General features: G+C 38.7%; 1 pseudogene across 1 annotated transcript; it reads right to left on the reverse strand.

Moving 5' to 3' along the window:
• Window positions 1-16,863: 16,863 nt before the first annotated feature.
• On the reverse strand, window positions 16,864-28,772 carry LOC149163929 (uncharacterized; annotated as a pseudogene). Its single transcript, XR_016260652.1, has 6 exons — window positions 28,635-28,772; window positions 28,196-28,276; window positions 26,815-28,054; window positions 17,958-18,194; window positions 17,721-17,872; window positions 16,864-17,627 (listed from the first exon to the last, which is right to left on the reverse strand). The product of XR_016260652.1 is annotated as an uncharacterized LOC149163929 (transcript).
• Between the last annotated feature and the right edge of the window lie 43,317 nt (window positions 28,773-72,089).

Raw genomic sequence — 72,089 nt, forward strand, 5'->3', positions numbered from 1 at the left:
TGGCTTCCTCCTTGCTCGCTTGAGCTTCAGCTTCCTCGACGCTCGCTCGACCTTCAACTTCCTCAACGCTCGCTCGACCTTTTGGCTTCCCTCCTTCGATCACTTTAGCTTCCTCTGCACTCATTCATCCATCTACGCTCGCTTGATTCTTTGGCTTCTTGGTCCATGGCTTCCTCTGTCAATTCGAGTATTCCAATACTCACACGACAGTTAAATTCAAAAGAGAGGCTGAATTACAAAGAAATGTTGCATAACAAAAAATATCAGAGAGGCCCTTTTTTCTTTAATATTTATACAATAGACTCAATCATTATTTACGGAGGATTTCATTGGAGAGGTTGTACCAACAGAGGGGTCCCACATGCCACGTCACTATCCAATCGGAAGCTTGTTGCGCCATAGATCTCCTCTCTAGATCTAATGATCCTGACTTAACCCGATCAACCCAAAACCGTCCGTTGATCCTTCGCCGTCGATCAACTCGCGCTAGATCCAACGGCCTACATGCATTTCGAGTGAGTCACTTGCACGAGGATTACCCGCCCAATAAAGCAGTTTCCTCTCTCCTCCGACGTGTGACGTATCAATTGTTTAATGGAATCGGGTGACTCCCTCCTATTACCACTTACCGCTTATTCTCAACCCGATAAACCATTTCTGCTTATAAACCCGCCTTTCTCTTTGACTAACGCCCAAGCTATTTAGCGCCCGATGACCGTAGATCTTTTACCATTGACGGTTGTGACAGCTCTTGCGATTTCCTCATCCGCTAATACTTAAGTTAATCTTTGTCGTTCATTTCTGACTTTACGTTGCGTGACTTAATCATGGCCGCTCATTACAAGAAATCTCGTCTGTTGATCTCCAATATCCAATGGTTCCTGTGCGTTCAATCTTCATTTGTCTCCTCACTTTGAATTTGATTCATTTCTTTAGTGTTTTTCATGTGGTTTCGGGTTTTCTTCAGGGTTTCGACCTTTCACTTTTCCACTACTCAACTCTCTCTAAGCCTACCTTCTGCGAATTCATACATCGTTGATTCTCTCTAAGCTTCACTCTGATTCTTCAACACGATTCAAAGACCCGTTATGATTCCTCTGTCTCTTCTTCTCCTCTCTGTGTTTCGTCGAATTCTGCCTGCACACAATAGCTAATTACCTCTTTGCTTGCAATGACCTCTTCTGATGGCGTTTCTCCTTGGCTTCTTGCTCTTGTTTCTTTATGGATCTGCTCTGCTTGGCTTCACATCATTGTTTACTCATCCAGAATATTGTCATATTGACATCAATGACAATCTAGGTCAACAATGTATTCTAAAGGGGTTATTCATGTGGTTAAGAATTAAATAATATCAACGAAGTGATCATCTACTATCCTAATTGCAAACGGTTGTGTATTAGGAAAATTATCCTCTATATTCATTGGTTCTTCTCCTATTTCTAACCTTGATAAATGATTGAGTTTAGCGTTTAGTATTCTTTGCTTAACAACAACTTCAAAGTCGTACTCATGAAACAATAATAGCCATCTGCAAATATTTCCTCCTAAAACAGGTTTATTGACCAAATATTTTAGTGGAGAGTGATTTGTGAACATCTTGAAATGTGATCCCAACAAATAATGTCTAAATTTATGTAAAGCATACACCATATCCAGTCCTTCACTTTATGTAGTTGTATAATTCTTCTCTGCTTTAGATAGTTTCCAGCGTGCAAACGCTATAAGGTAATCGATTTCTCCTGCACGAGGTTGTGTCAATACCACTCTTAAATCTATGCATGAAGCATCCACATGAACATGAAATTCCTTATTCCAATTTTCAAATACTAGTATAGGAGAAGTTGCCATATTTAATTTTAGTGTGTCAAAGCTCTTTTGACATTCTTCATTCCATAGTGATGTTGCATTTTTGTTCAGCAAATTTTCCATAAGTGTAGTGATTTTTGCATATCCCTCGATAAAATTTTTGTAATATCATGTACATCCTAATGTGGTGCGAAGTATTATTGTGTTTCGTGGAGGTAAATTCACAATAATAGCAATCATCACAGGATCCGCCATCAATCCTTTATTGCAAACAATATGTCCTAGTAATATACCAAAAGGTACACAAAATATGCACTTTTTGATATTGAGAGAAATCTAATATTGTTTGCATGTGTTGAGCATCAGTGTTAAACTCGCAACATGTTTCTTCAATAACCCAAATATTGTCCAATCATCGAAGTATACTTCTAAAAACTTGTGAATATATTCTTTGAAAATTGAAACCGCCACTCTTGAAAATATGATAGGGGAATTCTTCAGTGCAAAAGGCATCATTGTACACTGATATGAACACCATTCTGTAGCAAAGGTGGTCTTATGTTGATCTTCTGGTGCAATTCTAATCTGATGGTATCCTGAAAATCCATTTGTAAATAAATAGGCTTCTTGACCTCCTACACTGTCCAATACTTCATCAGTGAAGGGAGTAGGGAATGGGTCATGTAGACATGCATCATTTAACTTCCTTAAATCAACACAAATCATGATTTCTCCTTGTGTTTTATTTTCTCGTACTACCATAAGACTTACCCACTCTGATTCTTCCACAGTTTCAAGGATTTCAACTGTTATCATTTTGTCAAGTTCTTTCTTCATTTTTTCTTTATACTTTGAATTCAGTCTATAAGGCCTTTGCTTAACTGGCTCCACATCAGGGTTTAGAGGAATATTCATAACTCTTAAATCTCCTACTATGCACTTCATATCTAAGAACTTAGTGGGAAATAACTCTTGGTATTCATGCAGAAGATCTGTCACTTTGCTTACTATTTCTTCAACCCAATAATCTATTATCGTTGCAAACTTTGATTTCTCTTATGATCCTATATTCACCTTCTTTATCTTCAACGGCTTTGTTATATCAGGCATTTCTAACTCATGTCCATTCACTTCGCAGTAACCTTCAGATTCTGCTATGTCAAGATTGTGAACATCTTCATCTTCTTCTGCAGCGATGTTGTAGCATTCTAGTACAGTTTGTCGCTGCGCAGCCCAATCAAGTTGCCAAGTGAGTGGAATTTTATTCTCAAAAATCTTCTTTTTAACTGTGTGAATGGTTGAATCTATACATGGACAGTGATCTTCAAAGATAAATGTCAATATAAACCCATCAACCATCTTTACCCACTTCGCATTACCATGTCGAAGTTCTATTTCCAAGTACCACTTTTGAGAAATTGTCTCTAATGTATGGATGAACCCATGCACCCATTCTTCTCGTGGAATCTCCCTCCATGCTATCATGCAGAGCTGGATGTGCTCTCTAGGATCAATTTCACCATCATACTTATCTGTCAACTCTGTTTCTACCTAACCAAACCTTATCCATATCAACCTTCGACATTCTTGCCAAGTTCCTATATTCTTCTTATGTATACCCCACCATCTAGCAAGAGTAGCTCTTAAGGCTATATCCAGGGCTAACAATCATTGACACTTCGGTACATGTTTTTCATATTCTTCAAAAAAAGTATTTATATCACCCAAACCATCATAAAAAGGTAAGTCACATACCTCAGTTGTCATACAGCGAACTACTTTAGTAACTCTTGCACATCGCCTCATAGATACTTCATGTAACCTGTTTTGCCAATTTTCCAATTCTTCTTTTGAATCTGAAGCACATGAACTGTCATGATCCCAACTCAACTTGCCTTCAGTAGGGTTAACACAGTCTTGTTCTTTTGTTGTCATCTGATAGATGTTATCTATATCAGTTGTGTTGTACTCCTCTTTAACTGGTGCAGTATACCTTGCTCCTTCTGATGGATCCAATGGAACGATCACTCTCATATCGTTGCTTTCAAATATCATGTCTCTTCTTTAAGTTGATTATTGCCATATTGGAAAATGCCCAATCTAGTCCAAGTAATGTAGGGCAGTGGTTATTGTCATTCACAATTTTTATCACTTCAAAATTAGTAATAGTGTGCACCCCTTCATTGTCCATTGTAATGCTTGATAGTCTTCCTAGAGGAGCAATATTTTGTTGATTTGTCATTCTTAGCTCAATCAGGTGACCATTGCAACTTTGGTTTACGCATTAACTCTCATGTTTGCTTTGTCATGGCATTAACTTCATATCCCAAATCTAAAATAACTTGGTCCATGTCATAGTCTCATATTTGTTCATTAAGCCTCATTTGCTTTCCAGTTCTCTTCTGTCTATGTAAATTGTTAACTTTGTACATCTCACTCTGCAATACTTTTTTAGATGCACAGTTATTTCTCCATTCCTGAAGTCCTATAGCTCTTTAATCTTGCAACAATTTCATACAAGTTTGAAGAAAATATTTTGAAGTATCTAATTTGTGTCGAAGATGATACACCGCAGTGATTCTTCTGATTTTGTTGCACGCTGGATGTCGAAGCTTCCATAAAGACTTTTTTTTCCTTTTGAATATCATCCACAAGGGCATTTTCAGTAGTGTTTCTAACCCATGTAACTTCATTTTCCTCCTTTCCATCTGTTTTATCATTTCCAGTTGCAGCTCCACTCCTTGTTATAATATTAATGTGAGATTCATCAGTCATTGGTTCCGCAGTCATCATCTGAATGTTCTATGTCGGTTGTTGATTTTTCTTTTCTTGCATTTTTTCCGTAAGTACCAAACACTCTTCAATTACATGATCAAATGATTTGCAATACTTAAATTTCGTAGTAGGATTCTGACAATCTCTTGCAAAGTGACTTGTTTGGCCGTAGTTGTAACAAATAATTTGTCCACGACCTCGACCATCTCCACCACCTCGACCAGTACCTCAACCTTGATAACCAACTCGACCACTATGTTGTCCATGTTCTTCAGCTTGCATTCTATAGGCATCAATACTTCGCTCCATCATTAATTCATAAGCTCGACAATTGTTCTCATCACGCCCTAATGATTTGCAGAATTTTCAATATAAGTTTCGTGGAGTCTAGACATACTTTTGCAATAGGTAGCAATCTTATGCACGATGTTCAACTCTAGTTTTACATATCTTGCACCATAAGATGGATCCGGGATTCAAGGGATTCAGTGCTCCACTAACCATGTAGTTCCTGAAGAGAGGGCATTGTTCTTTAGAGTGACCTTCTGATTTACACTTTGTATAGCACACTTCTTCACAAACTTCCTTACTTTTGTTCATATCTTCTATCTACAGAGTCAAATTTCCCAATTGACTTTGGATCTGTTGCATACCTGCATTAGTATCCCCTATAGGCAAAGCTTCTAATTTCATTGCAAGTTCTAAAGCTTAAGCTAAAGTTTCTATCTTCTGTTGTGACGAAGGCAATATTATATGTGGGAGTAGCGTAGCTATAAATTATTCTTTATGTTGCTACAAAGCTATTTCGAAGCTCACCTAAACCAACAATATCTTGAATCTTAGGTCAAATTCCCACACATACTCAGTAGGTTTTTGTTTGATTTCTTTTAGCCATGTGATGCACTGCGACTCATGCTTCGGCTTCTTAAATTCTTTTACCAATGATGTTCTGATGTTTGCAAAGGATCTGAGTTGATTGCTCGAATACTTCATGTACCATGTCAGCGCTCTATCTTGGAATGTTGTGACAAGCTGTGCTTTCTTTATAGTTTCTTCATGGACCTACTTCCTTGTCCATACTGCTTCACATAAAAACCAAAACTGCTTTGAATCCTCTAATCTAGTCCCTTTAAAGATAGGTTGCTTAATATCATCGACCATAGTTCTTCTTGGAGAACGGGGGGGTAGGGGGAAGAGGAAAACCAAAAGCACCATGATTACTACTTGATTCTCGCTTTGGCGAACTTTCAAACTGGGAGGGAGAATATTGCAGAGTTCCTTTGGAGTTCTCAGGGCGGTTTTTTTTCGCTTTCAAACTCACTTAACAAAGGGTTATAGTCAGTTTTTATAAAGGTCTTCGGATCTTGGCCACGAGATATCTTCTTAGCGTCTATTCTATATCTTTTTCCGCTTTGCGTTGTTCCAGTCTCTTCTTCGAATCTTCTCCCAAACATAAGTAAATAATAATCTCACTGCATTCGTAAAATTCTCTTTTCGCACAAAAGTATCTTAATCCAAAGTTTTTAAAGATTTCAAGAACTTACCTCGCGGCCCTTTGAAAAAATTTTGTTCTGCTTCGCTATAGGACACAATCAAGTCTATCGCGAACTTAGTAATGAATCCTCCCAAAGTGTTGTCAATCCAGAAGTCAACAACTCTTGAGATCCTGTTGTTAGTGTTCTTGAGTCATTGTATTAGTTCAGGAGTCCACTCCTTAGGTTCGTCTCCTTTAAAACAGTGTTTTCTCTCGATCAACTTTGATATCCACTCATATAGTGCCACATGGAACGAAGAAGATTTCGTATTGATCTTCGAAAATATACTTCTCCAACCACCTCCTAGTTGATAGACGAGGATTTCTATTTTCTTTTCAACAAATTACCATTCCTTTTGTTCTATCTAATCTTGATTTTCTTTCTTCGACAGATGCCACATAAACATCTCTCAAACAGAGATCATTCCCGGCAATGGAACCATTTGTTGGCGTAGTTTGGGTTGACCCAAGTTTGGACTTTAGTGCGCACCAACAAAACCCTCAATCACTAGCCCTTTCGGCAACAACGACCTACAAGCAAATCACAGTCTCAGCCGAAGTGACTATGAAAAGTTGCAGAACCAGGTTTATGTAACCTGAGGGATGTTGCGATGTGACACTCTTGTATTTTTTTATGCTTTAATAACTTGTAAACTACTTTGCACTTATATATTATTTTGTAGAATTACATTCATCACTTAAACATAACATAACACCCATAAACTTCATAGTACTTAAATAAAGTGCAGGTAATAAGCAAATCAACACATAAAGACACAGATTTTATCGTGGTTCATCCCAATGTGGATCTACATCCACAAGAACTATTGCTTATAATATAGAATTTGTACAACAAACAATTTTTGACCTGCACACTCAGTTGTAGGCCGTCTGCGCACTCAGCTGCAGACTTAGGCCTCTGTGCACTCAGTGACAGAGTCTTTCCTTCGCCACAAAACTTAGTCACAAAGATTCAACCATTCAATACACGATATTGAGCTTAAGATGATCATCTTCTTTATTATTAATCCCTATATATACTATTACATTGAGTGATTATATTGCTACATTACCATGGACTCGGTACTATGGTTTCCAAAACACTAAGACTATGGTACAAAAAATGAAAGGCTTCGTCGCAAATCCCCTATCTTGCGCAGTGACTTTGTTGCGCAGTCTTTGTTGTGCTCTGATGCTCTGCTGCGCAGTGCACTTCGTACACTACAACATCTTTTCTATTGCGCACCCCACAAAACTCGAATTTCTTGCCCAAAATTTGGCCAAGTTGGGATATGCTCAACACTGCGCAGAGACTGACACGGAGGGTCCAAGAAGACGAATTTTCTGAAGGGAAGTTGTGTCAAGGTTGCTTCTAAAACACTGGAAATTCTCTTAAATAACTTTGGCCAGATTTTCTTGTTGTTTGGATTGCTAGATGGGTATCCATAGATTGTATTTAAAATTTTACTGTTGCATAATAATAATAATAATAAAACCTCAACTGCTGCATCGGTTTTCTCAAATTGGATTTTTCATGGGACTTCTATCCAAAAATAACAGTGTCATTTTTATTGTGTGCCACAGTGTTTTCTCAGATCCAAAGCTATTTATTTTCCGCGGAATATTATTTGTAAAGGCTGCAGTGTGTTTAATTCGATGTTGTCGTACTAATAAACTAAATAATTAATTTATCAGTTAGAAGAATTAATATCAGTTGTTGCAATAAGATTTCAGTTTTGAAATTTTCAGTATCAAAGCGTGAGTGACCAACCAGAAAGCTCATAAGCAAAGGAAAAAATATCGTTGCTCAAAGACAGCATCAAATTGTAATTCTTAGAGGCAATGCAATGCTCAAACAGGCAGGTCGAACTGTTGGGGCAAAATTTTGATTTTCAGTTGCACGTGAGCAGAAAAGTCAAGTTGCTCAGGATAGTGATTCTAACAATCAAAGGAAGCGATAGCAGCTCAGATTTTTGCTAAGGAGATTCCTTCGTTGGACGTAGAAGAATTTGCAGCAACAAAACCAACGTTGGGTGGAAGAGAAAAGCGCACACAGAGGGAAATTTTCTCCCGTGGAACTTAGAGTCTCAGAGATTTGATTTTTCTAGGCAAATTGGCAGTAGCAACTAGCAAATTTGTGCATTCCAGAAGGGAGTGCAAGTAGCAGAGCAATCGTCAAGTAGAGGGAAAGTGGAAATTTTTAACTTTATCAGAGCTCTTGAACCCTAGTGAGAAAACGATCTATGTCTTCCCCCTTCTGCAGCCTGATGCATCTCAACTTTTCTTCCAAGAGCATCTTCCTCTACTCGGAAGAACTTTGATATAGCGTGGAGAGAGCTACCCACATTTCTCTAATTGTACCTTTGTCTGCCAAATGTGAGACTATATGATCTCAGACTCCATCCAAGATCAAACGCTTCGCTCTCGTCATCTCCTTCCTATATTCTTTGAGCTGATCCGCATACTAGGGAACTACCACTACATTATCTATATGGCTTTCAAACCATATTCATTTAAAAGAAAGGACGTCTGAGCCTTCCAGATGACATAGTTGGAAGCTCCATCCAACCTATCATGATAATGTGTTGGCAGTTCCCTAAGATGTGGATCAGCTCAGAGAATATAGGAAAAATATGATGAGGGCAAAGCGATTGATCTTGGATGGAGTCTAAGATCATATAGTCTCACATTTGGCCAACAAAGGTATAGCCAGAGAAATGTGGGTAGCTCTCTCCACACTATATCAAAGTTCTTCTAAGTAGAGGAAGATGCTCCTGGAACAAAAGTTGAAATGCATCGAGATGTAGAAGGGGGAAGGCATAGATCGTTTCCTCACTAGGGTTCAAGAGGTCTGAGATCCGCTAGTAGTTGTTGGGGAAGTGCCTCAACCATCAGAGCTAGTACAATTGGCACTAAACAATGTCTCAGAGAATTGGCAAGTGTTCTTCCAAAGTATATTGGGCAAAGACACGCAACCTAGATGGGACATGACGTGCGCTAATTTGAAGCAGGAGGAAACGAGGCAAGTTTTACTTAAGAGATCCATCAATTGTAGCAATGGCAGTGGATCGAACGGTGTGAAGGAAGAGGAAAATGTGGCCCTAGCATCAAACAGTCTTAGTCAAGGGTAGGAGGAGCAAAAGGAGGACCTATTTAAGGTCAAGTGCTTCAGGGGTGGCGAGCTTAACCACTAGTGTCCTCTAAGGAAGAAAGACAAAAGAGAAGTAAAATTCGACAACATCACATGCTAAGATAGATATGTTGTCCTCCAAGTTAGAGGAAAATTTTGTGATGTTCACAGAGATACTTTCAGGAGTGAAGTGGAGTGATTTGGAGTAGTAGCGATAGAGAGTCCTTGAGGAATACACTTCATGGATCATTTACCTGGCTAAGTCTTCATCCAAAGTATATTGGGCAAATACACGCTACCTAGATGAGACGGATGTGGGCCGATTTGCAACAGGAAGAAATGAGGCGAGCTTTGCTTAAAAGCTCCATTAGTGGCAACAGTAACAGCGAATCAAAAGGTGTGAAGGAGAAGGAGAATGTAGCCCTAGCATCGGAAGGTCCCGATCAGGGGTAGGGGAGCAAAAGAAAAATGACCTATATAAGATCAATTTCTTCAAGTGTGGTGAGTTTGGCCACTACAGTGCCCAGTGTCCTCTCAAGAAGAAGGAGAAGCAGGAACAGGGGGCAACACATGCTAAAATAGATAGGTTGCCCTCCAAGTTGGAAGAATGTTTTGCAATGTTCACAGATATACCTTAAGGAGTGAGGTAAGGTAATTTCGTGTTGTAGCCCCAGAGAGCTACAGAGATGCACAGGGCCCTTGTGGAGTGCACCACATGGATCACTACCTGGCTACAGAGGCCCACAATGTTTAGTAACAAGATGAATCAATGTTAGAAATGCAGTGAGTACCAAAGTGACAGTTGCAAACTAGTAACAATCAGATGTTGAAGAGTGCAGTGCAGTGTTAATAGCAGAGCAGGTGGCATAGTATAGGGTTGGTAGCAAGAATTTTACAAAGAAAACCCTTCAAAAAATAGGTAGGGACATTTTTTTAATGATTCTCCTCTTTTTGCTTTGCTTGGATGGAAGAACATGGAATCCACAAGATCTCAAGTATTTGGAGATTTTCTACCTATTTTTAAGTGGCTTAGAATAAAATAGACTTCAAAAATCAATACATTCATATTTCATCATATAATTTAAAAAACAAAAACAAAAACAAAAACAAAACAATCAAAGAGGGGACAAACTGTCAAACGAGAGCTTACAGACGGCCAGCAATTGAGGTGTCATATCTCAAAACATACAGACAGCCAGCAATTGAGGTGTCATATCTCAAAACATATGCATCAACCTTTCCTATGAATCCAGACTTCGATGTCTGTCATTCTTCGAATGAAGCTTTTTGTTTCGCGGAATCAATTTACGTTATACATTATAGACATAATCCTTGTTTATTATCAGGTTAGTCAGGTGCTTTTTAAGACAATCTTTGTTTATTATCAGATTAGTCAGGTGTTTTTTATGAGTGATGGCAAATATGAAAAATGGCCTTTAATTATGGACTTTGTAGCACCTGCATTTATTTCCTCTGGTCATGTAATATATTATTTTAGAGCATTTTCCAATAAGTTCATAAAAAACATATACCCAAAGATTTTTTATAATATAATTGCTTAATCTCCTTGTAAGATTTCTTTACAATATAATTGCTTAGGATTTCCTTATAAGATTTCTTTATAACTTGCACAACTTACAAGGTAGAATAACACATCATACAGGGTAAAATAGATGAGAGGGTGATGGGTGTGCTATTAAAGCAGTAGAATAGATGGTGATGAGTGTGCTATTAACGCAGTAGAATAGACGGTGAATAGAATAGGCACTTTGTGATGTGAAGATCACCGATTCAAAACTTCATGTGCAAAAATCCAGCTATTGCAAGGAGAATGTTATTATTATTTAAAATATATTTCACGATTATAAGGGTTGCAGGAGCAGGAGGGAGGGGTGATCTATTGCCCCAAAGAATAATCAGACATCAGGGATGCTTGGGGTCTAGGTACATCAACAAATAATCAGGCTGAATTTTTGGCATTATGGAAGAGTCTGGATATCGCCATAAGCAAAGATATAAAAAGATTAACGTCTAGGAATTCAATGATCAGGCTAAGGGTCTAGGTACATCAACAAATAATCCGGCTGAATTTTTGGCATTATGGATAAGTCTGGATATCGCCATAAGCAAAGATTAAAGAGATTAACGTCCATGGGAATTCAATGATTGTCACAAGGCTGATCTCCAAATCGAAATTTGAAATAAGTCCCCCAATCCCGTAACTGTGAATATTCCCAATGATTGTCACAAGGCTGATCTCCAAATCGAAATTTGAAATAAGTCCCCCAATCCCGTAACTGTGAATAAAATAACCTTGCAAATAGAGAATTATCCTTAGACACTTAAATGAAGTGGACAAACTTGTCAATCGTAAGGCAAAGTTTGGGCAAGGGATACTAGAATTAAACCATGGCCATGGGGTGTTTTCCCCGATCCCATGATTCAAATCCATATGTTTTGTAACAAATGGGCAGATTATCCTGGGCCTCGACTTCCTTCGCAGATTGCTTTCCAGATGAAAGTATCTTCCAGAGGGCCAGGCCATTTCCTACTCAGGTGACGGTTGGAGATAGTGAATTAACCAAATCGTTAAGTGCTCCTCCTTGCGGATTCCTTCCTGAAATGCCAATCTTTGCTAATAACAAATGTACTTTTAGTGCCCAAATGAGAAAAGACTATGCCTCGAGCCAGGAGTTTTTAATGATCAAAATTTGCGTTTCCGGGGAGCGAAATAGATTTGGAGGATTTGGGGTGTGGTCCGCTAGGTAAGGAGAAATTCGATCTAACCCACGGTCTTGCTCCTCGACCCACAGGAGAAGCATGGATTGCAAAGGTATGGTTTTAAGTGATATTTGGACTACGGTGTTCCTTACACCCGGCATAGGCAGCAAGCAGCCTTTCCCGTGTGGAGGCAAAAGAATACTCCACGTTTCTTTGTCCGGTCCTTGGTAAATGTAGTCCGAACAAATGGATAGGCTCAACGAGTTGTTTTAAATGGGATATGATGTGCAGCTTAATGTCATTGATCCAACCAAAACTCGCCATGGTGTCAGGTTTTAATGTTCTGCATTATTCTCCTGGTCTAATTTGTATGGCAAAGCTCATTTCTGTTGCAGACTCCCGGATCTGAATAGACCCAGAATTAATCTTTCTCCTCGGGTTTTCATCTTGACAGAAGCGATGAAGAAACATTAAACACACGGGCTCCTTCGTAAATCCTCGTCTCTTGCTTTCTGGTTTGTTCAATATTTCGTAGATTGAGTCTGGCAAGAGTGAAAATGGCCACCTTTGATGGTCAAGTCCTTGAGAACGAGTTGGATCGTTGGAAGCAATCTGTCAAAAAATTATTCAAAATCTTAATGGTCAAGGTCATGGTTGAAATCTCAACCACGTGGTTGCAGCAATGAATGGACAGAGAGTTTGCAAGCCTAGAGTCTGAATTGCTTATATGTTTAAATTGGGGAAGAAATGCAAGTGGTTGCAGCAATGAATGGACAGAGAGTTTGCAAGCCTAGAGTCTGAATTGCTTATGTTTAAATTGCACGCCAGTGTAGACGCGTTATATGCATGTGAACCTAATCCCAAGCGAGGCAATTCGAAACTCGGCATTGAACTCCGGGCTGCGGAAGCGTGTGCCACTGCATCTGAAAAAGGTTTGTCCCACAGCAAAAATAGGAATCTGAAACTCGCAACAAACGCTGGGCCCTCCGAGATTTTCTAAATAATGTGTTTTTATGTATTGCAAATATGAATAAGGTTTGTCCCACAGCAAAAATAGGAATCTGAAACTCGCAACAAACGCTGGGCCCTCCGAGATTTTCTAAATAATGTGTTTTTATGTATTGCAAATATGAATATTTTTTCTGGGCAATTTTGCAGAATATATGGGAGATTTCAATGTAAAACTGTAGTTCAGAAAGGCCCCTAGACGCGGAAATAAATATTTTAAAAAATGTGTGGATATCTCGAAACATCAAAGCAACCCATGTAAATGGTTCTGGCCATGCAACCAGATATTGTAATATAAATGCAAACAGTTCTGTTAAAAAAATAATAATAATTGTTTATTTACAAAAGTGTGGCGGGGAGACAAGAGCATAGGGTGTTTTCTTTTAAGGAAAACAGGGGGGGTATTAAAGCTCTCACACTCACAGGAAGATTTAGCTTTATTAAAACGATCAATGTTAGCAGAAGCTTTGGCTCTAGTATAGGGATCGATGCTTATAAAGGAAAAGGATATAAGCCAACAGTAATGGAGAATTCAGTGACAATAAACCTTCATATATTAAGAAAATCATGGCTCTATTGCCCCAAAAGCCAAGCTGTACAATGGTAGCATTCTTTCACGTCATGCCAATGCATATCTACTCGACGGGCATATACCACGAACCACGAATCAAACCATCGGCAACATGTGATGTTCTTCCATGCAACGGACAAACGGCAGCTCCTCGACAAGCGTACACCCTGCAACCTCAAGTATTAATAATAAAATGTGGTAGTGTTAAATATCTCTCGCGAACCACAAAATCGAACCGTCGGCAACATGCGACGTTCTTCCATGCAATGGAAGAAAGACGGTCAGCATTAGAGGACAAATGACATAACACTTGAAACACTGAGAGGATGGGATAGGCTGGATCATGTAGGTAGTAACTCCAAAAAAAAGGCAGAGCCCATTTCATTTGTAACCCTTGCCGCCTTATTCATTAGACTAGACGCTGCATCTAATCGAAAGTGTAGTTTTTTGCTAGACTGTAAGCGGGCTAATATATATCTCTCTTTGCCGAGGACTGGAATTTTGTTGGAGTGCGGGCCTGAAAGGATGGACAGTTATCATCAGGCGTATAAGATACTGGGGGCAAAATAAATCTAGAGACATACAGCGTCGAAAACGACAATCAAAAGCTAGAGGAAGCTCGGGAAAAAAATCAGAATTTGCAAGACAAATTCTTAAATTGGACAGCGATATCAAGATTTACGTTAAGAGATTCCCCTGAACAAAAATTCCAAAATTGGACCGCACTACCAGGAATTATGGAAGGAGATTTTCCATGGGCTCTCTGTTGGTACGCTAGGAAATGCACTCATAGCTATGGAAGAAGGCACTGTTTTGCAAAACAGTTTATGACAATATATAAATCCTATATACAAGCAAGGTAGTCAGTGATAGTGCTAGGATCCGTCAAGACATTGCTACTTTTTCAAATTTGGACGGTTTTAGTTCTGAGAGGTGCGAAGCAACAAGAATTCCCCAAACAGACATGGCCCAAAAAAGTTCAAATCCTATAGACTTAGGTAGTCAGTGATAACGCTGAAATTGGAAAATTTTCAGACACTGCTACTTTTCAAATTTGGTACTAATCAACTGGACGGTGCAAGCATGAAGAATAACCCAACCGCAACCCCCTTTTCATACAAAAGTCGCAAGCTCTATCAACAAAAAGTAAATGTTGACCTACACATTCAGATATTCAACTCGATCATGTTATAGGGCTTCTATAATCACTGATTTAAGAATTATAGACATCACCAAATAGAAAATTATAGACATCCATGGTAAATGGTAATGATACAAAGTATTATGAATTAATGACATCTTGCACAATATTCATTGTGTGCAATATATCAAGGGAAACAATACTAACCTTTACATAACATGTTTCTCATATCAAAAATACGAGAAACAAAAATGGCTTCTCGTCTGTTATCCACTTACAGCCACTTCTAGTTATTTGTTACTCTTACATTTTATTATAATGTCTTCAATGGAAAACTAAATCAATCATAATTGGTTGCAAAATAGTAATCAACAAACAATTTCTTCACTTTCCTTTCTAAATACAGCTTCGGGGGTATGAAGAAAAAACAGATAATATCAGACTACATCAAAAGCTGGTCAAATGCATATGTAGACATGAAGAATTATGGAATAATAAAGCTCCACCATCCCAGACACTCCTAAGGAAAAACGCCTGGATTATTCAGTACATCAATGTCATAGAGCTTATATAATCACTGATTTAAGAATTATAGACAGAACCGAATATAATCACCGAATAGAAAATTATAGACATCCATGGTAAATGGTAATGATAAAAAAGTATGCGTGACATCTTGCACAATATTCATGGTGTGCAATGAGGAACACGTAATACATCCAGTCACATAAAATCCAAACCAGCTTTATATATCCTAAAATTGGGCAAAAGAATGTAATGGAAGAGCATAAGAAATGCTAAGTAATTCTTCCTTAATCCTTACACAAGGATTGTACATATAATGTTGTTCAAGATTTGTATGCGAATAAATACTCTCAAACAAAAGCACAGGGAAATCCAACATATCCAGTATCAAGAATGGATAGTATACACAATATGGCATGCACCAGAAACAACAATGAATAATGATTCGAGAATAGGCATCGAAGGGTCCAGATCAAGAATTTAAACGAGTATCCTACGGAGTAAACATCAGAGACAAAATCGTTTTTATAATGAACATATCCACCCCCATAGAATCCATATCCTGAAATCAGTGACCACACTTCATTCGGTGCACCAACGCAACTATGGCAAATGTAATCCGACCAATTGCACCATGTAAACAATTATTCAGTAAACCTGAGCTAGATAAAGCCAACTTCAGTTTAAATAACAAAACATCCTTTAGCGCTGGTTTTGCTAACACATTCTCTAACATCTCAGGACCTTAAAAGAGATTCACACAGTAGTGGCTCATCAATGATCTCAAAAACTCATGACATATTGAACAGCTTCGACCGGGAAAGAAGAAGTTAATTAACATAGCCAAATATAACTACGATCAGGTCAATAATTTGATAATTAACATAACCAAATGCAAGTATAGCAAATGTAATCCGACCAATTGCACTAGGTAATCCACATCTTAATTCAGTACACCTGAGCTAGCAAAAGCCAACTTCAATTAAAATATCAAAACACCCATTAGTAATGGTTATGTAATACATTCTCTAACATATCAGATCATTGAAAAATCTACAGAAAGTGGCCCAGTACCAACCATAAATTCATGCACGTTGAACAGCTTCATGAGGGAACAATAACCTATAATTAACATAGCCAATTGCAATTACTGCAAAAGTTATCCAACCATATGCACTGAGTGATGCAGGCCCAGAAGTGATAATTGATGATATGTTGTTCATTTCGTTAGTTACAAACCCACTTCTTTCATTTGTGAACATCACCTTTTACATCCCACTTCTTCACTTGTTAGCATCACTGAATGCAATGAGTGCTAGGTGGTCTAATTCAATATCATGAAACATTTGGTCATTCTAGTTAATATTCATGGTTCCTGGGACATGCATTGATGAGCATTAATGAGTTACTCTACCAGCTAAAATCCCAAAATGATATCTCGCAATGTCCATATTGCCACAAATTCAGTTCAACAAAAGAGATTGTATAATAAACTACATGTGCAAACATAGCAACATTGCCTGGAGGTTTCACGAGAAAAGCAAGTCAAAAAACTGCACCCACAAGAAAGAAAAGGATATGGGATCATGCAATAACCAAAATGTAATATGCACTTGTATTCCTAACCACAGTAAAGAACCCACATAAAAAGCTATCAAAAAACATGAATTTAGACTCCAGTTCATCATATAATAACAACAGATGAAAAACTCAGCGTCAATAGTTACAAAAATACAAGGCCCAGATCCGTACTACTAATAATCAAAATTTTGATCGCGAGAACTACAAACTTCAAGTGATATATATCGGTTGAAAAAAAATTACAACCATTCCTGGGAAACACTAACAGCACAATTCCATGGTGCTAATTCATTCTGAACAGCATATTCTTAAACTGCATTACAAAAGATGGTCAACTACCCTTGTTCCTAGCTTTTGCAGCAAGTTTGGCAGCAACTTGTTCTTCAGACAAGGGCAGGTAATAGATGCGAGGGCTTGTTCTGGTCTTCTTAAACAAGTCATCAAGGGTAACAACAGGCTGTTCCACTTTCTTAAGTGATTGTGGTTGGGGTTGCGGCTGTGTCTGTGGCTGTGGCTGCCTTTCCCTCACTGCAGGGGGCATTGGTGGAGGGGGTGGCAGTGGCAGAGGTGGTGGGGGAGGCAATGAATGCTGTGATGGTCCTGCTGGACCTTGTGGAGGAATCTTAAAAGGCATCTGATTCTGCATTACATTGGTAGAATGTGATGGACCACTAACTGGCCCTGGTGCAGGAGCTGCCTGTGGAGGCCCTTCGATTTTGTGTTTCACCTCCTCCGGATCAACATACTCAGCAATCAACTGGCGCCCCCCATTCGAAGGCCACTGCAAATTGTATAATGTGTTGCGAGTGGCAACGGCCTCCTCTGTAGAAGAGTACTAAAAATTCAAGAAATTTACAATTCATGAGACCCTCAACATTTATAAAAAGTTTGAAAAACTTGCAAAAGGCACAAAACCAAACTAACATACCGTAACATAGCAGTGTGTTTTGATGTGATCCATCCAAAAATTAGTAACAACACCAGTCTTGGCTAGAAGCTCTTGCACAGCCTTTAATGTAAATGGACGTAAAAACCTATCTATTCTCAAAGAAGTGGTTGGAGGCCTTGGTGAAGGCGGCACTGACAAAACCAAAAACAAAGGCAGTTATTACTATGCATATTATTTGATTCAATATTATATTCAATTTATTAAAATGAAACTTACCAACACGCTCTTTCTGACCATCAGCAGTGTTTGTTGAATCTGATCTGGACATCACAGGCTTCAAGGGTGCTGGCCTATTTGCAACAGTTGGACCTGAAGTTGCAGCAGAAGCGGCTGAGGAATATCCCAGCAACTCTCCATCTTTTGTTGAAACCTTTGCTACATCTCCGGTGAGATTATTCCCAGAGTTCCACCGCCTCTGTCGCTTCACAGGCTCATGCAGTCCAGCTTCCTGGCCTGATATGCATTAATTACAACAACAAAAAAGTCAATAAAACAATACCAAGACATGGCATGTCAATAGAGAAATCAATTTAATATCAGCATTACCGAAGAACTTTAATACAATCTAACCTTTCCAGCACAATACAAATCAAAAATTAAAATACAGTCAGACAGAAACAAAAATCTAATTTATTCCATTCGAGATCAAGCCTAGAATTGGGAGCCACATCAAACAGTGAATGCAACACAATTATCCAGTGTATCACAGGAGAAAAGAAAAATTTCTGCCTCAGTAGCAATGCAAAAAAACAAATGTCCCATGAGTGCAATGAAAGCCCAATGGCACCACAAACTAGACTTTTCTCTTGACATACACAATAAATCTAACATTAGTTAACTCTCTCTAGAATCACGAAAGTAGCCACAAGACTAGGTAGCAAGAAAATACCTAGAACAGCAAAGTATGTTATAAGTGCCAAATACCACGAATCAACAAAAAACATAATTGCAAGATGCAAACCAAGGCTTTGTAAGTTGACCAATAATAAAATTAGTATTTTCTATTTAGGGGTGCAAAACTAGGCATCAACAAAATATGAGAGAACTGGTAAAACTCCATAGGCATACACTCAAACCTCAAAAACTCTAAAAATTGAGTTTAGGCTTCTGTGATCCATATTAGGTTAGATAAAGATTTCGGCGTAAATCACATGAAAAGTCATTTGTCGACGCGTTTCGAACCAACCAGTGTGGTTCATCGTCAACCACGATGAACCACACTGGTTGGTTCGAAACGCGTCGACAAATGACTTTTCATGTGATTTACGCCGAAATCTTTATCTAACTCTAAAAATTATTAAAAAAACGGAAAACGTGATTGATCTTTGCAACACTGGATACGGCTATTCAATCAGCTCAAAGTTCAAACCAAAATCCCTCATAACACCCTTGACAAGTAAGTCCATAGTTCATAAAAATGAAACATAACTTTTAGGTCTCCTAGAACATTGCTAAGCACATAAACATCATGAAGCTGAGAAACAGCTATCCAACTACAATAAAATGTATATAGAGAACACAAATGATACATTTTCCACCCACTATATGATTTTTGCAGAGCTTTCTTTTATGCGCAAGTCAGAAGCAGAGGTTAGATCTACAATTAAACATGAAAAATGCCAACTCAAAGCTCACAGAATTTGTCCAATGTAAATCTAAGATGAAATCAGCAATAAAATCAAACTCTAAACTTTTAATATCAAGGAATGTAAATTGTGACAGTTTAATATTCAGACCAAAGTCAGAATCCCTTGCAACACAACATGCCAAATGAATATTAGAAAACACCTAAAAAATAAGCAAATATATGGCATTCAGTACAAATATAAAATAAATTCATTATTAATGTATCAAACAAGCATTAAATAAGCATTATGCATGTTAATAATATTCAATCTGAATGTCAACAATTAGGTCAAGAACTTCCAAATCTTTCAAATCATTGTCTTTGTTCCATTGACCAGATTTTCCAATTTAGTAAGACACATTCAAAATATTTAACAGACGAGCTCTACAAACATGAACGGTGATCTTTTAAACTAGCATGACACTTGAAAGGTGCCATCAATCAATTGAGGGGGTTTCAGATAAATAGGACTGCTGCACAGCCAACTATCTGTTCATCTCCTCTAAGTCAACTCCCCTTAAGAGAGACGTTGTTTTTATCAAATTACATCAACAATTAATAATATATATTTCCATACCCCCGTAAAACTATCTAGATTCTTATAAATTATTAGTCACTCATAACAAGAGAACTCTCAGCACCCTATACTTGGATGATAACATGTTACATCCTACCATCATCCATTTTTCAACACATTTACTTGTATCTTTTACCTGGACAATCGCATCAATAAGCCCCATGTGCCAGTTTCTTACTCACAGGGTGTACTCCGTCCAATAAGTACTTACCAACTACTTTTTACAGTGCATCAACTTATGAATCTAAAAACTAAATTATCTTTGTAAATTTATAGCCAAAACAGAAAAAAATTGACAATTTGCTCTTGTTGCCAAACAACATTCACTGCCAGTGAGTACCCACACGCAATACACCAAGTACTTAGTAGTTTTTTCACAGATCAGTGTGTCAATTTGCAACCCAAAAATTCAAAGGGTCACTTTATTGGTTTATAGCACAGAGGGAAAGAAATTGCAATTTACTCAATAAAATTAGCAGACCTTTTGCTAAGTATGAGTCAAAATCCTATACTATGGGCCTTGCCAAGCTTTTTGCTGATCGGAGTTTTGTATCAATGCCTTAGCCAAATATGTTGTCTATGTTTACATAGATAAGATCTGCCCGCACGTGTTACAAATAATGGTACAGCCCAACTGTCTGTGCAATCTGGATACCCATATTCCATACAAGTGTAAAGTAAGGGTATGCCAGTGCATCAAAAAAAACAAAAACAAAAAAAACCAATGCCACATTCTCAAATATTACTTGTGGAAGGACAAGTTCTCTTCAACTTTCTATAAATTCAGTTAATGAGTTGCATTTTATATATTTGTACACTTTTTACAGATTCATGAGGCAAACTTCAAAGCACAAGGCTATTTTGCTTCCTGACACCAAACAAGGTTCTCATACAATAAAAGTTATTAAATCTCCAAATACAAAAAAATATAGGGATTCAAACAAACTCCAAAAAATAAAGGACATAGTTAATAATAAGCCAGACACATTAAGTCTCAACAAAATTGGAGGCACTACCAATGACACATTTTCCACTCAGGCTTAAAAAAATTAAATCTTCAATGAACTTAAAAGACACATCTACTTTCTTCGTCAATAGTTTCATTCCCTTCACTGAACATGCCAAGATGGTGAATACCTTGAGTATCTATTCGTTGAACCACTGATAAACTGGAATTTCAATTTCCACTTTCATTTAATGTGAGCTGTATATTTCATTTTCATGGTTTCAGCATCCTTTTTTAGCAGTTAAAATATGCAATCATTCATACAAGTAAAAATGTGTCTTGCCTATCTTATTGAATCTATCATAACCTTGGTCGATGATGAACACATTGCATTACATTAGGCCACTTACACAACGCAATGCATGAATCTAGATCCATATTCTGTCGATGCTTAAATGGAAAATAAGCTTGCAGACAAAGATTAAGGGATCAAATAAAGATCTACTTCTGACTCGGTTCTTGTACACTTCTCACCATTTCCTTCACATATTTAAGAAGTCCCTCATCATTTCTATCCCCCAATACAAGGGTTACCATAACAACCAATAAATCGTAAAATGCTATTAACTCTCTCGTCAGAATACCTCAAAACTGGTGATCGCAGAATTTGCAGCCTTTGAAGTTTGGTCATTGCAGGAACTAAAGGAAAACGAAAGCCGCACATTTGTCCACTTTGTCATCTTCTGAAAAGAAAGTAGTACCACTCAATTGGAGATGGGAACTTACATGGTTGAACCTCTGTAAGTGAAAAATGACTCCTCCGAATTGCACTCTTTATTGGGCTGTATATTTCATTTTCATAATTCCATCTTTTAGATCTTAAATCATGCAATCGTTCATACAAGTAAAAACTTGTCCTGCCTATCTGATTGTGTCTATCATAAGTTGGTCAATGATAAACACATTGCATTACATTAGAGTCCAGACCATTTACACAACGCGATGCATGAATCTAGGCCCGTTCTCTGTTGACGCTACATGGATTAAATGGCAAAACGATTGAGAACAAAAATTTAAAATGGAAGAATAGCTATCAGCTATCTACTACTTCTGACTTGGTTCTTGTTGTGCACTTCTCACCATTTTCTTGTCACATATTTAAAAGGTCCCTCATCTTTTCAATCCACCAATACAAGGGTTGCCATAACAGAACAAATCCTGAACTCTCCTGTCAGGACACCTCAAAACTGGTGATCATAGAATTTGCAGTCTTTGAAGTTTGATCATGGTTGGAACAAAAGAGTAATGAAAGACACACATCTGTCCATTTTGTCACCTTCTAAAAAGAAAGAAGTAACAGCCATTTGGATAAGAAGCTTAAGTCATTAAAACCTCTGTAGGTGAAAATGCCTCATCGATCTGATTTGCACAGACAAAGTCTAATCAATACTCAGACATTCTGGCAAGATATACCCCCATTGCATATCTCCAGTGCTTAATGTCAGTACCTTCTTTAATCTTACTTCCAAAGTAAGCCATACCCAAGCAATCCTTCCCATTTCTCTGAAGCAAACAATGCGCTGAGTAAACCTTTCCTGTTTCTCCATCCCTTAAGGCTTAAACCCTTTCTTTATCCAACAGTTTCCTAGCGAAGAGCTACCAAGTTTTGCCTAACCGGCAACCTCCAGCATGACACAAAATCCCCAAATCAAACTGCACAGAACATGGTTCCACCACAACATATGAAAGGGAAGTACAAGTCATTTAAAGCAACCATTGCATATTAAAACTTTTCCAGCTCTCTTACTACATAAGTCAGGACTGAATCCCATGTGTGTAAATACTTTATCTAAAAATGTACAATTAGCAAGCAGAGAGGAACCCACAGTAAAGGTGGGAAGGTTGCAATTCTACATTTGGAAAGCATTTCTTTAAAAAAATGTCTGGAAATGTAAGGAAAAATTTCTTTTCTTTTGCATTATTCTGATACTATGCCTTCAGACTTCAACAAAGGAAGGGGGTTTATTTCATTATTACACATCCTAAAACCAGATAGATCCAATTCTAACCTGGGGTGCTAAAGTAACACCATTACAGCATACAATAACAAAGGAGAAGACTTAGTCTATTTATGCTTTATATTGTTAAAAAATCATTCCAAAATGATGTTCAAGTCCTGAGAATGTTGTAAATAAATTGAGGTTTGTTAAAATGCAATTCAAATTTGGTTTCCATTTCCACACAAAAGCTGACAGACCTTGAGTTTTACCCAAGCCTTCAATCAACCAAAAATACATGACAACAATTATTGAGAAAATAGTATATAAAAAAAATCTAACAAGTACAAAACACTTTCCAAGAACAACTAGAGTGCCTCAGTGGCAAAGGAAACTTACGAGAGACTTTAACACCTAAGAAATGTAAAAACAATTTCAAGGCACCAGTAGAGCACCATAATTCTACTACATGATGCAGCATCCTAAAGTCAGCTGTATAACAAACTTTTTGAGAAAACTTTCAAACAAACATCCCGTTGTAAAGAAAGAACAAAAGCAACTTTACATGAGAAATTTGTACAAAGCTCATCGGATTGAAGCCACATACATTTCTGTAAAAATTATACCTGATACTCTCCACACTCTCCAATATAAATAAGAGAAGCAACAAGATATGATTCATGTGTAGCACTCCTAAGTCCTGAATACAAGCACAATAACCAACTAGAGCCAGTCGAAGAATAGGGTAGAGGGAAAATCCTAAGAATCCATACATATCTTGTGTGTATACCCAGTATAGATCCATCTTATCCACAGATCTAGCAAGCGCTAAGGGGGTCAAACCTTTTGAGGTGAAAACTACATTTAGAGTGCCAACCTTGAAAGAAGGTTTGCAATTTTGGAGATTTGGTCCCCCATACCATCTGATAGATCCACCATTACAATTCATACAAAAGTATGACAGAAAAATATACCTGAAAAGGGACCAAAATGTAGAATAGTGAGACTACTTGAAATTTTGTAGCCATAAGATTTTAGTTTTTTCAATTGCTTTATATAATATATACATTATTAGAGTTGACATTGAAATATATTTATTTAATATGGACATTGAAATATTTTAAATATGCCCTACACTGAATTTTTATCATTACTAATATTTTTTAAACGCCACATATTAATTTTATATTAAAAATTAAATGAATTATACAATTCCCTCTAATGATTGTTATTAGAAATTCTCTCTCTCTCTCTCTACATATATACATATATATATATATATATTAAATTTCTCTCTTTATATAGTACATACATATATATGAAATTGGTCTTGAAATAAATTAGACAGAATAGATATTCAAATAGTTTATTTGTGTTGTATTGAAATATTTTTAAAAAGCACAAGAATTTTGAGCCTTGCTTTATTTCTATGTTACCGGATCCGGCTCAGGCAAGTGGAGTATTGCCGGATCCGGATACGGATACTCCCAAATACGCTTAAAATACGTATATTTTTAAAAACGCGGGTTTTGGAAACGGCAAGCAGATTTTGGATACGGATCCGGACTGTGGCTGCCGGAAGCGGTGATAGGTGGCCGAAAAAGTTAAAACGCAGATATTTTCTAGGTTAAACGGTAAACCCAGATCCGGCTTATATATATATATATATATATATATATCGGTTTAAACCATTTCGTATATGTTATATTATCGGTTTAATAACACTGAACAGTTATAATATATATTATATATTAATATAACAGTTATATATATTATTTAATATTTATATATATATATATATATCGGTTTAAACCATTTCGTATATGTTATATTATGTTTAATAACACTGAACAGTTATAATATATATTATATATTAATAACGCTGAACAGTTATAATATATATTATATATTAATATAACAGTTATATATATTATTTAATATTTATATATGTTATATTATATATAATATAATTATATATGTTATAACTTATAACTTATATAACATAATAAATTATAATAACAGTTAATAGTTATATTAATATTTAATATATGTTATTCAAATTTTTAAAATGTATTTAAAATTTAAATTTACTTTTTTTAATGTATTTAATTTTACAATTTAATTTTTAATTGTTTATGGATAATCATAATATTAATATATTATAACTTGACTTTTGCCATCAGATATTATGAATCAGATGGTAACCATTTCAATGTTTTAATCTTCATATTTATGATTTTATCATTCAATGTTCTAAAAATGTTTGATGGTTTCATGGAGTATTTGATTTTTTAGCTTTAAGGTGTTTTTTAAAAGTTTAAATATAAAAATATATATATATATATATTGTACGTGACGTATCCTTGCCGTATCCGGATCTTAGATTTTCAAAAAACTAGCGGATCCGGATCCGTATCCGAATCCTGGTAACTTAGCTTTATTTTAAAATGGACATCCACTCTAACCTGACTCCTGAGCACACAGATGGAATCACACATCCCCCTCATACTGGGCTGTAGAATGTGCCACTCGAGCAAGTTTATACAACTTTCAGAAAATTTTGGCGATTTTTGAGGTATAATGATCATCTGCCATTATGTTTGTCCTAATCATTTTTGGAATAAATGGAAGCCAGCAAATCATTTTTGAGACAAAAACAAAAAGTTTGTCAAATGATGAAATTTGGCTGCTAAAACTTTTCCTACATTAAGAAACATGTGTACAATATGAATCCATAAAATACAAACATCGAATATAAATATATTTACACACCCCTAGTTTAAATACTGCTGCCCTACAACCGACATGGATTCAATTTCTCTAATAGGGGTCACAAGTGTATGGCTCAGTCCCAAATGAGCGAACCCCATCGAAACCTTATCAGAAAATCCAAATTGAAATCAAACCTAATTATTGCCAAACGTAATCCATGACAATAGTTATAGCTTGATTGGTTGAAATACTTTTGTCCAGAAGTTCACAGGAGTTTTGGAAATAAATCACATTGTCACTTGGGGATGCCAACCAGTACTTCAGCTGGTAGTTGCTACCTTCATCCACACGGAATTACAAACTACAAAGTGTCCACATAGTATGGACAAAGTATCAGCATCGTGACAGGAATGCCTAACATGTGGTGGGGTTATCAGGGTACCAGTAGCCCCACTTAACATGCATAATACACATGCAAGTAAGCAATTAAATTTCTCCAGAAAAGGCACTTCATGTCTGTATTTCATATATATATGGAATGCCTAATATGTGGTGGGGTTATCAGGGTACCAGTAGCCCCACTTAACATGCATAATACACATGCAAGTAAGCAATTAAATTTCTCCAGAAAATGCACTTCAAGTCTGTATTTCATATATATATATAAATATATAGATATACATGAGTTTATATATATGTACGTATGTATAATTCATGTATTTATAAATCTGTATTTTATATATATATATAAAAAACTCATGTCTAAAGTTTATACATACACACATATATAATTCATGTTTGTGGTTTATACAAATCCGTAAAACTGGTAAAGCTTGACATACAGATTCCAGAATGAACAGAAGTTTTGAACTGCCACCTTCAATAAAAAAAACCGCCTATTTAACAGGTCAACAGAAAGTTCACCTTAAGTAACGCTAAACTCAATAGGCATTTCTTTGCAAACAAAACCAAAGAGGGTATACAGAATGGATTACTATAAAAAGATGAAATCCCTAAAGCTGGCTGAACAAAAAATTTTACATACCGCCCTCTATAAAGATAACCGCCTGTTTAACAGGTCAACAGGGAGTTCACATTAAGTAACGCCAAACTCGACAAGCATTGCTTTGCAAACAAAACCAACGAAGACTGACTTAAGAGTAACCAATCAGACAGACTAAATATGTCAAAAATGAATTTAAAAAGCAGTTTACCTTCCTTTTTCCTTTTGTCACGAGGAGTTTCGACGTCATTGACACTGCTTTCCATTTCCTTATCCTTCCTATCCTGGCAAATATCTATGGCCATGGCATCAGAGGTATCATCCTCCCTTAATGACTTCACTACAGGAATTTCATCTTCAATAGTCTTGCTCTCCATTTCAACAACCACAGAAGCACCATTGGGATCTAGTTTTCCTTCAATAATATCGCCACCAACTTTTTGAGTTGCATTTCTAGCAAAATCATCTTCATATGAAGAATTACCATCCTGTTGATCTACCCTGCGATCATCTAAACAAAGGCTGCCATCCATGGCCTGATCAACATCATTTCCACCTGCTTGAACTCGACGTTCCAGATACTCTGAATCACCACTCTGTTGAAGCACATTACCGGAAGACTCTTGCAAGTTCCTATGTTTAACAACCTCTGATTCTAAATTGACATTATAAGCATTCAAAGAATCCTTTAGTTCATTTTCATTCTCTTCAATAATTGACACAGAATCAGTAGAAACAGACTCACACGTTAGTTGAAACCCTACAACAGGGTTGACCTTCTCAGATACCTGGTTTAAAGAATAATCTGACTTCTCCGCCACGCCATCGTCTTTTCTTCGAGAATTCTCCAATGCATCGCTGCTTACGGGATCCTCAGCTTTCAGCTCTTCTCCGGCAACATCAGTACCCGGAGGGGGAGGCTTAGGAGAAGAACCCATTTCCTGTTTATCCGGATTAAGCTCTTGGTCCTCATTGTCATCATTTACTGGTCCTTTTGCATCTCCATCATTGAGGTTTTGACATTTTTCATCGTCATCATCCTTCCTGTTGGGGTTTTGATTTTCCTGAAACATACCAGTCTCCTCATTGCCGTTGGGGTTTTCAGCATTAACAGAACCACCACCATTGTTGTCATTCATACCAGAATCCGTCTGTTGACTGCTACCGGAATTCGCATTTTCACCGTCATTGCGGAAGCTTCTTCGAGCCTTCTAACCAAATCATCCTTCACACCCTTAGTTGTTATGCTTCGCCTCTTGAGTTCGTCTCTCAGCTCTGTAACCTTCCACTGCTCCAGAGGGCGATTCCTCAAATCCGTCAACGGCGTGGTCATTTTCTTAAAACCCCTTCAAGGCAAACAATCCCTGGAAATAACAAACCCCAGGATGGGATAAAATAAGTAAATACCCTACAAACCCTAAACTGCGAATGAAAGAATAATACCCAGAAACCTGAAAAGAAAAAAGAAAGAGGCTTAAAGGCATTTCAAGGAACGTTCAGTCCCCCGACCAAGTTCATTAAAAACCCTATAACAACATTTTTTTTAAATACCATTGGAACCCTAAAATATATATAGGAAAATAAAAGCTTACAGGTAACAATCCGAGTTCGAATCCGAACAAGTGCTCAACAGAATATTCACCTCAGATAAGCAAAGCAATATCGTCCAAACCCTAGTTCGAGAACAGAAACTTAATATTAGCAACAACAATTCATCTACAAAGAACGTTAAGATTATATTTTTTTAACAAAAACCACAATAGAAGTGGCGTTAAGCGGCCGGTTCGATGAGAAATTTAGAACAAATTCACAGCCCCTGAAAATCGAGCGCGGCGTCTTTTTCACAAAACAGAGCTTAAATCCTCGAAGAGCGCCGTCCAAATGAAGGGATAGATAAGGGGATCTACGGGGCTTCTTCTTTGAACTGCCCGTATTCTCAAATTCAAGAGTCCAAATGGACGAAAATGGTATCCATCAATAGAGGATAAAATGGGCTACGCAACCCAGATGAAGGCCTAATAATTTAGGTACTTCGGGCAGGAGATACACAGTGTGTATGTTGCAGATCGCGTGCCCGTTCGACGCTTTCCCTGCAAATGTTTTGCTTCCGCTTCTCTCGATACGTCTCCCCCTCACGCTGCGTATCCCGAGTTACGGATGCTTTTAATTGTGTTGCATAAATGTCCTACGTCCGATTGTTTAAGCTTTTTGGTTAAAAAGTAAATACAAAATAAAAATTGAAAATTAAATACAACATTAAAATTAAAAATAAAATTACGATGATGGGAAGATGTTTGTCCCCAACATATTGAACATGCCAAGGGACGGAGGATCATTGTTACCATGTTTGAACCACTCTAACCATTAATTAAAGGCTCTAAATCGAGATTGTATTCATGAAAGATTGTATTCATGAAAGGCTTTAAATTGGTATTTTAATTTTATGATGGTTATTTTTAAAAGTATAAATTAATAAGTAAATAAATTTATAAAATATATTTTTAAATTTAATATCAATTTTATTAAAAGTTTTAATTATATTTAACTAATGAAAACTTTGGTGGTAACATTATATCTTTAATGTTCTTTCTTTGGGACTAATATCACTAATGATCCATAAGGAGAAGAAGTAGGTTGAATAAAGCCTTTATCAACCAATTCCTGAATTTGTTTCTTAATCTCTTCATTTTCTATGACCAACATACGATACATGCATAAATGAACCCGGAAAAATGCACTCTGCATTTGCCCTACTAGGTCATGCCGCTACTGAGCTCTTTCGGCCTTCGGCCCTTAGCCATGGCCCCTCCGGATGCAACCCCGGAGGCGGCTACCACCCAACAGGCCTTCTCCGCCCTGGTCAAATCCTTGCCCCCACAGCGCCCTCGCCCAACAATCTCTAAGTTTGTAAAGAAGCTAGATGTTTTGCAAGAGGTAATCCTTCCTCCAGCACTTCCTCGCATGGCAGCACTTTCATTAGCAGAACGAGGTCTCATCGGACAATTCACTGGTCTCTGGCCCTCTCCAAAGATAGTGCAAAGATGGGTCGAACAAAACTAGTTTGATAAAATACAAGGCAAAATCGTCATCTGTTTCTGCAAGAAAGGGTATTTCACCTTCCATTTTGAATCAAGAGAAGACAAGGATCTAATCTTTAGAAACGGACCATATTTCATGGATTCCAAAGGCTTATACCTCAACAAATGGACTCCGGATTTTGACCCCGAAATGGATGTCCCTAGCGCAGTCCCAGTCTGGGTTCAGCTCCCTCACCTTCCTCTCCACTGTTGGGGAGACGAATCGGTTCGAGCCATCGGGAATGTTGTTGGAAGATTCATTGACCGTAGTGAGCCAAAAGATAACATGCAAGCCTGCGCCCGCATATGTGTTGAAGTTGATCTCGGCAAAGGCCTTCCTGAGGCCATCAAACTCAAAGTGGACGACTGGACGCACATCCAACAACTGGACTACGAGTAGATCCCGTTTAAATGCAAGGTATGTCACGAATATAGCCACTTTTCCAATCGTTGTTCTAAATTAGTTGATGTTGAAAATGTTTCACAAGATGAGCAATGGGAAATGATTAAGAAAAAGAAGACTGCCCCCAACCCCAAGGCAAACCCTGAAGCTGTCCCTCCCAAAACTAATGCAACCATCCCCTCCACCTCATCTCTCCTTAACTCTTCCACCCCCTCCCTAGCCCATCCTCTCCCTCCCCCTACTTCATCCAATCCTTTTTTCGCCATCTCCCCCCGAAGACAACCCCCCTTCCATGTCCCAAGTTGATGGCTCTGAACCCACCCCCCCTACTTATCTCTTCCTCTTTTTCCCACGATCCTCCCTCTTCTAGATCTACCAGGAGTTCTTCTAAAGAGCATGGTGTAACTATGGACACACAAAAAAAACAAGGGCCAGGAAGGAAGTCTTCAAAGCAACAGAGAGATGAAAATGCTCAAAAGGATATTGCCATGGGTACTCAGAACCCCATAGAAACTTACATTTTGGGGCAAAACAATAAAGAAGCAGTGCACAAGGAGCAAGGAGGGTGAGCAACTCTCCGTACCCCTCACACTCAATGATGAAAGTTCTATCCTAGAATAGCAGGGGACTAGGGCACCCCTCCAAAATAGTTGCCCTAAAAGATCTAATAATACATGAGAAGCCAGAAATCCTATTGCTACAAGAAACAAAACAAGGACACCAAGAAATGAAAGGAATCATTGGTCAGCTAAAGCAGTATAATGGATGCATAAGCGAATCAAGGGGTGCCTCCGGGGGAATTGCAACCCTTTGGAACCACAACATTTGGAATCACATAACAGATACAGTCAGCCAGTACTGGATTAAAATCGCTCTAGAGAATTTAACAGATAACCAAAGGATAGTCATCTATAACATCTATGCACCAATCCACTACAGAGACAAAGAGCAGTGTTGGACTTCCCTCAAAACAAACATGGATGAAGAAGGAAGCAGCAATATTATTCTCGGTGGAGACCTCAACCTCATTCTTCACTCCAGTGAGAAAAGAGAAGGTTGCTTTTCTCATGACCCCTACAGATCACAATTGGAGACCATCATGCAGGATCACGATCTAGTGGATGTTGTTCCAAAAAATTGCAGGTTCACTTGGAATAATCGCAGACTGGGCAAAGGTAATATTATGGAAAGGCTTGACAGGATTTTGGTGAATGTCACGCTCCTCTCATCTTACTCCACTGCTTATGCCATCGTTCTCCCCTACTCAACATCTGACCATTACCCCACAACTCTTGTTCTCGAAGCCCACTGCCCCTTAGGGCCCATACCTTTTAAATACAACCCACTGTGGAGCAGCATTCCTACTGTCCAAGAGATTGTCAAAAGCACATGGTGTCAGCACATAGAAGGATCGTCGGGGTACATATGGGAAAACAAGTTAAAAAGGACCAAATACGCCTTGAAGGAATGGGCAAAAAACTACTACACGGAACCTGAGAAGGACAAAACTGAGATAAAAAGCAAATTGGAAAAAATTCACAGCATAACAGAGGAACGAGGTCTCTCCTAGGAATACAAAGCACTTGAAGGCGATCTCTACTTCCAGCTATATCGTGCCAATAGAGCGGAGGAGCAAAAGTGGAGAATAAAATCAAGGCAGTTATGGCTGCAAGGAGGAGACAAAAATTCTGCTTTTTTTCATAAGTAGGCCATTGTCAAGAAAATTAGGAACAATGTTACCTCCATCATCGATGCTGAAGGCATTCTCCAAACCACTCAAGGTGCTATTAGAAAGGCAGCCTCAGATCATTATAGTGCTCTTTTAACAAAAACAAAAGAGGTGGAAGATTACTCAGATCTGCTACAACACCTCCCCACTAAGATCAGCAAGGAAGTTAATGAAAACTTGATTAAGGAGATTGAAGAAGAAGAAATAAGAAGAACTATTTGGACGCTCCAACGAGACAAAGCCCCTGGCCCAAATGGTTTCCCCATCTGCTTCTTCCGAGCTTATTGGGGAATAATCAAAAAAGATTTGGTCAAAATGATAAAATGGACTCAACGCAAGGGTAAAATTGGAGGTTTCACCAATGCCACCCATCTTGCTCTCATTCTTATAGAGAAACGACCTTCATCCTTTTCCAAATTTCGGCCCATTTCTCTTTGCAATTCTTCTTACAAAATTCTGACCAAAATCCTCGCCTCTCGTCTTAAACCTATCCTCCCCTCACTCATCTCTAAAAATCAAGGAGGTTTCTTGGCCAACAGGCAAATTTCTAACTCAATTCTCCTTGTCCAAGAAGCTATTCATTCCAGCCAATCTAGAAAGGAAAAAGGTTTCATTCTAAAATTGGACCTAGCCAATTCCTTTGACAGAGTTAGACACTCATTCCTCCTTGTTGTTCTAAAGAAAATGGGGTTTGTTGCGCCCTTCCTTGACCTCGTCAAAGCTTGCATATCAGGTCCTTGGATCTCTCCTCTTGTTAATGGCAGACCAGGGCCATCCTTCCAATCCTCTCGAGGGCTAAGACAAGGTTGTCCCCTTTCTTCTTATCTGTTTATCTTGGACTACAATCAGTGTGTCGGTCTTATCACAGGTATTAAATTTGGGAATGGAGTTAAAAACATAAACCACTCTCAATTTGCTTACGATACACTGTTAATGGGAGGAGCCTCCAATATAATAGCCCACTGTTTCAAAACCCTCTTAGACAAATACATGAGTTACTCAGGAGGTATGGTCAATCATCTCAAAAGTTGCATCTATGGTTGAAACACTTCTGCTCAATTCCTTCATAACATTGCTAGCACTTTTAGGGTCCCTTGCAAATTAGACTGGGGCATTTCACTTATCTGGGCATGCCAGTGAGCACTGGTCCTCTGAAAGCTGAAGTGTGGGATACTATCATAGATAAAATGAAAAGGAAAGTGCAACAATGGGGTTCCACTTGGCTCAATCCAGCAGGTCGCCTAGTACTCCTGAAAATAGGTCTTTCTTCTTTGCCCTTATACCAATTCACGCTTCTGCAAGCTCCTGCTAATTTTCATCACAAAATGGAAGTCATCCTCCGTCATTTTCTTTGGCAAGGGGGGAAAAATGAAAAAAAGAAATACAATCTTATAAATTGGAAGCAGGTCATTCAAACCCAGGATCGTGGAGGCTTAGGAATCAGATCTCCCAAACTCCTAAATTTGGCTTTTGGTGGCAAGATTGTTTGGAGATTCATTAGCGGCCAATCTGCTTGGTGGAAAAGTGTGTTGGAAGCCAAATATCTAAACTATCCAAGACAACACCTCTTGGATTACGATATCCCTAACAGAGTTTGCTCCAAAATCTGGAGGTTGTGCAAGAAAGAAATCACCCTTCTTGCCCAAAACATTTCCAAAGTCCCCAAGGGTGGCACCAACACCAAAATCGGAGTAGACAGAATATTGGGACAGCAGCCCATCAACAGCAGACCTGGAACTGATCAAATTCTCACATTCTTTGACAACATAGGGCTTCATTACTTGGACCAAATATCTCAGTGGGATACCCAATCCCAGATTTGGATAGGATGGACCTTTCCAGCCATACCCATAGACCTCGAAGCAAGTTTTGCTAAACTTCAAGCCCACCTTCATAACATAGCTCCAATTAAAAAACGACATCAATGGCTTCCATTGGGATCCTTCAGGTTCCAATTACACAATCAAAGCTGCCCACCAGCATATCTGTAACAATGAATACCCGATGCCCATTTGGCCGCATTGGAAAATTGTCTGGAAATCTGAGACCATTCCAAAAATAAAATTCTTCATTTGGGTCCTCCTAAAGGGGAAAGTACTCACTTCTGACAACTTGAAAAAACGAGGCATAATTGGTCCTTCCCGCTGCCCAAACTATCAAGTAGCTGAAGAAACCATCCAACACCTCTTCATTGCTTGCCCCTTTGCCACTGCCTGTTGGAAAGAAATCTCTTTTAACACCCATCTCCCTTGGAACCCCCAAAACTCCATTATTGAAGTTCTGCATCTTTGGAAGAAGAACTATCCATGGCAACGAAAGAAGAACAATATTGCTAAAAGAGTTTGGGATGCTCTTCCCTATTCTCTTCTTTGGAACATATGGTTGGCAAGAAATCACATGGTATTCAAAGACAAAGAAACCAACACAAGGAAATTATGTAACAAGGCAAGGAGCCTTACTTTGGAAACCATCTCAGTCAAGAGTCAAAAGAAAATTGACATTGCTGACCTCTGTGTTGAAGAAAGGAATTTCATAGGGTATTTGTTGGATAAAAGTAACAACAACCAAAGCGGGAGTAACATCAGCAGCCAGTTCAGCAACTCTAATCACAGTTGGAAAATAAGATTGAAAGATGAGGAGTTCTTCACTTGGCTCAGAAACAGCAACACCCACTATCTCTTCTTCGATGGGGCCTCCAAATCTAATCCAGGAACAGCAGGGGCTGGTGGAATCATTTACAATGCCAATGGAGATATCAAAATGACTTATGAATGGGGGTTAGGCCCCCTCTCCAACAACAGGGTTGAAGCTCTCGCGCTATACCAAGGGCTCATCCAACTTCAAAAACTTGGCATAAACATTGCAATGGTCCTTGGAGACTCGGCCACCATCATAAGTCTAATGGTTCACAACCGAAGTGCCTCTAATGTGCTCCTGCAACAAACTATCAATCGGTGTCAAGCTCTCTCACAGCAAATGATAGATATCTGTTTCTTCCATGTTCTTCGATCCTTCAACAAGGAGGCCGACACTTGTGCCAATAGAGCTTGCACCAGATCCATAGGCAATCTTCTATGCAACTCCATCGAATCCCAACATTATCTGCCATGATCAGAAACAAATCAATTGTCATAACGGCTCGCAGCAAATCAATTTTCACTGACACTCGCAGCATCCTCAAGCAGAATTAGATCCTGGTCGCTGCTAAAATCCACATTGAAATTCACTATCATGATGATTTTACCACCAAATCTCTGGAAACGATCCGCCTATCTCCTTTCTGTCCCATCGCCCATGCTGCTCTGTTCCGCTCATTCCTCTCCCGTGATCCTCCTCGCATTTTTCCCGTGACTTCCACCCCATTCTCCCTTACCCCCTCGTCAGAGCCTACCTACATAACCGCACTCTCCTTCGCTCAGTATCGCATCTCCTCTTCTCCCTGGCTGCATTCGCACCATCTGTCATTTGTTCTCGGTCGTTCTTCTGCTCCGAGCCTTCGTTCCCCTTCCCTCTATACTAGCCTTCCTCCTCTAATTTTCTTCTTCCCAGGCACGTTGGTTCAGCAATCTTGCAGCACTCTGATCTCACAGTGCACGGAGAACTCAGACTGGCCATACGCAATGGCGAGAAATGAAGACTGCCTTCACTGCGTCGATCTGCAAGCAGAATTGGAACAAATCCGTGCTCATCAGAAGATTTTGGACAACAAAATCGACACCCATGCCCAAATCACCAAGGAGAAGCATGAGGTCGACCTCAATCTCTTTCTCCACATAGTTTCTTCCCTTCAGGAGCAGTTCAATGACCTCTCAAACAGATGTAGCCATGCCTAAGAGTCCATCGACATTCTGAAGTTCATCATGGAAAAAAGTAATGCTCCTAGCACCAGCTCTTCAAATCTAAGGAACGTAGAAGCTGAAGGCAATCCTGAAGAATCTACAGCCCACCAAATCAGTCATATAAACATAGACTAAGCATGTCTTGCAAATTTTGTTTCTTACTGTTTCAGTTTATTAGAATCTATACTTGTTCAGGTTTTCCAAAAGTCAAGAATGACAGAAGCAAAGAGGAATTTTGTCTTCCCTGTAATATTTCCTTACTTTGCTTCCTGGGCATAATGCCTTGTAACACAGGAGCTTAGCCTCCTCAATCTTCTTTTTTGGAATACAAACAACAACCGATTATGTAAAAAAAAAAACATTATATCTTTAATGTTGGAATTTTTTAATGATTAAAATTTTAAAATAAATAAATATATATATATATATATATATGAAATTTGCTTTTATTTATCTTTATTACAAAATTGTGAATATCAAAATATAGATTTTATCATTAATTAAATTATGGTTCAATGATAAATCATTATGAATTAATATTTCTTTCAAAATTCAATTCTAGATGCATTCATATATGGATTTTCTTTGTAAATCCATGATATTATACATGTTGGGAATTTACATGTTGCTTTAATAAAGAGTTGATGGTTTTTGTCCATTAATAAGAAAGTAATATTGTTTTTGAATATTGTGTTGATTTTAACTTTGTATAATTATTATTATTATGGATGGCAAATAATTTTTTAATAAAATAAGAAATATGTAATGACAAACACACATTAACATATAGATATGATTTTACTGTATTTGTCTTTATAGTATTGTAATACAATATATGTATGTGTTTGTGTGTTTGTGTGTTTATACATACATATATGCTTGACGATATCCATAAACCACGAATCCATTTACCCTTGATTAGAATATAATTGTAGTTTCTTATTGAAACTACAAAACCATGGGCTAAACCATCATCACCACAAAACCCTTAAAGGTGAATACCATGTGCCAAAAATGGACACAAAAAACGCCCCAAAAAAATTTCCACGGCCATTACGTCTAGTGCAATGTGTAATGCGTGGAAGTATCCATACAAAGAATACACATACCCAACATTCTCCCACTTGTTTTCTTCGCACACAAGGGGTCGCAGGGGTACATGATCAAAAATCCATGGTAATAATGCCCATTGTTTCTCTACACCAAAGGGAACTTCTTGATGCTCAAGAATTTTGTTAATGAATCTACAACATTCTTCCTAGTGTTCAACTTCACCAACAACACCTTCTTTTCTTCAATCATATATCTTTATATGCTCCCAGGTGTAAAGGCATGTGTGGCCAAGGATGCTTCTTGGTTCGTGAGAGCGCTTTGCCTACTCCTGTGTAGACCTTATATGATATTTATTGAAGCACCACTATGTTAGTTACAAATGGGCAGAATGTGGGAAGGTTTAAGGTCTCCAAGGATTTGAGGTAAGTGTTATCATGGTCCACAAATGAGTCACCAACTAAGGGGACTACTTCTCTAGCCCTTTAAAACATATATGAAGTAGCTTCATTGAATAAAGCTTCATACAATGGCACCATGAAATCTTAGAAAAAATGTATATAAACCTAAATGTAGTGATCCTCCAAAAGGATTTGGTAGTAGATATGAAATACCTACTCATGAATTGTACATCTCGAATTCATTGCTAATATATCATTTTAGAACATATTGTGTCGAGGAGATAAGAGGCCATGAAAAATTGAGGTTTTTGGCCTTCCTTGGGATTCTGAGACTATTTGATGATGTCCCTTAGAGAGCTCGACAAGGAGTTTACCTGGTTGAATATCCTTCCCTCGATTGCTACAATATACATGGGTTGAATCCATCCTTCAAGGAAGGTCTCAATGTTGGATCGACCATATAATCATCACATCATGACAATTACTACCTGGAATGGGGTTTTCAGCATATTTATTAGATATTCCTTATTTTCCCATGCTCTAAAATTCCCTCTATTGGTCCACCACATCTTCAACAATTCTCTATGAAAGATCTTGAAATATGTCAGTCAATCTTCATCCAAGCACACTTTCTATTTGGGCACCTTGTAGTACATTTCAATATCGAAGGCACTAAAAGAAGCAATGGGCTTCCTGCCACTTTCCCTAATCATGGCTTCTTCAAGGCCAGCATGTTTCACCAGTCATTTAACAGCTTTAGGTCATGGGAAAACATATGGATGCGCGGCCACTTTATGCCTCCAAAATCTCTAAGAAACCTTGTAGATATCTAACTCCAGGTCATCTACAAGTGGATTAATCTGAATGGAAAGTGGTATCTACCCATGGTATTGAATGATGTAAATCAAGAAGGCACTGAAAATACTATAAATGACAAGCCTCACCTTGCAAAAGGACAAATTCGTCCACGACAATGCAGTTGTACCAATTTCCCTCATTCAATAAAGAGTGTCTTCCTTTCATATGTTGAGATGTATTCAATGTGCTTTTATATCAATGTTTTTTATTTTCTCTCCTCTCCTGTGGCATTCAAGTTTCCTAGATCTTGGCCATTTAGATCCGGATCATGGATTTTATCTATGAAACAACCAATTTATCTATGACCATGTGTATGTGGTGTATTTATTGATGAAGCACAAAGTGTCCTAGAACTCTGGACCAAATGAATTATCAAATTCTTCTTCCTCTAAGTTTTCAGCCACTTGGTTTTACAACCCCGTTTATTGGACATGTACATGGTTCTCCTGCAAATCTGATAAAAATAATTGGCACACACTATGTCAATCGGCTTACAGCAATAGATGGAGAGAACTGAAAGGTTTGGGTTCAAGATTGATTGCGCCTGTGAAAAGGTATTTATGATAGCCCTTTTTGTCAACCCTCTTGTAATTGTTATTATGAATTGTAAAATTGATGTAAATTAATGTGAATAATAAAAAAACAATGATGATTGGTTGAGATGGGACACAGATTCAGAGGTTTGCAAAAGGAGTTGCTTGTAATCCATATCATTCATTTAAATTACCACCTAAATCCTTGTTGGAGGAGATGGCCCTTGCACAGGTAGTTAACTGAAGGAATGGGCTCTTGATCAAAGGATGAGTCTGCAGGCCACCTTGTGCGACATGTTGATAGGGTCAACACACAAGAGGAGTCGAGCGAGCAAAAGAGGAGGTGGGAGAATATAGGGAGCATTATGAACAAGAAGAGGAGAGAGTATGCACTAAGCATCAAGAGAACGAGGGACTAGTTTTTGTCTCTTGTCTACGTATCTCATGTGTTTGTGCAACCTAGTGTGATCACCTATGTGATTCATGTAATAAGGGAGCCCTATAGAGTTGCACGAGTATTCCCTGTGACCAGAAGGGCTAGTAATTATGCCCGTGTATTGCTTGCTGAGGCCTAAGCATCCTTGTGTGTTTAAATTCCATAAGAGAGTTCAATGGAGTAGGGATGCTCCAGTGATAGACAGACTGAGAAACCTATGAGGGCTTGCTGGATGAGAATCACCATGGTTGTGGCAATGTTCTTAGGGATGAGAAAACCACTAGAGACTATGCTAGTTGAGAACCTGTAGAGAGGTTGAGGCACCCCAAAGTTAGTGGTCCAATAACACTTAGTGCGGTATTAGGCGCTGAGAACACAGGTGTGAGCACCACTAAGAAGTTGTTGGCAAGTGCGCTCTCATTCCCACATAAGTAACGCCACTGACAAACCTCCTTTTTATTTATACATATATATCTCCAAGACTAAACTTAGACTCTTTATGCCCTACTTAAACCCCTGTGTTGTTTGGTTGTTGGAATTAAAAAGCCATTGTGGTGTAATAACTGGGAGTTATTGAGAATACCTAAGAAATGGGTTATGTTCATCATACATGAGTGAATGGTTGAGAACTCCTAAGAAAGCTACCTCCTCAGACTCTGAATCCAACTCGGGAGTGGTTGACTGCAAGAAAGGATAGTCGTGCAGTCAACCTATGGTTGGGTGGAGAGTTGTAGTCCCACTCACAATCTCCAACCATCTAATTCATATGATAAGTCATTTGATTGCATCACCGTGCATACTAATGAAATGTAAATGCATATTGCTCTTGTTGGAATTGTATGGCCAATGATGAGGAAAGACTATTATAATGTATTTTGCTAAGGAATACCTATTCTTGTGTATTATGGTAAAGGTGTTGGCATTATGATGTATGTGTTGTACTTGATGGAAACCCACTCGTAGTAGAACAACTCACTTGTATATGGTAACTAGATGAATCTACGTAACTAGATGAATCTATAGGAGAGATAATCTAAGTGACAAAATGCATGGCAGTTGTGTTTACAAATGTGACAAAATGCAAGGCAGTTCAAAGGAATTAGTTTAGAAGTAATGTACAATGGCAAATCTCATTATAACACGTCTATTCAGAAGTAACAAAGTCATGGTACAAAAGAATAGGATGAAGGCACAAAGGACTATGTATCAGAATCAAGAAGTTGAATAAAAAGGACATTTTCAGGTATATTAAGTTGTATACGCGGGTTCACTGTACAAAAAGAGTGTATACATGTAGGTTAACTGAACAAAAGGAGCGTATACGTATACACGCACTTTCACAGGAGGAAAAGTGTGTGCATGTTGGAAAACCAAGGTTTTGGTCCAAGGTATTTTGGTCCAAGGTATTGACCCAAGGTATTTGGTCTGAGGTATTGACCCTAGGTATTTGGTCCAAGGTATTGGTCCTAAGTGGTTTTGGTCCAAGGTATTGAGAAAGGTCTAAAACTATATAAGGAGGAGAAGATCATTAGCCCAAGGTGTGCAAATATTTGAATATCTTATGAGGTGTTAGATCATATATGTAGGTTATGAGCTTCTGATGCTTTGCTTGATCTGAACTAAGGATGCACCTATGTGGTTGATGATGGATGATGGATCGGGATCATAAAGCATGAAATGAATTATCATTATGTGGTTTGATCATGGACAGTATAGATCCAAATAATGACGGGTGTTTTATTTTGTAAATGTTATGATCTGGGTATGACTGAAGTCTGGAATAGCTGTGAAGTTTTAAGTTAGTATGTACGTTGTTTCGCTTTGGTAAAAGTGCGTATACACGTTGGTTCGACACATAGAAGTAGTGTATAGCTTATGAACTATGATGTTTAAAGTTGCTGTTAGTTTTGGTTGTTGATGCTGAGTTATGCTTTGTGTTCTGGTGACTGCATTCTGGTGATAGTGTTCTGAATGTTCAGATTGATTGATTGTGATGAGATCTAATGATGGATCGGGATCATAATGGCTTATCATTATGTGATCTAATAATGGATGGGCTAGATCTGATTGCTAACACATATTTTTTCCTTTATATATGATGATTTGGGTATGTCTGAAGTCGGGAAGTTATAAGTAAGTATTTGCAGATCTATACGCTGGTTTGCTTTAGTGAAGTTGCGTATACATGTTGGTTCGACTCTTCCAAGTAGCGTATGCAAAAGAAAAGTTTAATGTTCAAGGATGATTGATCTATCAGATCAGTACTACGGTTTTACTGTTGTATGTCAATGATGTCTTCTTAGATCTAAAAGTAGAACTGAATATATGAGGAAATTGATTATGATTGATTGATTGATTGAGAAGGAAGGGTGATCCTTGTTGCTATCTATTTATAACTCAGTAATATGACATTAGATCTTCAGAATGTCACTGATTGGTACAATTTATGGTTCAGAAGTTTTATGATTCAGTATCTTTAGAGATATACGCAGGTTGGGCTAAAGGAAGTACCGTATACACACAGTTTGGGTTCAGCTTAGTAGCGTATACACATTGATGCATGGTTTTGAGGTTACAGCTAGTTCTGAATGATGATGTAGAGTTCTGGGTCCAGATCTATGAACTGGTTACAGTGATCTATCTGTTCCAGTTGATTGGTTGAAGTTGATTAAGTATGAATGAATGATTCAGTTGTGCCAGAGGTTTAGAGGTTGTCAGTAATTGATTGAGTTGTGGCTGATTCAGAGAGTGATGATTGAGTTTCAGTGATTGGTTGATGTAGATGTATTTGATGTTGTATTGCAGTTATGATTTTGAGCTTCAATGTTGTTGATGGGTCCAGTATGAAAATTTGATGAAACGTGGCCTTCAGATTGTGGTGTTGTGTTCCAAGAGTATCCAGTCTGAAAATTCATGAAACGTGGTCCCTAGAGGAAGAGAGAAGGTCGTATCCTTCTGTAGGTTGGCACCTGCGTACTAGTAAATAGACCGGCTAGTACAAGAGCCAGGGGGTTGGAGCTCCCTTCCAGTAGTAGCTAGAAAACGAGTGAAGGTTGGAGCCTTCAGTAGGTCAGTGCCTACGTACTAGTAAACATATCGGCTAGTACAAGAGCTAGGGGGTTGTAGCTCCCTTCCAGTAGAAGCTGGAGAATGAGAGAAGGTTGTAACCTTCTGCAGGTAGAAGCCTGCGTACTGGTATGAGTCTGCATTAGTACAAGATTGTAAACAAATTTTCTTATTATTAAAAGAAGACAGAGACGACAGCAGCAAGTGGTTTTCACCCACATTGGGTTTCCACCTTAAATCTTGGTGTTCATGTGTGTTGCTTATGTGTGATGGTTTATTCTATTATTATTGCACATGGTTACTGTTTAATGTTTAATAAAGTACTGATGCACTGATTAAAGATCAACATATGATGAATTAACTGAATCATAAGTTCATTGGATATATGCTGGTTTCCTTAGGAACAGTGGCATACACACGCGAATTCCCTTCACTGAAGTAGCATATATAAATCTGATTATGGAAATGAAAAAGTTATAGATTGTAAATATTGATTCACCCCCCCCCCCAGTATTATTTCCAACAAAAGGATGTGTGTTTCGTGTTTATGGATTATTGTTCATTGTTGTTTTGTGAGAGAGATGTGTAATCTTTGTTCTCACTGGTTAAATCTATAATTAATGGTTTGTGTTCTATGAGTAGCTTGTGTTGTGAATGGCCTTCGCTACTAAGCTAAATACAAAGAAATTGTGCCTTTATATGTTTATTTTCCAAAGGGAAAAAACCCATAAAAAAAATTTCTTCGAAAAATGAAACAAAATTACATTCTGTAGATGCTAATAATATTCAATATGAGTGGCCTTACAACTTAGGGGTGGGGGAAAATTCAAAAAATACAAAGGGGAAGATTAAGTAATATAAACATCACTTATCTTTCCTTTTTTTTCTTGTACCTTTTGTCATCCCCCTGAGTTGGGGTCGATTAGTACCATTGCCAATTGACTCACGGTTATCCCTAGTGGTTGTTCTTTGTTTGAATCTAAGCTTTATGAAAGATGAACTCTCTTTGTGCCCACCATCCCATCCACTTTGTGTGCCACTTATGTCTTTTGTTCTTGTTCATGGATTGATTATGATTATGCACCATTTTGCTTGTGGGTTGCATTGCCATTCTAGACCTGAGTACCCCCCTCTTCTTGGTTTGGAGGGTTATCTGTGATTTCCCCTTCATCCTTCGTGAGGTAGAGATCGAAAGGTTGCAATCCTTTTCTTTTGTGGCTCAACCCCTTTTTTGGTTTTGAAGGTTTTTTTCCTAAGGACATGTGTCTTGCAAGTGTCCCATTTGATAGCAAAGTCAATATCTGAATGTCTTATTTTCATAATCCAGTAGTTGGGTCCACAGGAAGTTTTTATGCTTCGATGGAATGCAATCAGGTAGACCTTTACTTAGATCTATTTCTACACAGATTGTAGTGAAAGTAAAACCCTTTCTCCGTTCTCTCGGTGTCCATGTTTTTGAAAGACCCCAAGGTGTTTCGTATTTCCTCGAGGACCTTCGTTACAGGTCTATTTGGGCACATCACTCTCAACGATCATATCAGTGTAAACAGGGTCTATCAAACCCTAATTCAGTTGCTACATGCCCTAGACATGCCACTTGATTGAGTGATTTCATCCATAAGAGTTTCATGAGTTCAAAGCCTGCTGAAATGCTTCCTCAGGTCACCAGCACACCCCTGGTCAGGGGTAAGTGCTCTGTAGAGCAAGTAGCCCATTCAAGGCTGCGTTGCGGAGCACCTAAGCCCACTTAAGTCTGCGTTGGGCGAGAATCCTTGAAATGTTCATTGGATCTTGAGTATATTCCTCCTTTCTAGAGCCTTCTAGAAGGAACCCAGCTCCTATCCTATCAAGATGAACTTGACTTAGGATAGCCTTGGATCATCTAATCCTCTATCCTCTCATCCCTTTGAACATGGAAACTAATCATCCAATTATGGAAAACCATTCAATGCCATATTTATGACAAAACCACTTCCATTCATCTATAAATTGGCCTCCCATCATAGAGCCAAGGATCTAGGATATTATAGAGAAATGTTGTTGCTTTAGAGACTTGAAATCATTGTCAAGTAATGTTATGTTGCTGGATTGATGTTGTTATTGGTGTGATGACAGTTTGGATTAAGCTGGATGAGTGACAGGAGATCGAACCACATTGGGTGCAGCTTCTCCTTGTATTAATCAATAAAGTTGTTTGTTCCTTTTCCAATACTTTTGTCTATATCTATGATGAATGTATGCTCAAATGTTGTCGATTCCATTTGTTTACAATAAATAGATCATATGCTTTGATTGTTTTCGTCTTCTGTTTATGTTGGCAAGTACCAATTGAGCGAATTCAGTTTGAGCGGGAGCGACGAGAGCAACTCAAAGGAGATCAAAGGAAGTGAAGGATCACAAGTAGGTTCCTTTATCTTATCTGTTTATTGTAGGAAAATGTTAAACATATTTACTTCAGTTGTTCTAAGTGTAACTACCCACATAGGGAAGATATACTTATCTGTAGATATAAATTCTGTATAACAAAATAGCGACTCCATTGGGGAATGACCATCGTTCCTAGTAGTTATCACTTGTCTTAGCAACACCAATAGACTTTGCTTGAGTTCATTTACCCATATTCAGTCATTTTGAAGCTTGTTTGGTCAAAATGTGGCTTATTTGTGTGCTGATAGTGCTCTCTGGCATCAACGCACTGTTGTTCTTGACACAGTGCTCTGCAGAGCAACCTTAGCCTAGAGACAGTGCTCTGCAATGCACTGTCTCCCACTCAGGGCTGCGTTGGTCCCTGTCAAGCCAAAAATCCATCTTCTTGCTTGATTTTTTCCAAACTGTTTCACATCTTGTTTGCTGAATGGTCAATGTTTCTCTGTCTCTGAAGTCCAAATTAGCATCTCTCTTCCATGCCCACTTTGGCTTTGTTTGTTCAATGTTTCTTTATGTTTTCTTTATCATTGTCGAATCAATCCCAAAGTTAGCTTACATTGATTAGTCTTTACTTTTCTGAAAAAGAATTGTCGTAAAGTCTTCATTTCTTTGAAAAAGAAACTGTCGTAAAGTCTTTGTTTCTTGTGAAAAGCATTGATTGATCGTTTGTGCATTTAGTTTCTTTGTGTTCATCTAAACATTAAAGGAATGAAAAGAAAAACATGCATAATGCATTTAGAAGTTTGTGTGTGCTTGTAGGAATGGTATAGGGAAAGTTGCATTAGATGTGCTCTATGCTCTTTGTTTAGAGATTCTGATTGCTCTATCCCTTTTAGTTATGGTTTTCATTGTTTAAATCAAATGAAAAGAATGTTTCTCATCATAGTTGCATTCTAGGAGTTTCAGAAACATCACGCGGTGAACTTGAAAGGCAAACTTTTAAACAAGATCAACTAAAATTTATCTCAATTAACCTAATGGAGCATTGTAATTTAACGCATAACATTTATATGTCTAGGCTAGAGACGTGTCTCGACGTCGTTAAACATAGCAGTTGTCGCTAATGGTCTGCAATACATTCCGAGTGTGATACCTCATTCCATGTACGTAAGTATATCGTAGCTCGTCCACATACTTTTAGGTATATTGGGCGGTGTTATAGTACGAAAAGTATAAGGGAATGCTCTCACTGTGCAGTTTTGCATTAGACGGCGCTAACACGGATTGGGTCTCCACGTACTTTCAGGTATATTTGGGAGGACTACATTAGGTTTCTATCCATCCATAGGTAACTGAGTCGGCCGCCTTGTATACTGTGATACACCAAAAACAACATTCGGGGAGATTACATGCATGTATGTTAAATCCTTGGTTTATTGAGGCAATATATTGCAGTTCATAGTTACTTGGTAATCATTTTGCCTAGATTGTCCCTCTTTTGTTTTGTTATGTTATTTTGATTAAAATAAAATTAACTGATCGCAGATAACATCCTCCACGTCACTCCTTAGTTGATCTTAGGTTGAGACATGTGGCAACAACTCCGGAGTCCACCTATAAAGGAATTCCTTTTGATGGGAATCCTAGTACTTTTCCTCCTTTCGGAAATATTATTACTCCTTATATGGGTACATTATCCCTTCCGGGACTTACCATCGGCTTGCCAGTATGGTTGTTCTCAACCTCCTTGGCCCCGCAACTGAATATTCCTACAACTGGACAAAATCAACCTCCAGTTGATCCTAAAGTTGACCCTTTACCTTCTTTGTCGGTTGTTTCTTCCTCCCCTTCTTCCTCTTCGCTTGGTGAAAGTATTGACACTAGTAACCAGGTGGATAAGAAGAAGAAGAAAGGGAAGAAGAAGAAGAAGAAGAAAATTCAGCAGGGGGACAACCAAGCAACCATTGCTTCGAATGCAACTTCTGATGAGAAACTATCCGATAAGCCTCACAAACTTCGATATCCTTGAAAAATTTGTACGAGAGACCATCTTCTTCAAAATTGTTTTGGTATTCCTCAGATCTTAAAAGAATGGTCTTCTCGTTCACATCATCTTGTGTCATCAACTTCTGGAGATCATGTTGGTGACACACCAACAACTAGTGGTAGTAAAGTTCATGGAAAGAAGGGTAAATTTAAGTTTCCCTATATGTTATGCGAAGGTAATCACCCCATTCACCTTTGTCCCTATCTGGATGAAGCCCAAAAAGTGTTGGATAACCGTCCTGCTTCTTCGCAGTGACTTCCATCTGGTTACAGGAGACTCTCCCTTAATCCTTCACTAGTTGATGAAGTGACTGGCCCAAATCAACCGTCGGTCAAACCCACTCTCTTTGAATGTGAATCCCATGAGTCTATACCTGACCAATCACAGTCGAGGAAACAGTTGACCCGATTTCACCTTCAGTTAATCGTACCTTTCCTAGAGAGAGTGAATATGGTACCACTCAGGTTCTTTTCGTTTCTTCAGGTTCCAATGAGCTTGGAGGTAACCCTCCTGTTCCATCAATATAGGAGGAAAATCCTCCCGTTCTTGTAACCCAAGGGGGTGATTCTCCTATTCTTATGGTACCCCCTCCAAGTAATATGGTCACTTCCTTTGATTGGAATCGACTGGCAGGATGTCGTCTTCCTTCTTATGTGCCTTTCCAGATCATAGTACAGGTTTATAATATGATTGTATCTGGCACTATTATAGATGAAGGTGCATCTGTGAGTATCCTTTCCTCCACTGCTTGGCAGGCGCTCGGTTCGCCGCCACTTGTGCCTGTTACCCAGAATCTGTTGGCTTTTAACAGAGGAACTAGTCAACCATTAGGGATCCTTCCTCAGTTGCCTATTACTTTGGGAGGAAAAATTGTTTATCTCAATGTGATGGTAGTCCCAGGCCCTTTAGATTACAATTTACTTCTTGGGCACGACTATGTTTATGACATGGGAGCTATTGTTTCAACACTCTTTCGAGTGATATGTTTCCCACATGAAGGAAAAATTGTCACTGTTGACCAGCTTTCATTTCCCGATCCAAATATGGCTTACAGTCAACCATCTTCCCTAAATGGTCCTTTTGTCCCAATTTTATCTTCCCCGCCACAGGTCAATTATGTGGCAACCCGTTCCATGATTACATCAACTAACGATCAATTCCGTGATATTGTGCATTATGTACTAGGGGCATTGTAACCAGATCTCTAATGGATTCCTTGCTATGTATCCCTTTCAGAGCATTGTTCTCCCATCTGATGAGAACCTCTTGGAAGTCATGACCTCTTATGGGTCATGATCAAGGAATCATGAGCATAGTTCCTTGTCTTGTGTCAAGCTCATTAAAAAATGAAACAAGGAATATGAGGATAGTTCCTGGTCTTGTGTCAACCTCGTTAAAAAATGAAACAAAGGGTATGAGGATAGTTCTTGGTCTTGTGTTAACCTCGTTAAAAAAAGAAACAAAGGGTATGAGGATAGTTCTTGGTCTTGTGTCAACCTCATTAAAAAATAAAACAAAGGGCACAAGGATAGTTCCTGGTCTTGTGTCAACCTCATTAAAAAATGAAACAAAGGGTGTGAGCATAGTTCCTTGTCTCGTGTCAAGCTCGTTAAAATATGAAATAAGGGTCTTGAGGATAGTTCTTTTATTGTGTCAACCTCATTAAAAAATGAAGCAACTTCCTTTTCCAAATTGAGTCTTTGATTAAGATCTCGTAAAATCCTAGTCGAGTCTTTCCAAAATCTCGAAAGTGAACCTTCATTCCATCCACCTAGCTGAATGAAATGAAGCTTGGGGGAGGCATGTACCTCGAATTGAGTCATTATGCTGGGAGCATGCAAACTTATAACAAGCATAGTTTTTTGTTTCAAGCTTGTGTAAACATGAAACCAAATCCAAGCAGAGTTCTCCATGGTTCAAGCTTGCGTAAAAATGAACCCATGCCCAGTTTACATCTCGTGATTGCCATTTTTATCAGCTAATTTCTACTAGATGAGCCTTGGTTGTTTCATTCCATTGCCACCATCTCTTTGGCTGATCATATGCTTTCACTTGGTTGTTTTTCCTTTCCTGAGGGATCGAAAGATGAGTGGTTTTATTAGCCAACCTCTTGGTCATTACATGTTTTGAGTAGTTCCACCATTGCTGGAACCAATTACTACAACAATGTAAACTTTGAAACGGGAACTATAAACTCAAAACGGGAACTCTGGCAAAAAAACCCCAAAAAAACATCAAAAACAGTGCTAAAAACGAAAAGTGTGTATACTGGAACGATGTTTTTTTTTTTAGGTGTCAATTTTGAACGTGTTTTAAAAATGGCGATGACTACGAAATTTACTACGAAATTTTCGTGCAAAATATAGCTTCAAAACGAAAGTGATGCTACTGGAATAACGTTTTTTTTTTAGGGTCAATTTTCAAACTTTTTAAAAAATGCTAATGAAACCAATTTTTTATGTCTCAAACAAAGTTAATTTTTAAGGAAAAAACACATTAATGTTTCTGGTAGCATATCATTTTTCTTTCCTAAGTATAAATTTACATGTTTTCAACCACACCATGCTAGATACAAAAGAAATTGAAATTTTTTCAACTATAAAATTAAAAAACCATGACATTATGAACAAAGTATATCATTGAATGAAATGAAAAGTCTTTATTTGTATATTGAATAAAACAGACATTATATCTCTAATTTGATATTGCATTGTAGATATTTAAACAATAAAATTTATCATACTTAAGACATAATCCAACAACATAAAAATGCTTCATAACTTCTCATTTAACAACATATGGAAAACATTAATTTTATTTGAAGATATGATGCATACATCAGTTATATAATCTGTCTTAAGCAATTATTCAAAATCACTCATATTTTCTTGCACACCATCACAATTCACATCTTCAGATGAGTGACTGGATGTTGACGAAGATGTTCCATATTCTTCTCTTTCATCAACTAGTGCCCCATCTGAGTCCACATGCATGCCCAACATTCCAGGTTTCAAAAGTCTTCTAGATCTACGACTGGTTTCAGCAGACTCCCATGTCAACACTATTCCTTTTGGTAACAACCTTTTCAGAATCTCTATCGTCTTGAAGCGAAGAGTTCCTCTCTTTGTTAAATTGAAGTCATAAACAAGTATGTCAACATCCTCCAATTGTAATATGTCTGTGCGGCGGCGATTTATATTTGTACCCTTTCTTTTTCTTTTTCCACCATTTTTGTTGTCAACTACCATCTCTGGCTTATACACACCATTGAATGGGTGTGTATTTGTGGCATACCAATGTACTTCAACACTTGTAACATCCTCATTTTCTGTAAAGACCTTTATAACTTTAGCAACCCAAAATGGATAGCCTTTGGGATCTCCATCTGCTAGCACTGCAATCATGCAACCCTCCTTAATATCATGTATTGAACCCCTATAAAGGTCTTCCATGGCTTCACGTTGTGCATGAGATCTTCTGGAACCAATATAAATCTCTCTTTCCATTGCCTGTGAAGAATTAATAATACCTTGAGTTTGTTGCTGTTCAACAATGTTTACTTCCTCTTGTTCATTCGACACATTTTGTGGCCAAATAAATGGATTTTTCAAAGGTATATCTTCATTGGTTGTTGTTGAAATGATATCACTTTGATTATTGAAAAATGACTCCCACCAAACTGAATCAGCAATGTCAAAGTACTCATATGTATATCTAATACATTTTTTAGTTTCTTCTAGGCAATCAGAATAATTTATATGTCTATTCTATCTGCGTGCATTCTGAACTTCACCAACTGATTGTAATAACAATATTTTTGATGCAAATATTGGACGATCTGGAATGAACTTCAAAAATTGCAAACCTGATGACGGTGCCCATTCTGTAGTAGTTGAAAACTTCTTGCCCCATATTAGTGTTTTCCCATCAATTTTTTTTTATACGAAATTGATGTTGGAAGCTAATATCATTAAGTTGTTCAATGCATTTCCCCTCACCATGTGATCCTAGAATAAACCTTCGCATGTCAACAGTTTCTTCCAACACTTCAAAAGCAGGCTCTGGCATGTATGATTTTTTAATACATTCAATTAGTGATGGTAAGCTCCCAACTTCTTTCCTCCTCAATGTGACTGAAAAACGACTGAACATCTGATCAATATGGTCATGAGTGTGCCCAACAAGAAGGAAACCAACCTTTACCTTTTGAAAAATTCTCAATTCAACAAGCATGTTCAGATACCCAAAAACAACCTGATTTTTGTTTTCACAGCAAGTGTTGTCCAATTGTAGATACAAAACTTCAGGAAGATTACCAGACCAATGAGAAATCACATCATGAATTATGGTTATGGTCAGATTTGCATCATTATGAATATATGGAGCTGTGAAGTACACCCTTGGCAACATTTTCCCATTGAAGACCATACAACCGACCAAGTGAAACTGAATAAAATTTTCCTCTTGTAGATTTTTGGGTGTGTGAACAAAATGTGGTAAAAGTGTTTTCTTCTGGTCCATACCATCAATTATCAAACCCAAATATTTATTTGGATTATCATAACACTTCTTTCGATGCTTGTACAACTTCTTCCTTTCATTTGTTTGTTGTTCGCGATGCTCCTGAAGTTCTTTGACAATTAAATCTACACAACATAAAAGAAATTCATTAAGAAATATGTTTTCATAGTTGATGACTATACAATTTTGAAAGTAAAAGTTATGAACACTTACCTCTTTCTGAGCCTTCACATTTGTCCCTTTTTTATTTAAGAGAAGCACATGTACTGCAAATCCCCATCCTTGTCTTCTTAGGAATACGAACATTATTGAATTCTTTCTTCCATATCTTCACAAAATATTGATATGTAATAAATTGGCCCTGTCCCTCAGCACTTTCTGCATATTCTTTGTATAAGTTGTAGATTTCTCGTCTTGAAAAATTATCTGGAATATGTATTGTCTCTCTATTTGGCATACACTCTCCATGCTTTGAAAAGAAATCTTTCATCCATGACTTTGCAGTATTTGATAATGGCCCAAACTGTCTTTTATAACGTACTTCTGAATAAAATGTGGGATCCTTTTCCAAATTTTCTTGAATTCTCGAGAGACGAAAATTCCCAATTGAATGAAACATTTTGAAAGCTTTTCTACACAATAATAAATTCCTAATATGATAATCATAACCTGACAATGTAGATTGCATGCAGCCAACTAAATATGAGTTTTGCATGCTTTTATTCATTGACAAATATCTCTTCCCGCTTTCTAATGCAAATGTGAAATCCATACGTTTCAAGCAATTTTTTTGGCAACATTCACTTGAAATGAGAGCGCCGATAGAACTTCTTCTCGTGAGATATTCTGCTCTACCCCTTGTATAAGTAGAATAGTTTGCATTGATACGAAAAGGTCTGCTCCTACTCCTCGATACAATATTTCTTGGCAACATCTCCATCATTGGATCATCACTGCTGCTTTCATCCTGTTCTTCATCACTGCTGCTCTCATAGTCCTTAGAATCAGGACTAAGAGGACATTGTGATACTCCAATCTTTTGAAAATCATCATCCCGCGCTTCATCACTGCTGCTCTCATAGTCCTTAGAATCAGGACTAAGAGGACATTGTGATACTCCAATCTTTTGAAAATCATCATCCCGCGCTTCATCGCTGCTGCTCCCATAGTCCTTATAATCAAGACTAAGAGGACATTGTGATACTCCAATCTTTTGAAAATCATCATCCCGCGCTTCATCACTGCTGCTCTCATAGTCCTTAGAATTAGGACTAAGAGGACATTGTGATACTCCAATCTTTTGAAAATCATCATCCCACACTTCATCACCGCTGCTCTCATAGTCCTTAGAATTAGGACTAACTGGACACTTTGACACTCCATTCTTTTGAAATTCATTATCACACTCATCATCAATGCTGCTCTCATAGTCCTTAGAATTAGGACTAAGTGGACACTTTGACACTCCATTTTTTTGAAATTCATTATCACACTTTTCATCACTACTGCTCTCATAGTCCTTAGAATTAGGACTAAGTGGACACCGTGACACTCCATTATTTTGAAATTCGCCATCATGCACGTCAAAACTGTTGCTCTCATAGTCTTCAGAATTAGGACTGAGTGGACACCGTGACCCTCCATTCTTTTGAACTTCACCATCACACTCTTCAAAACTACTACTCTCATAGTCCTCAGAATTAGGACTAAGTGGACATCGTGACACTCCATTCTTTTGAACTTCACCATCATGCTCTTCATCACCGTTGCTTTCATAGTCCTTAGAATCGGGACTAAGTGGAAGAATTGACTTTCTATTCATAGTGGAAGAATTCCCGCTATATTCATTAATATGAATAGAGTTGTTACGCGATGAAGATGTTGATGGTGTATAAATCGAAACCTCACCATCAGAACAATCCATCCATTTCAAATAGAAGATGTTGAATGATACAAATGGAGTCTCCTAAGAATATTATGTAGCTTAAAGAATGAAATATTCCCTCCAAAATTATTCCCTCCAAAAATTTTCGCGAAAATATTTCCCTCCAAAAGTTTGTTAGATTTATTTACCTTTATTATTTTATTCTACAATTCATTGAAAAACATAAACTAAATTTTTTTATGAAATCAATCACTGAAATTCAAATTGTAAACTACAACTTCTATATTAATTATTCTAATAGTTAAAGTATATAATATTTACTAAACAACTATTTTTTTATTTATTTTTTTTAAATTTTTATAATATATTCTAAAACAAATTAATCCCACATTCAATCCATTGTAAAATAACTCTACAATATTCGCTCTATAATAATTTAAAACAAATTATCCCACATTAATCGTACAGAAAAACATCTTCGTAATTTCACTTATATATTAAATTTCGTTATCACTATTACTTACCTCACATCCAGGTTTTCTGAAGTTCGTTGAAAGACGTGAATTTGTGGAGCAGCTATATTGCTATCAACAACATATTCAACGAAGAATTATCGCAATTGACAGGTAAGTTCAATTTTTTTTTCTTTCAAAATTTTCATATTAAATTAATTTAACGTCGAAGAAGATATTTTTTTTAAAATTAATAATTTTTCCAAGCCAAAATAACAATTATGTCAATCGTGAGCATGGTGGGCCCAATCAAACTCAATCACCCAATAATCGTGGGTAGGCCGTCGTTGTGCCCCCTTCCCCCAACCCATTACCGATCTTTCCCATTCACCCATGCCCTCTTCCCCCTTCTACCCTACCCATGCGCCAACCCTTGCCACCCCCAACTCACCCACCCATGCACCCTTTCCCCAACTCTTCCTTCCCTACCCCACAACTCTCCACCCCATAAGCCCACCCCCTAACTCCCATTCCCCTCCAATCTCAACTCCTCCCCCCTTCCTTAACGCCGGCCCCATGGGCCCCACCCCCTAACTCCTTCCCCGTGCCCCCTCTCCCTCCACCCCCTTCTGCGCCCCCAACCCGCACCTTACCCCCCCTTCTGCCCCTACCCCTACCCCCCACCTACTCCCTAACCCCTACCCTTACCCCCCCCTTCTGCCCCTATCTCTACCCCCCCGCCCTACCCTACCCTAACCCCCCTACCCTACCTTACCCCATCCCCCTACCTCCCCTACCCCCCCCGCCCCCTACCCTAGCCACCCCGCCCACCCCTCCCTGGCCAGCCCCTCCCCTACCCCTCCCCGGCCCCCTCCGCCCGCGCAGGGCCACCCCCGTGCCCCCTCTCCCTCCACCCCCTTCTGCGCCCCCAACCCGCACCTTACCCCCCCTTCTGCCCCTACCCCTACCCCCCACCTACTCCCTAACCCCTACCCTTACCCCCCCCTTCTGCCCCTATCTCTACCCCCCCGCCCTACCCTACCCTAACCCCCCTACCCTACCTTACCCCATCCCCCTACCTCCCCTACCCCCCCCGCCCCCTACCCTACCTCCCCTACCCCCCTCGCCCTACCCTACCCTAACCCCCCTACCCCCCCCCCCCCGCCCCCTACCCTACCTCCCCTACCCCCCTCGCCCTACCCTACCCTAACCCCCCTACCCCCCCCCCCCCGCCCCCTACCCTACCCACCCCGCCCACCCCTCCCTGGCCAGCCCCTCCCCTACCCCTCCCCGGCCCCCTCCGCCCGCGCAGGGCCACCCCCGGGCCGCCCCGCTCCGCCCGACCGGCTGCGGGGTGGGGCGGCCCGGGGGTGGCGCTGCGCGCGCGGAGGGGGCGGAGGAGTGGCGCTGTGCGCGCGGAGGGGGCGGAGGAGTGGGAGGTGTGGCGGAGGGGGAGGGGGAGGGGCGGCGGAGGGGGAGGGGGAGGGGGAGGGGCGGCGGAAGGGGCCGGGGAGGGGCGGTGGAGGGGGAAGGCGGAGGGGGCGGGGTGGGCCGGGTAGGGGCGGGGCGGGGCGGGACGGGGTGGGCTGGGTGGGGGGATGGGGATGGGGTGGGCCGGGTGGGGGGGGAATGGGGTAGGGTAGGGGGCGGGGTGCGGGGGGGGGGGTAGGGGTAGGGCGGGGGGGTAGGGTAGGGTAGGGGGGGGGTAGGGGTAGGGCAGGGGGATGGGGATGGGGTGGGCCGGGTGGGCGGATGGGGGGGTAGGATAGGGGGGGGGGGGGAATGGGGTAGGGTGGGGGGGTAGGATAGGAGGCGGGGGGAGGGGGGGAGGAATGGGGTAGGGGTAGGGCAGGGGGGTAGGGTAGGGTAGGGTAGGGGGGAAGAGGGGAATGGGGTAGGGCGCGGGTAGGGTGTAGGGGGGGGGGGATAAGGGTTGGGGGGGGTAGGGCGGCGTAAGGGGTAGGGTGCGGGGATGGGGGAAGGGGGGGATGTGGTGGGGGGGGGCGCGTGGTGTGGGGAGTGGTGGGCGCAGTGGGGAGGGGCGACCGCGGGGAGGTGTTGGGGGGTGTAGGGGGTTTGGGGGCGGGGGATGGGGGGGAGGGGGTTTTGGGGGCGGGGGTGTGGGGGGACGGTAGGGGGTAGGGTGAGGGAAGGGGCGGGGAGGGGGGTAAGCTTAGGGGGTTGTGGGGGGCGCGTGGGTAGGGGCTCGCCCATACTTGCCTAAATGTCTACTTAGCCTCATTATCCCTCACCTGACCTCCCGCTCGCCCATCGACCCGCCTGCCCGTTAGAGGTGGCTGGGCAATTCTGATTATACAAATAAAAAATTTATGGTATATTTTTGTTATTAATTTAAGTTAATATGTTTTTTTATTTACTAATTTATGTGTTTTTTTTTAGGAAAATGGCATCAAGGAAAATTTCTGTGAATCTTTCTGGACCAAAGAGTCTTAAAGGTGTATCTTCAAAAAACATTGGTGAACGAACTCCACCTGAGCTCATGCCTACAAATATTTCAAGTGCTTCAAGTGATAAGAAGCTAATCTCAGATTGGAAAAGTTCAAAAGGTGAAATTTCCATCAAGAGTCTGGTATGTGAAAGAAAGAGAGAGCACAACTGTGAATATATATCTATACATTGATATACCCCATAATAATGAAAATTTGGAGGTGATGGGAAGAGTCATAGATATGTGTTCGGTACCAAACACTGAAGTTGTTTACGTACTTACAAAAGCTCCCAAGTCACATGAAAGCATTAAATACCGACTATCATATTCATTATATGACACGAGAGAGGTATCTACAAAGTTGTGTAAACAAATCGTAAATGAGATGACACAAAACATCGTAAGTATTGTTATTTGTATTTTTATTTTGCGTTTTGAAAGTGTCTCGCTATATTTTTTTAACTTTGTTTATATTAACATATGATATTTTGTTTGGCATAATTTTGTTGAAAGCTGTTCAATTAGGTTGGGAGGCATTCATTTCATAGAGCATGATATCATGAAAGTTGTCAGCCATTTTTACTTAGTGTCAGAAGAAGATATGGAAAATGTAGTAAATGATGATGCTACAAAACTACATCCAAAGAATCAGAAAAAAAAAAGGCCTCTAGTGGATAAATCTAGCAAGGGTAAACAAGTTACTTTTGAGGACGATGAAGTTGAAATTGACAATGAAGCATATGTTGCCATTACTGAAGATGACATTGGAACTGAAGAAGGTCGTAAAAGACCAAAAGTAACAATGCCCAAGAATAGATTTCTTGAGAATGTTATGACGAAAAAAAGTAGAGTTGAAGATCTTGAAGTAGTCATTACCAGCAGTCAAGAACCTAGTGAAACTTCAAAAGAAAGCAGAGAAATCATTACACCAGGAGCTGATTTAGATGATGGCATAATCAAAACAAAACAAAATGCCATTCGACAGAATTTGACAAAGAGAAACTTAATTGATGGTGGTCGTACATTTCAGTTAAATGTCAGACAAACCTATAAGGCAAGTGAAGGACAATGCCAATATCAAATCAGAAAGCCACATCATCTGCATGTTCACAACTTGAAGACATTGATGAGGTACAATCCATATGTTCATGTGGTTAGTTATGTGCTTCTTGTTGATCCACTTCAAGTTTCCAACAAAGAAGCATTTGATAAGTCAAAATGTTTTGAATACAATTATTATGTGCTTGGGGGGAACCATTCTGTTGAAGCTCAAAGACAATTGATGGAGGAATATCCTAATAACCCACGTTTTGAAACAACGAAATGTATCATTTATGCTGGTTTAAATGAAACAGAAGCAAAGTTAGTGGCATTGGATCATAATTCAGATAATGAATATAGGATGTCTATGACTTTGATCCAAAAGGTTAGATTTATTCATAGTGAATTCAAAGAAAAATGTGGTGGGGATAAGATAAATATTACTGCAGATTTCCGAAAGGAATGTTGTATGGAAATAGGCTATCAAATTGAAGAGAAAACCAATTCAAAATGTGGAAAAGACAGCAGATATAGTGATTTATTTAAAGGTGTTGATAACATTTTCCAATTGGCATTTAGAACTGGAGATATTTGGAATTTGATTGATGACATTTTTAGCATGTGGGAAGACATTGGCATTAAAAACGAGAGGGTCAAAAAGTCTAAGCCATTGATATGTAGCAACAATAAATCAGCTCCTGAACTGAAGCAACTTCCAGACGATATGACCATCACGCCTTGGAGGGCGATGCAAAGAGTGAAAGATGAAAAAATTGTCAAAACAATATTATCTCGTGTGAGGTCAGGGGAATTATCATTGGAAGAAATGTCTGAAGAATTTCAAAAGTAAGTTTGTTGAATTATTTTTACTTATTTCCAGGATTATAGTTATCTTTTAAATAAAACATGTTGTTATTGGTAGTATTTGTTATACATATCATTATATTAACTTTTTCTTACTTTATCTATGCAGTCACAAAGTTTACATGAAAATTCAGGAACAAATGGTTAAACTGTTGAATGAAGATAGTTGGGATGATGTTGTACGCAACTATCCAGATTCAAGTTTTACATCAACATTAAAAGCTTTTTATCTTGCATTTAAAAAGGTAACTTGATTTATACATTCAGTTTTAATTATCAGTGTACTATTTTTAATTTAAAACTTACACATACATTTGTTTGTTTGGTAAAAGATGAGGAAAGAAGATAATGGAGCACCAGACAGTTTCAAGACTTTTATTGAAAAAATAAAGATTGAAAGACTAACAAAGCAACGTATTAAGAATGTTGAACTTGATCCAACTCTTAATCATTTCATTTGGAATGGGTTAGACGCTATTCAATATCAAGTAATATAAGGCGACTGTGAAGACATTGCTAAACTCGTACCAAAAAGGGATTATGCCCTCGTTATTGCAGATATTCCCCATGGTTTCAATATTCCAAACATTTACTATGATAGTGACCCTTATACTTATCAAGCTTTTAATAAAGTGGTGGCGGGATTTATGGAAGTGACGTCATCACCATTATGGAGATTTGTGACATTTCATTCAGACACACAATTGGCAATGGTATTGTCAAGCTTCAAGGGGAAAACAAATTCAAGGATGCAGCTTACATGGTAAGATGTTTAAAGGTATATTTGATTAATGTTGAAAAATTCATTTATGTACAAGTTAATTGAACTTTTACTATTTTATGTTACAGGCAAAAGTCAAATCTTCTTAACAATGAAGATCAACAATTTATAAATGACTGTGAGTTCATTCATATTGATAGTTGGGCAAAAGATGATAGCCATATGTCTATGATTTTTAATCGGGTGGAGAGAAAGAGTCATAGCCAAATACTGACTTATGATGCTGTTGTGAGAAAACTAACATATGAAGACAGAGAAACGAAAGGAGAGATAGTTAACATTTATCAGAAACCACAATTATTGATTAACTATCTTATAGACATATGTTCAAATGAAGGAGATTGGGTTCTGGATTTATTTTCTGGCTCAGGTAGGTTTTGCCACATAGAATTGAATTTCAATATGTTCTTTTTTTTAATTAATATGTCATTGTACTAATTTACTTCATTATCTTTTTGTGCTTGATAAATAGGTACAACACTAGCATGCTGCCTTCAAAAAGGAAGAAATTGCATTGCAATTGAGAAAGATCCATTACAATGCAATTTCATTAAGCAAATAATTAATGCCCTTCAATTTCTTCCAGATGAAATGCAAGAAATTGGGTTGAGGAAAGGGGACTTTAGTGAATCACGTGTGGCAAAAAAGGCAAAGGAACCCCAACCACCATTACATGGAATGTTTGGAAAGACATATATTGGGAGATTTGCAGATATCAAAGACCCATTAGAAGAGGAAATTGCTCAAAAGGAAGCAGAAAATATTGTGGAATATGACAATGATGAAACTCTAGAGGACGAAGAGTTTGGATTACGTGACATTGTTGATTAAATTTAAGTTATACCTGGAAATCAAGCTTTGCAATGTTTTGACTCTGACATTTCATGAAAAGAATAATCAATGAATTAAAGTTGTTATGTGTTCAATATTTGTAATTTGTGATTTTCGCATTGATTTTTAAGTTAATTATTATTTTTTGAAAAAAAAGTTGTTATTATTATTTTTTTGACAAGAAATTCATAAAAAAAAACTATTATTTGACCATTTTTAGTTAATATTTTTGTATAAAAATTGTGATTTTGACATGTTAATTCTAGCAAAAAATTATCAAAACGTTTAGTTTTTTTGTTATATTTATGTTAAAAATGGTATTTTTATGTCCATTGTTAAAAAATGTTGTTTTTTAGAAACAATTATTTCATGTGGATTGAAAATTTAATTAAGGATGTATAAATATGTAGATTATCTAAAATTCAAACTATCGACTTTCTAATTTAAAAACGCAAAACAATAAAAACCCCACTAAAAAAGAAGAAGAAAAAAAAGATAGAGAACAAGAAAATATGAATAAAATGACCACTTCAAAAACTATCAAATTTAGAAAATAATTTTTTACATTTCACACACTAGAAAATTAAAAGTCAAAAAATAGGTCTTTTAAAAAAATGGTGTGATGCAGAATACTCACTTTTTAAAATCAGCATGAAAATCACTACCATTCTAAAACTTAATGCACATGAAAAAAATTAAAGTTCCAAAAACCATGTTCTAAAAAAAACATGTGTATTCTGCATCACCACTTTTGAAAATCGGGTCATTTTTTTGCTATCTCTACGAAACGGGTAACAGTATCAGTTCCCGTTTCAAAGTTTACATTGTTCTACCCATTATACCACTCATTCCTCCAAGACGAGTCACCTTTAAGCTTTTTTCTGACTCTTAAAAAATGAAAAGATCGTCCAGTATTTCCCTTTTTGACTCGTTAAAAGAAAATAAAAACAGGGGGTCTGCTTTCAAGCTCTTTTCCGACTCTTTAAACATGAAAAAGATTGTCTGGCACTTGTCCTTTTTAGCTCGTAAACAGATTCGAAACAACATCTACTCAGTATAAGTTTAACCCTTTTCCGGACTAAGATAGATTACTTACGAAAAAGGAATATGTTGATTGAACATGGTCAATAGGTTCTCTCTTGTATTATTTTACGCTTTTTCAGACTTGAGAGACAAATTTACGAAAAATAACTTGTGGAGTTTTCTTTTTGTTCCTTTTCAAACTCTCTAAACATGAAAAGGACCAAGTTCTCATTGTCGTTAAACTCGTTAAAGCATCAAATAGCAACAAACTTGTTCATGATGACAACACCGAGTTTCACCTTCGCTAGACTCGTTAAAACATCACATAGCGATGGATTCACCCAAAGGGTAGAATTATACATCAAGCATATGCTATCCTCCTCAAGCTTGTTAAAAAATAAATAAAAAGGTATTGGTTAGCAATGACTAGGGAAAATGGGAAAAGGGATAAATCACTTTATGGTAGCAAGTCGCTCTTGAACATGATACTTTGACTTCATCTCTGTGACTATTTGGGTTGGGTTATCTGCTTGATGGTTATCATACCTATGGTCTATCACACCATCCATCACTTTGGTTTTGGGTCAATGCTGCCAATTCATTCAGTGTCACCAACATGTTCAAGAGAAGTCACTCAGTAAACTTCATCCTTTGCAATACTCATAAACCTTCATTTTCATGACCGCCATTCCTGAACATTGTGTCATTAGTCACATTCTGTCTTCAAAATCATTACACTTGTTTCGTGTCGTTGATGGGGGATACATCAAGGCCCTCCTGCGATGAGTCGCTTCTTGTCGACATCAACACATTATCCAGGAAGTTGACTTAGAAACACCCTTCCAGTACCTTGGGGCTTGCATACATCAATGACAAGTTTAATGCTTCCGGTGACAGGTTGACATCACAGGCCTTCGACCAAAAGACTTTGTATGGTGTTTGACATCAAAACATCTATTCACACCATGCAGAATGTACTGTAGTACCTTGAAAATCATTATCATTATTGGTGATTTCTCTCACGTCTGTTAACAACTTACATCATTGGCTAGTAATCAGACAATGTCTTCTCATGTTCGACTTCAGATCACATTTTCACATGGTTAGAGTCATACTTGAGTAAACGATTGGCTTTACACAGATGGTCATCTTATCATGGGTCTATATCTGTAGACGGCTATCTGATTTATGTACATGTAATGAAAATTTTATATGCTGAGCATGGGTATGCCTTCCCTCAGCAATTCATGAAAAAATCAAAGATATCATGATATTATGTATTTTAATTGATGCAGGTCACCGTCTACTTCAAATCCTCCTCATCACATCATAAAGAATATCACTCAACATTATCATTTTTGACTTCATGCTTTAGGGGGCAGCTGCTACAGGTTTATTTGGGAACATCACTCCTGATGATCAGATCAGTGTAAACAGGGTCTATCAAACCCTAATTTAGTTGCTACATTCCCTAGACATGCCACTTCATTGAGTGCTTTCATCCATAAGAGTTTCCTGACTTCAAACCCTGCTGAAATGCTTCCTTGGGTCACCAGCGCACCCCTAGTCAGGGGTAAGTGCTCTATAGAGTAGGTAGCCCCATTCAAGGCTGCGTTGCAGAGCACCTAAGCCCACTCAAGCCTGCACTAGGCGAGAATCCTCAAAATGTTCATTGGATCCTGAGTATATTCCTCCTTTCTAGAGCCTTCTAGAAGGAACCCAACTCCTATCCTATCAAGATGAGCTCGACTTAGGATAGCCTTGGATCATCTAATCCTCTATCCTCTCATCCCTTTGAACATGGAAACTAATCATCCAATTATGGAAAAGCATTCAATGCCATATTAATGGCAAAACCACTTGCATTCATCTATAAATCGGCCTCCCATCATAGAGCGAAGGAGCTAGGATATTATAGAGAAATATTGTTAGTTTAGAGACTTGAAATCATTGTCAAGTAATGTTATGATGCTGGATTGATGTTTCTATTGGTGTGATGAGGGTTTGGACTAAGCTGGATGAGTGACACGAGATCGAACCACATTGGGTGTAACTTCTCTTTTTATTAATCAATAAAGTTGTTTGTTCCTTTTCCAATACTTTTGTCTATATCTATGATGAATGTATGTTCAAATATTATCGATTCCATTTGTTTACAATAAATAGATCATATGATTTGATTGTTGTCGTCTTCTGTTTATGTTGGTAGGTACCAATTGAGCGAATTCAGTTTGAGCGGGAGTGACGGGAGCAACTCAAAGGAGATCAAAGGAAGCGAAGGATCACAAGTAGGTTCCTTTATCTTATCCGTTTATTGTAGGAAAAGGTTAAACATATTTACTTCAGTTGTTCTAAGCGTAGCTACCCACTTAGGGAAGATATACTTATCCGTAGGTATAAATTCTGTATAACAACCTTGTGATGCCAAAAAGGGAGGTGGAGATTTGGTATCCTCACCCATACTGGCATTATTGACACCACCATTGTTGTGGCATCAAAATCTAGAAAGCAAGGGTTAATGAAGGCCGCTCCTTTCAATATTCTCTCAATATCCTCCTAGGTATCAAACTGAGCAATGAAGAAACCTTTTGAGGATAGGTATATGTCACAGTTGGTGGTCCAAATTGTAAACACCCATTGATGCAGAGCATCAGACTTGAGCCAAAAACCATTGAATCTACAAATCAGTTCCTTAGATTGAAGAACATAAAAGAACTTATTTAATACCTCTATTAGGTTTACCTCCATGGCGTGCACTTGTTGTTGTTATTCAACAATGTAAGGTCCATGATTGTATTGTGGCATCTCTGATGGGTTTTGGCCTTTGCCTCACACCACATCCTTGGAAGAGACTATGCCTCTTGGGTTCTTAGATCTCAAAGCACCCCCACACAACCCCAACAATAAGATGATGGTAGATTTTAAAACGATGTCGTAATCCTTCAACTAGGAAAAGTCCTACAATTGTCTCCCTTCATAAAGAAGACACTACACAGCTACAGGAACCCCAAATCGATTCTCAATAAGTTGCTTTAGATCTACCCCAAAGGTCGATCTAGAGACCCATATTTGGATCATGTTTCCACTAAGGGTCTTGACAAAAATTTGAAAGGCTGCCATCTGAAACATATCTTCAAGGCCCCCAACAGATCCAAACATAAATAGATCATGAGGCTTTTCATCTTGTTCTGCTCTAATATAAATAGATTAAGGCTGAAAGGGAAGGCACGAGAAGTAATCAGACTAAAATACCACATGTATATTCTGAAGATGTAGTAGAATACAAGCTAAACCCAAAAAGGATCAGCTAGACCCACGCATGGTAACGAAAAATATAGAAAAAACAAGGGTAAACATCCATGTCCTGGTGACATGAAGAGATCCCTTCAAATCCAAGCAAAAACTCGTCACAACCTCATCAGAAGTAAAAGGAAGGGGTTAAAAAATAATGAATCACATTGCCCAACACTCAATAGTAATATTCCTATGCCAGATCCATACTACAAACCTAGTGTTATTCATGCATGAGGGAGAGAGGAGGAGGTTGTCGTTTGATCCATTGCAGAAATAGATATCGCTAAAAACTGTAGAAAAAATGCTTTTATATGTTTATACACACACACACACATGTGTGTGTGTGACTGTTGTTAACTTATTGTTGGGAGTGGTTATACTAGTGCGTGGAGCCCCTAGACAGGAAGGTCATAGAATCTTAAATTTCAGTGCCTAAGAGTTGGGTTGAGTACATTATTGACAATGCTAAGCTTAGGAGGGGTAATTGCCTCGAGGATCAAGGCAAAGAGATAGAACAAAGCCTGTTAATAAACTAGAGAATGTCCATCTTGCAGCGGCCAAGGGCGGTAGGATTCCATAAAAAGTTTGTTTTAGCCTTCGGGGTAGGGTGAAAGATGTCAGCGAGACATTATCTCAGTGCCTCGAGGTCTCAAACCTTAGGTGGCATGTAGTGTGCATAAAGGAAAAGGGTCAAGATTAACGACCAAGGGAGATGGGAGTATCCTCGACATATAACAACAAAGGAATTTTGTGACATCTCCTAGTTAATATTCCCTCATTGTAAATAATTATAATTAATTAAAAGCTCGAGAGAAAATGGGACACAGATTCCAGATTGCTTGAGGAAGACGGTGTTTTAAATATCAATCCCGGTTGGTTGAGTGGTTTAATGGGTTAAATAGGCATTAACTAAAAAGGAAAAAGGACAAGCCCAGGTGTCCTTAAGCTTTAACAATAAGCAAATAAGACAACACATTGAATAACAAGAATGGGTTGCGTTGTCCAGAAGTTGATTGCGTGAAGCCTTGGGAAAAGAGAGTCGGTTGGTCTATTAGGGGCACAAAAATCAAGTCTGCGAGGAGGGGAGAACACACCCTTACCTTCTCACGCATGGTAGGTAGAGTAAAAAAAAGAAGAAAAAATGTATATTGTATGAAAGGAGGGGAACCCATTCTCCCAAACACATACATAGTAGAAGAAATGGCTCACAGTACTGAAGGAAAATTCCTCCAAGGGAGGAGGTGAAAACATATTGAGAGAAACAATTAAAATTCACAAAAATCAAGCTCTGGAGAAAGTGACCCAATTGGGGAACCCTTAAAGAGAGGCTTGCTAGGTAAAAACATTATAAAGAGCAGTGGCTTGCCTACAAGGCTAAAGAACCCACTGGAAGCTTTTGGATTCATGAACCTACTAGATTGGGAAGAGACACTCAATTGCTTGTGAGGGATAATGAACCACCAAGAGTTGCCATGGGGCTGAAGCTCTAGTGCTTGATTCACGAATGAATCACCTAGAGAGGTGATCTCTTTGCCTATTTGTAGCTTATCCACTAATGAATCTTCCCTTGATGTGGAATCTCTTCTCCTGAAAGTGAGCTAAAACTCTTTGTATTGTGGTATCCTAACATGGATGTTGATTTAGTCTGAAGGATCTAGAAAGGTTGAGTGGAAGCTTGTGTAGCTGGTGGATGAAGGCATAGTGGCCTTGTGACTTCCTATTTCAGCTACCCATATTGGTTAAATTTTCCCTTCAAAGGAACTCCACCTCAAGCAGTGAATCTCGCTTGAGGGTGAAAACTACAAGTGATTGCGGTTGTAGCTTGTTTACGGTTGGGTGGAGAGTTAGAGTCTCGCTCTCAGTTGTCAAATCTCTTACAAGATAAGTATACTTTCATGTCTCTATGTATGAAGCTATCATGTCTATGTTTACATTGCTAAATTAATGTTTTCTTAACCCTGGGGAGTGTTGTTTTCTTGCATGAATGAGGAATGTCAATGCTTGGTGCACCGATTTTAAAGGAATGGATCATTTCCTATGTACATTTTTGGGCTTGTGATTAACCTAATTTGCCTTAGTTTGAAGAGATGGGTAATCTATGTCTATGATTAATTCTTTGCATAGAAATATTTGAAATCTCTAGTTATTGTATTGATAAGGTCGCATATATCAACTGCATAAAACCAGGCCAAGTTGAGGCATATCTAAGCTTAGGAGAGGTAGCACTCTCGTATATTTGCATATAATTCATATGTGGGCTTGCAGGCTACAGGACAAGGACCTTATAAAACTATATGTAGGTCGGGCCAAATTTTATCAGAACCACTGTAACCAAGACGTGGAATAATTCCTAGTCGGTACACATGCACACATAATAGGCGCTAAGGGAAGAATTCCTTAAAAACCATCAGATTCAAACTATATTGCATAAAGATCGAGCAAGGTCAATGCTTAGTACTATTAGGGTCGGGGGCTAAATTACAACCGGTCCAAGTGCCATAAAATTACCATGATCGAGTTCTGAGGGTGGAGAGCACCCGAGTATTCACACATCACACAAGCCATAGGGCTGAAATATTAAGGCTCAAAGAATCCAAGAGGCACATGCCTAGTAATTCAAGTGATCCGGGCGATGCGAATAGGTGGAAAAGGAAGAATCTGGACAGTTGAGGGTTGGATGTGTTATTGCCATTGGATAATCCCCAAAAATTTCTTCTTGGAGGTTTCGAAGGGAGTCCCTAAGGGAAACTCTCAGGATTTTAATCTTGGGTTGACTCAATGTTGTGGGGTTGGTTTTACACCCTAGCACGAAGTAGCAAATGGGAACCCAAGTTTCCTTTTTCAACGTAATTTGATGAGATATTGCATGATGTTGGGGTATAGCAAGGCCCACAGCTATGTGGCACATAATGTGTAGGGCGCACCGAGGATGACGTCACCGTGATGTTCAAGATTGGTGGTGTCACCCGGGACCTTGAACCCCAGAGGTTTCGTGTGGAGGCACTGTGGATAACTCCCAAGATTTTAATTTTGGGCAGATGTAACACAGTGGGCCAACGTACATACCGTAAGGTGAAAGGCTAAAGGCTTGCAGAGGTATTAACCCACATTGGTAGTGGGGTCCACAAGTTCCATGTAATCTCGAAAGTGTATACCCCAGAGGAACTACCGAAAGATTGCCTGGGAAATTCATGAGATGTATTCTCTGGGATGTGGTGGCAGGGGGAGAGGGCTTGCACCTGCATACATCAAGTGTATATTTATATACTATGTTTTAATTGATTATGGGGACCCATTTTCATTTTGGTATGAGTGATTTGGCAACTTCCATGTGACCTATGACGTGGATGCATGGCGGGTTAAGATGACATGGTGCAATATGATTTTCCAAGACTTTAATCAACCATATCTTTCAATCCGAGAGTCAGATTGAGACGAATTTTATATTTTTGGAAAGGTCTCGCTGAGACAAACACAACGATGTTATTCATTTTGGGTTTTATGGTAGTTGAAAAAGGTCGAAAAAATTTAGACCTCATTTCCATAACTGGACTTTGGAGATTGGGTTTGTCTAGTAACTGCCTCCTACCCTTAGAAGGGGTTAGGGTTATGAGGAGGTACGTTACAGGGTGGTATTAGAGCTTCTAGGTTCAGCACTTGGACTAGATGGGCTCTATCAAAGATTAACAAGTTGAGGTTCAACGCTGGACCTTGAAAGATTTAGTGAGGCCTTAACACCTCACGTTAAACATTAGAACTTTGATTGTTATGGATTGGTCGTATGTATTGTTCGATGTGTCTTCATTGTGATGAAAATATACATTATTCTTGGTGATTTATATGATTTTGTTGATATTAATGCATTAATTGAGGTGTGATGTTGTAGCTAGATTTACACCAACATATTTCCAACAATAAGCCAAGGTGATATTCTCTATTATGCACTTTGATTTTGTAAAATCTAACAGTTATGTGTGTATATGACAACACATAAAAGACACCAAGGCCCAAAGAGATGAAGATAAAATACCACAATAATAGAAAAGGATGGTACAATATATAACCAATGGGCCAAGGAATGAATAGTAAAATGGTGTGGTATAGCTTTGATCAGTCACAATAAGGATATAAAGAAGGAATTAAGGACATATGAAGAGGAAAGATCAGTTGGATAGTGAAGAGAGGTAGACTCTCTTGATTTGATGGATACGTTGAGGAGCTTGAGAGCAGAAAAAAGGAGTTATAAGGCTGACAATTAAAGGCTTTTCAAAGTGCAAGAGAAACAAGTAGAAATCAATGCAGTCATACTGCAAAGCCTATCAACCCTAAAAAGAAAGAGGTAACATGAATTGGGGATTAACCAGATGGACATGAAAAGCCCTTTAGGACAAGAAGAAATAACCAATGGGGAGAATAAGAGCAGATCTAGAAAGAGGCACAGATTATCAACTAAAGACACTGTGAAAGGAGGCACTCTGTCAAGTACTCCTAAAAAGGATTTGAGCACCCATGAACAAAAATATGAGAACACTCATAGAAGGCCACATTGTCATCATCATCATCATCATCATGGGAAACGAAGGGAAAGATAATGTATACAAAAGGAGTTTAAGAAGGCCAAACCTCCTACATTTGATGGCAAGATAAGGAAATCAAATGATGTAGAAGCCTGACTGTTGGGAATGAAGAAGTTCTTATGAATTTCATGACTATTCAGATAAAATGAAAGCAAAGGTAGCTACTTTTGGCCTAAAAGGCAAGGCTGATATCTGGTGGGAAGATCTAAAGAATGTAAAGGGCAAAAGGGAACAAGATTTATCTTGGAAGGAATTCGAGTAATACTTAAGGAACAAGTATCTATCTCAGAGATACTTCAATAGCTACACTAAGGAGTTTTATGAGGTCAAATTGGGACTAATGACAAATGAGGAGTATACCACCAAATTCCTAGAGTTGTTATGGTATCTTCCCTACCTTAAGGAAGAAAAAGCAAAGATTCAGAGGTATGTCAACAAACTGCCACAATCCTTCAAGGATAGAATTGAGCTAGATGGTGTAAAAAACTGAAGGGGATTGAGATGCTAGCTTGGGGACCAAACAGATAAATTTATAGCCAAGCTTCCATCAAGCTTCTGATGGCTATGTGTCAGGTGTTCCACAGATCAAGGTAGAGAACTCCAGATGGAGTAATGGACCACTTCAGTAGCTCCCAACAATAAATTTATTAACTGCAGTTGATTTCCTTAATTTAAGGAAATTACTGCAGTTGGTTTCCAGAAATTAAGGAAAGACTGCAGTTGGATTCCAGAATTGTAGGAAAGACTGCAGTTGGATTCCAGAATTGTAGGCAGCAGTTGTCAAAAAATTTTATGGAGCTTAACATTCTCCCACTTGGTCCATACTTCCAAACTTAATGTCTCAACTTAAAACCCATTGATAATCTGTATTAAGTAATAGATACATGAATCATGGCGATAAGTCCTTTAATGATGAGTATTATCTTCCATGTATTACTATGTATTTATTCTTATTATAATTTATGTGGCAACAATTTCTTAATGAATAAACCTTATGTTTATTCTTGGTCCTTCTTAAATGAATTTTCTCAAATCAACTTAAAGTGCACATAAATATGAGAAAAAACATCACAATAATTAAAAATTTCATTAAAATAACATTGTCCATACAATGAGAAACTACATAATGGAACCAAGTCCCATATTCATTACATGATCCTTGAATTTAAACGGTGGCATGCCCTTAGTCAAAGGATCAGCGATCATCAACTCAGTGCTGACATGCTCAATGACCACTTTCTTTTCTTTAACACGTTCCCTTATAGCTAAATACTTAATGTCGATGTGTTTATTTCGACTCCCACTTTTGTTGTTTTTTTTTTTTTAACTTTAACGGGTATTTTTTTTTTTTTTATGAGGAATAAAAAGAGTGGGGCTTTGCCAGAGCATCCATGTTTACATCATGCTTGTACATCTGGAATTGCTATTCTATCTAAGCTTTTAACATGGGATTTCTACAAATCTATCCTCATTTATGAACAACCACCCTTTATCCAATACGCTCCCTTTGTTAGCCATCGAATCCGCTTCACTGTTTGAGCTTCTAAGTATATGATAGAATTTGTAGGAAGCAAAGAAAGAGAGGACTCTTTTCAGTCTTTCTAGTGTTCTATTAAGACCTGCATTTCTGAATTGCTCTCCAGCATTCAACTTCTTTATGAGAATCTCCGAATCTCCAAATACCTGTATATCTCTGATCCCTTTTTCTCTGGCAATTTGACATGCTTTAAGAAGGCTGAGCAGCTCTGCTTGATTGTTGGTCTTCAGTCCAAGACCCCAGTAGAAAGTGTCTCGGGAGAACCCATCTGGGGAATAGATGATCCCTCCGGCGCCCGAGGGGCCGGGGTTTCCTTTGGAAGCCCCATCAAAGAAGATAGTGTGGGAGTTTTGGGCTCTCCACCAGTGCTGGAATGTTTCATCCGTGTCTCTCTTTTTCCAGATTGGGGGCTCTGTTTGAGGAGAAAGGAGATTCTTTCTGTTTTGAAAGTCAAGTGTTCCGAGCCACCTCTTCTCTACCGGCTGGAGAGTTGTATCCTCTTTATGATTCTGCTGCTGAGCCGCTTCAAGAAGGAGAGTTCTGGCTTTTGCTGCTACTTGCAAAGGAGTGTGCTGCAGGTCATTAAAAATCTTCTGATTACGGGCCAACCAAATCTGCCAACAGACAAACTTGGGCAGGGCATTCCAGACTTTGCGCCAAAGCGATTTATAAGGAATACAATGAGGGTAGAGATGACTCCAATCTGCGAAGAGATCCGGGACAGATATCTGAGCGGGAGAACTTATGCGAAAATCTTGGAGCATTAGATCCCATACTTCCTTTGCGAACTGGCAATCGATGAATAGATGTTGTGCTGTCTCGGCGTTGCACCTGCAAAGAGCACACCAGTGTGGGCCAGCGAACTTTCTTTTTGCCAGATTGTCACCGGTTAAGATCTTATTATGAATCAAAGTCCAGAAAAAAAAAATTGACTTTTGGGAGAGCTAAGGGTTCCCATACATTTTTCCAGAACGCGGCACTGTGCTTGCTGTTTCCCGTTGTCTGAAGCGCTTTGTACCCTTCTGCTGCTGTATATTCTCCAGATTGGCCCCAGCCCCATCGATCTTGCATTGATCGATGTATCGGAGTTGCGTCTTCCATCAGTTCTAAAAATGTGTTCAATTGCGTTTGCAGATGGGCAGGGGGGTCGGGGATTGCCCAACCGGTCCATTCATCTCTTTGATCCCATGAGGAGATATCAAATATGCTTAACTTACCAACAGAAACTAGCCAGTCCCTTAAATCGGCGATCTCCTCATTTTCACTTAATGGATTTCGCCCCATTATGCGATCCTGCCAGAGGCGTGTATGCTTGCCGTTCCCTGGAATTCTGTAAAGCTTTCGTTTGAAGAAATTGCTACTCTTGTAACAGAGTTTCCACAGCAGCGTACTGTTAGCTGTGTAACCCAGCTGGAGGTTTCTCCATTCCACTTTGTTGGTATATTTTGCCCTCAATATGGCACTTACAGGATGACTTGGTTCTTTGATCATCTTCCACAGGATTTTACTGCCTAAGGCGAGGTTGACCAGAGAGGGGTCGCGAATTTGCAATCCTCCTTCGTCGATGGGTTTCTTGACAGTGTCCCAGTTTACAAGATGTTGTTTCTTATCATTGCCCCTGCCTCCTTGCTAGAGGAAGTCTCTAAGGAAAGAGGAGATTTGATCCATGACATTTCTGGGGGCGAGCAAGAAGGCTGCTTGGTAAATTATTATGGAAGACAACTGAGATTTTATTAAAATGACCTTACCTCCTTTTGTTAACCAGTATCCTCCCCATTTCGAAATCTTGGTTTTGAATTTGCAAATTATGTCGCTCCAAAGCGACCTCTTGTTCACTCCTGAGATTATGGGAAGCCCAAGATATCTGATTCTATCCCATTGGGAATGCCCTTTGAATCCAAGAGTATTGGCTATATTGTTGAGCTCCTGTTGATCTGTATTCCAGCTGTAGACTTCGCTTTTTCTTTCATTTACCAGAGCTCCTGAGACTTTGCAATAGTTCCTGATGACCGTGTCGAAGGCCTTTGCAATTCTGGATGAGGCACCCCCCAAAATAATCGAGTCATCTGCAAAGAGTGCATGATTCAGGGGGTTTACTCTGCTGGAGGGCTTGAGGCCCGGAATGGATCCTGTCAGTCTTTCAGCTTCGAGTTTTCGACTTAACGATTCAGCCATTATGATGTAAAGATAGGGAGAGAGCGGGCATCCCTGCCTGATGCCTCTCTTGGCTTTGAAGAAGTTGGTAGGCCTGCCATTTATGAGGGGAGCTATCCAAGGGTTATTCATGCAGGCTTTTATGAGGTTAACAAACTGTGTGGGAAAGCCAAAGGAGAGCAACACTTTGCTGAGGAATGTTCTGTTGACTTTGTCAAACGCGTTCGCCATATCTAACTTTATGAGCATACCTTTCTCTTTTCTCTGC

Source organism: Pinus tabuliformis, chromosome 5_1 (genome assembly GCF_031772625.1).
Source record: "Pinus tabuliformis cultivar Carrire ecotype Pingquan chromosome 5_1, CPIR1, whole genome shotgun sequence".
NCBI lineage: Eukaryota > Viridiplantae > Streptophyta > Pinopsida > Pinales > Pinaceae > Pinus > Pinus tabuliformis.